This window comes from Neoarius graeffei, chromosome 18, assembly GCF_027579695.1.
Source record: "Neoarius graeffei isolate fNeoGra1 chromosome 18, fNeoGra1.pri, whole genome shotgun sequence".
NCBI lineage: Eukaryota > Metazoa > Chordata > Actinopteri > Siluriformes > Ariidae > Neoarius > Neoarius graeffei.
The window spans coordinates 58,984,744-59,044,045 of record NC_083586.1 but is presented as its reverse complement, the minus strand read 5'-3'; the positions used below and the strand labels follow the sequence as shown (position 1 = coordinate 59,044,045).

The 59,302-nt window shown below is 43.7% G+C and overlaps 2 protein-coding genes across 2 annotated transcripts in view; both read right to left on the bottom strand.

Moving 5' to 3' along the window:
* Positions 1-8,195: 8,195 nt before the first annotated feature.
* Positions 8,196-44,852, bottom strand: triobpa (TRIO and F-actin binding protein a). Its single transcript, XM_060899113.1, has 12 exons — positions 44,548-44,852; positions 39,583-39,639; positions 32,784-32,852; positions 32,407-32,496; positions 30,189-30,298; positions 25,937-26,375; positions 25,377-25,605; positions 25,207-25,291; positions 18,650-18,809; positions 16,780-16,893; positions 8,731-8,817; positions 8,196-8,530 (listed from the first exon to the last, which is right to left on the bottom strand). The coding sequence occupies exons 1-12, from the start codon at positions 44,581-44,583 to the stop codon at positions 8,375-8,377; spliced, it is 1,632 nt and encodes a 543-aa protein (XP_060755096.1). The 5' UTR covers positions 44,584-44,852; the 3' UTR covers positions 8,196-8,374.
* An 8,719-nt stretch (positions 44,853-53,571) lies between these two features.
* dla (deltaA) overlaps positions 53,572-59,302 on the bottom strand; it is a 6,266-nt gene continuing 535 nt past the window's right edge. The window contains exons 3-11 of the mRNA XM_060899102.1: positions 59,199-59,259; positions 58,477-58,734; positions 57,224-57,284; positions 57,000-57,130; positions 55,975-56,144; positions 55,540-55,756; positions 54,473-55,301; positions 54,170-54,380; positions 53,572-54,052 (exon numbers count right to left, since the gene is read on the bottom strand). Coding sequence (XP_060755085.1) covers positions 54,047-54,052; positions 54,170-54,380; positions 54,473-55,301; positions 55,540-55,756; positions 55,975-56,144; positions 57,000-57,130; positions 57,224-57,284; positions 58,477-58,734; positions 59,199-59,259 — 1,944 coding nt within the window. The 3' untranslated portion in view covers positions 53,572-54,046. The remainder of the gene's footprint in view (positions 54,053-54,169; positions 54,381-54,472; positions 55,302-55,539; positions 55,757-55,974; positions 56,145-56,999; positions 57,131-57,223; positions 57,285-58,476; positions 58,735-59,198; positions 59,260-59,302) is intronic.

Below are 59,302 nucleotides of genomic sequence, written 5' to 3'. Positions count from 1 at the left end.
GAAAATAAAAACTTGTTTTTGCTTAAAATATACACGGAATGAGTCATCTTTAACTTCATGCCTTTTGGAGATCATTTCATCTTCAACTTGCTTAACTGTTCACAGTAACAACAATTTTGACCAGGGGTGCCCAAACTTTTGCATACCACTGTACATGTGACAAATAAAGGCTTCTTGGTTTCTCTTCAGTATCGTCTATGTATAAGGTAATAACGGTACATTAAATATGTTTTTGGTTGCTAAATAATCCTGTTTTAATTTGTGCTGAATAGAATACTATAGCGGGCGGCACGGTGGTGTAGTGGTTAGCGCTGTCGCCTCACAGCAAGAAGGTCCGGGTTCGAGCCCCGTGGCCGGCGAGGGCCTTTCTGTGTGGAGTTTACATGTTCTCCCCGTGTCCGCGTGGGTTTCCTCCGGGTGCTCCGGTTTCCCCCACAGTCCAAAGACATGCAGGTTAGGTTAACTGGTGACTCTAAATTGACCGTAGGTGTGAATGTGAGTGTGAATGGTTGTCTGTGTCTATGTGTCAGCCCTGTGATGACCTGGCGACTTGTCCAGGGTGTACCCCGCCTTTCACCCGTAGTCAGCTGGGATAGGCTCCAGCTCGCCTGCGACCCTGTAGAACAGGATAAAGCGGCTAGAGATAATGAGATGAGATGAGAATACAATAGCCTAATAAGGCTACAGACCTAATATCAATTTCTGTAAATGTTTTTTTCCCCCCGCTGAACTGTGCATTTGTCGCCCTCTAGCGGAGAATCAAAACAGGGCGTGAGTGTGCTATAAGAGCGAGTTCTCCAAATGCACAACACATCATACAGGAAATATGGCGTTGGCAGCGCGCGCCCTATTTCGGACTTTCCTCACTAGGAACGCCGGATTAAACTCAGGAAATATGAAAGGAGTTGCACTGAGTCGAAACGCGGTGAGCTCAACGTCGGGCGCTATACTCACCAAACCAGAAAAAGTACGTGTTTTCTTTCTAATCTCTACCAAAACCGGGCTAGAACATAACTAAATGTAACTCTGAAGGACTAGCGTGTAGATACCTGCCAGCCAATGAAAATGGAGGATTATTTTGACGGACGTGTCGTTTGACCAATCAAAGCTTTGCAGGATTTTTTTTGTTTGTTTTGTATCGTAGCAACTACTAGATTTAAAAAAAAAACGAACTGTTTGGACTTGAATAATTTTAATATAAAACATATTAAAGTTTAACTTTTCTGTAAAATATAATTTTAATGTTTTGTAACTTTTTTTTTTAAATCGGTGTTGTAACCACGGTAGCATGCGAGCCAATGAACATGGAAGAATTGTTTGACTGACGTTTTCTGGACCAATCAACGCGTCCTTAGACTAGTTTTGACGCCCACTCATTGAATGCGGAAGTGACAGTTGGATCCTGAAAAGTGTTTTCTGTTAAAACGACTGACTTTCGACTTTTTTTTAAAAAATAATAAAGTCCAAAATAACTCCCTCAGACAATAATTAAACAGGTTATGATTTTGTAATATGGTTTTATTGGTTATAGGGCAATTCCATGTAAATGTCAACCTCACAGGAGATCCCAAATTTCAAACTAAACAAACTAAATACATAAACAAATAAATAAATACATACATAAATAAATATTTTGATCACCTAATATGTCACTGTCAGTCTTTCTTTCTTATAATGTAAACCCCAAGCTAAAATCAACTTTGATCATGTACAATTCTATATTATTGCCACAAGCCACAGAAATGTATGCTAAAATCCACAAAACAGCAAAACAATAGCCATCCTAAATATTATTTAAGAACTTTGATAGTTTTAGCTGATATTTAGAGAGTTTTTCAAAGGGTTATGGTGGTTAAATTGCTGATTTTCTAAACATATGCCATGTCTATTTCAGACGCGTCACATCCATAACGGAATTTCGTCACATCCATAACGCTGACTTTTCCTTCCGAAACTCTGCATGAAGTACAAAATATTTTAAACAAAGATTTTTTAATATTCACCTTGGACCCCTCTATCAAATGGATATCTCCATTTCGACATTAGGTTTACAATTTCACAGAGTTTGATAAAAATGTACAGTCACCCAAGAAAAGTGATACTTTTTCTGTCACATCCATAACGCATCTTTTATTGGCGTTTTCTGGCATGCCCTAGATGTACTATGGGAATTGTTCTTGTTCTATCACTTCTCCAGTATGGTACAGCCTTAAAATATGCAACACCTGTTTAAATACTGGGAGACAATAAAACATGCACTGGGTCATTTGTTGCCATTTTGAGTTCAAGTGTCACGTCCATAACGCTGGAATTGCTCTATAATGTCTGTGAAGATTCTCAGTCATCCAGGTCATGGTAAACTGGGTGGTAAAAGATTCTTTCAAGAATCTTCAAGCAAGTCCAGTTTCTCTCTTTTACCACCCACAGTTTATTGGTTATAATATAAATTGATGTTAAATCCCAGGGTACGCTCAAATGTTCTCACGACGAAGGCAGTACGAGTCAGTCTGGTCTTTCAGGATTGCCCCAGCCTTCTATACATTTTGTTTTCAAGCTTTCTACACACCCACACCAAGTGATCAAGACTGAAAGATGTGACTCATCTGTATTACCTGCCTCAGGTGTGTCAGGAACTTTGCATGGACTGCTCTGCTTTGGTGTATTTGTCAGTCAGGACATCTTTACACTGAATAGTCTCGCTCATTTGGATTTGATGCTGTTTGCAGGTCCCGTTTGGTGTTTTGCGCATGACTGTGGTGGTGGTCCCGTTCCTCTACGTGGGCACACTCATCAGCAAGAAGTTTGCAGCTGTTTTGGAAGAGCATGATATCTTTGTTCCTGACGATGATGATGACTGAGTCACATCAGGCTGGGTTGTGCTGGTATGTTTACTGACATACAAGACTCCTGTATTCAGGGATTAGATTAGATAACTTTATTGATCCCTTTGGGAGGGTTTCCTCAGGGGAATAAAATTCCAGCAGCATCATTACAGGATAAACAGAGAATAGAAAATAGAGAAAACTTCTAGATAAATTAAGTATTTACATATAATATATAAAAAGGGCGGCACGGTGGTGTAGTGGTTAGCGCTGCTGCCTCACAGCAAGAAGGTCCGGGTTCGAGCCCCGTGGCCGGCGAGGGCCTTTCTGTGTGGAGTTTGCATGTTCTCCCCGTGTCCGCGTGGGTTTCCTCCGGGTGCTCCGGTTTCCCCCACAGTCCAAAGACATGCAGGTTAGGTTAACTGGTGACTCTAAATTGAGCGTAGGTGTGAATGTGAGTGTGAATGGTTGTCTGTGTCTATGTGTCAGCCCTGTGATGACCTGGCGACTTGTCCAGGGTGTACCCCGCCTTTCGTCCATAGTCAGCTGGGATAGGCTCCAGCTTGCCTGCGACCCTGTAGAACAGGATAAAGCGGCTAGAGATAATGAGATGAGACATGTATATAAAAAAGAATAAGATATGGGAAAAGAAGAAGGGGGGAGTCCAGCAGGAGAGGTATTGCACATTGTCCAGAATTGCTTTTTGTCAGGCTAGGCTGTCCTCCTGTTACTCCCCGAGAGGAGTTGTACAGTCTGATGGCGTGAGGGACAAAGGAGTTTTTAAGTCTGTTTGTCCTGCGCTTGATAAGGAGCATTCTGTCCCTGAACAGGCTCCTCTGGTTGCTGATGACTGTGTGCAGAGGGTGACTGGCATTGTCCATGATGTTCAGTAGTTTATAGTCCTCTTCTCTGCCACCGTCACCAGAGAGTCCAGCTTCATGCCGGCCTGCCTGATCAGTTTGTCCAGCCTGGATGTGTCCTTCTTGGATGTGCTGCCTCCTCCAGCACATCACGGTGTAAAACAGGACACTGGCGACCACAGACTGATAGAACATCCACAGGAGTTTCCTGCAGATGTTAAAGGACCGCAGCCTCCTCAGGAAGTACAGCCTGCTCTGTCCCTTCCTGTATAAGTGTTTGGTGTTGTAAGTCCAGTCCAGCTTGCTGTCCAGCCACAGCCCGAGGTACTTGTAGGAATCCACAGCCTCCACCCCGACTCCCTTGATCAGAACTGTTCGTGACCTTGGTCTGGACCTCCCAAAGTTAATGACTAGCTCCTTGGATTTCACCCTTTCCATGGTTTTATTCCATTTCTGTCTAAACACTCTTGACCGATTATAACTTGATAGAGATGTTTTTGAGCTGGAACGGGATTAAAAAATTCTCATCTCATTATCTGTAGCCGCTTTATCCTGTTCTACAGGGTCGCAGGCAAGCTGGAGCCTATCCCAGCTGACTACGGGCGAAAGGCGGGGTACACCCTGGACAAGTCGCCAGGTCATCACAGGGCTGCACATAGACACAGACAACCATTCACACTCACATTCACACCTACGCTCAATTTAGGTGGGGTTTACATTAGACCGTATCAGCGGATCATCAGATTAACGTTTTTAAAACGATTCGCGTGCACACAGCAACGCCAATACACGGATACGCTCGGCTCCGCAGGCATCCTGCGCTCCAAATCACTCCGCCCTGAACAGCGAGTGCCCTCTGGAGGGTGCGCACTCCGGCCCTGCGCAGCTCACAGAGCGCGCGAGTGAAGTGCACGAGCAGTGATTCGGGACAAATAGCAGGAAGTGAAAGTCCGCGCCGTTTTTCAGCAGTCGCGGCACATGACCAATGTGGCATGACCAACGCCAGCGAATCAGGAAGGTGGATGTCACAGTGACGTTGTCCAATGACGACGTCAGCTAGAGCTCAGCACTGCGTATCCTCGTTCCTCAATGTTTACACAGCACCGGATCAGATACGTAATGGATTGAATACGTGGGCCCTGGCCGATTCAAGTTGTTCCGCCTGTGGAGTCGTTTCCCGGCGTTTTAATGTGAACGGACAGTGCATCCGCGACGAAAACGAGACGGATACGGTCTAATGTAAACACCACCTTAGAGTCACCAGTTAACCTAACCTGCATGTCTTTGGACTGTGGGGGAAACCGGAGCACCCGGAGGAAACCCACGCGGACACAGGGAGAACATGCAAACTCCACACAGAAAGGCCCTCGCCAGCCACGGGGCTCGAACCCAGAACCTTCTTGCTGTGAGGCGACAGCGCTAACCACTACACCACCGTGCCGCCCGGATTAAAAAATTATAACCCATAATAATGACCTCATAAATGGCTCTGGAATCCTTATAGAAGTGAACCACGTAGATTAAAAGTAATGGTATGGCTAATATACTGCCTTTCTTGGCCTTTTAATAATCTAGTGGTCATCATTAAAATGTATTTAGTGGTTGGTTAATATACTGGATGATTTTTTTTTTCTTCTCTCTCCTTTTATAGTGTGACTGGGGAAGCAAACCACTTCACACACTGACGATGACTCTAATTGGGATCAATGCAATAATGTTACCAGTCCATCAGCTACTGTTTACATTCACAACCTTTTTTTTTTTTTTTTTTTTTAATTCAGTGCCTGATATTATGTGCCTTTTGTGTATGTTTGCAGGCACTTTTTTTTTTCCATTGGAATAAAACACTTGACTCTTGGCTGTCTTTAAAAAAAAAAAAAAGTTTTGATCATGTTTTCTAATATTCCCTTATTTAAAAAGTGTGACCATTTACAACCCCGATTCCAAAAAAGTTGGGACAAAGTACAAATTGTAAATAAAAACGGAATGCAATAATTTACAAATCTCAAAAACTGATATTGTATTCACAGTAGAACATAGACAACATGTCGAAAGTGAGACATTTTGAAATTTCATGCCAAATATTGGCTCATTTGAAATTTCATGACAGCAACACATCTCAAAAAAGTTGGGACAGGGGCAATAAGAGGCTGGAAAAGTTAAAGGTACAAAAAAGGAACAGCTGGAGGACCAAAGTGCAACTCATTAGGTCAATTGGCAATAGGTCATTAACATGACTGGGTATAAAAAGAGCATCTTGGAGTGGCAGCGGCTCTCAGAAGTAAAGATGGGAAGAGGATCACCAATCCCCCTAATTCTGCGCCGACAAATAGTGGAGCAATATCAGAAAGGAGTTTGACAGTGTAAAATTGCAAAGAGTTTGAACATATCATCATCTACAGTGCATAATATCATCAAAAGATTCAGAGAATCTGGAAGAATCTCCGTGCGTAAGGGTCAAGGCCGGAAAACCATACTGGGTGTCCGTGATCTTCGGGCCCTTAGACGGCACTGCATCACATACAGGCATGCTTCTGTATTGGAAATCACAAAATGGGCTCAGGAATATTTCCAGAGAACATTATCTGTGAACACAATTCACCGTGCCATCCGCCGTTGCCAGCTAAAACTCTATAGTTCAAAGAAGAAGCCGTATCTAAACACGATCCAGAAGCGCAGACGTCTTCTCTGGGCCAAGGCTCATTTAAAATGGACTGTGGCAAAGTGGAAAACTGTTCTGTGGTCAGACGAATCAAAATGTGAAGTTCTTTATGGAAATCAGGGACGCCGTGTCATTCGGATTAAAGAGGAGAAGGACGACCCGAGTTGTTATCAGCGCTCAGTTCAGAAGCCTGCATCTCTGATGGTATGGGGTTGCATTAGTGCGTGTGGCATGGGCAGCTTACACATCTGGAAAGACACCATCAATGCTGAAAGGTATATCCAGATTTTAGAGCAACATATGCTCCCATCCAGACGACGTCTCTTTCAGGGAAGACCTTGCATTTTCCAACATGACAATGCCAAACCACATACTGCATCAATTACAGCATCATGGCTGCGTAGAAGAAGGGTCCGGGTACTGAACTGGCCAGCCTGCAGTCCAGATCTTTCACCCATAGAAAACATTTGGCGCATCATAAAACGGAAGATACGACAAAAAAGGCCTAAGACAGTTGAGCAACTAGAATCCTACATTAGACAAGAATGGGTTAACATTCCTATCCCTAAACTTGAGCAACTTGTCTCCTCAGTCCCCAGACGTTTACAGACTGTTGTAAAGAGAAAAGGGGATGTCTCACAGTGGGAAACATGGCCTTGTCCCAACTTTTTTGAGATGTGTTGTTGTCATGAAATTTAAAATCCCCTAATTTTTCTCTTTAAATGATACATTTTCTCAGTTTAAACATTTGATATGTCATCTATGTTCTATTCTGAATAAAATATGGAATATTGAAACTTCCACATCATTGCATTCCGTTTTTATTTACAATTTGTACTTTGTCCCAACTTTTTTGGAATCGGGGTTGTATTCAAGTGTAAAAAAAAAAAAAAAAAGAGGTTTAAACAACGAAAAATACAATGTACCTTTTCACTCAAATCTAGTCAATCAGCCAGCAGATGCAGTTAAAGTAACAAGAGTCTGGTTTGCATCCAAAGTCACACCAGACACGTCACGGCCGTTCTGTTCATCCAATCCACAGGTGTGCATTAGTGTGCGTCAGAGTTACAACCGACCTTAATGAAACTGTGACGTGGCAGTAGGGCGGTGAATAAACGGTTTACTGAACGTTTTACAAGTGTTTACGCAAATCGACAGGTTGTTTGATTATGATTTAAAGAAAGCAGTCCAGCTGTGGCCCACATTTTCCAAATTCTTCTGGCTTGCATACAGCATGGACTGACGGTCATGACTCAATCTGAACTTTAGCTGCCTAAAAGCAGCCGCAACAGGACCAGACGTGGGCCACATCTGGGCCAGATGTCCAAGTCAATGACTTGGGGTGTCTGACATCTGGACCAGATGTGGCCTATATCAATCTACATAACATGAAGCTTCGTGAGCTTGTGTGTTGAAAAAAAATAATCAAGATGACATCTAAAACACGTGCAGCGTCACGCAGCTGTGTGCTTGAATTTGAACAACTTCTTAAAATAGAATCGCACCTCCCTTCTGAAGTGTTTTTTTTTTTAAAGATATTTTTTGGGCTTTTTTCACCTTTATTGGATAGGACAGTGTAGAGACAGGAATTGAGTGGGAGAGAGAGACGGGGAGGGATCGGGAAATGACCTCGGGTCGGAATCAAACCCGGGTCCCCGGATTTATGGTATGGCGCCTTATCCACCTGAGCCACGACGCCCCCTGAAGTGGTTTTTTTTTTTTTTTTTTTTTTTTTTTAAAGCTTCAGAATCATATACAACGTAAATTGAATTTTACTCAATGTGTACGTTTTAATTATTCAGCATCCGCTCCTTTACTGCTCTTTGAAAACCATTCAAAGAAAGACACATGAAAGATTTAAATATCTTTTTATTTTCTGGTTGTAAACCAGCATGGAAAGTAGCTCCTATCTCCGTCAGGAAACAAATCAGCATCCAGCACCGTCCAAAGCCACGTGAGGAAGGAGAGGATCTCGCACGACCTTGTTAGAGGATGATGAAAGCGTCTGAGGTTGTTCGTGTGTGAATAATTTAAGGTCTCAGTTGGTGCTGCTGTTCCTCTTTCAGAGCAGCGTTGGTCAGTCGGAGGTGTTCTTTAAGGGAGCTGATCTCTAGGTCGCTGAGCCCCTTCAGTCCACACAGCTCCACGTACACGGCCTTATAACGTTCGCTCAGTTCCTGCTTCTCCTACACACACACATGGAGTAGAGAGAGTCACAGGTCACTCGCTGTGCTTTACTCAGCAGACTGACACTGTAGTGAGTAAAGGCTTCAGGTCTGAAATGTCCATTAAAGTAAATCGATAATGGATTTTTGTTCAAACAACTGAATGAAACACTAAATCTATAACACCTAGCACTGGAACGGATTCCCAGCACATTCCACACCTTAATTAATGACTGGATCTCACTCCTGAGACAGCTGATCTCCTTGTGTAAGTACTCGATCTCATTCTCCTTCGCTCGTAACAACATCTGCAACACACATACACAAGCCAAGATTACATCAGAGATCAAACAATACCTTAGTCTGTAATTTTTTTAGTCTTTATAAACACTCCTTATATACACACACACACGAAACTGGAAAAGCACAAAAACTCCAGCAGTACAGTTTGTGTCCACTAGAGGGCAGCAACCAAAATCGAATTTCAAAATCTGACTTTATTTGAGGGGCGGCACGGTGGTGTAGTGGTTAGCGCTGTCGCCTCACAGCAAGAAGGAAATGGGTTCGAGCCCCGTGGCCGGCGAGGGCCTTTCTGTGTGGAGTTTGCATGTTCTCCCCGTGTCCACGTGGGTTTCCTCCGGGTGCTCCGGTTTCCTCCACAGTCCAAAGACATGCAGGTTAGGTTAACTGGTGACTCTAAATTGAGCGTAGGTGTGAATGTGAGTGTGAATGGTTGTCTGTGTCTATGTGTCAGCCCTGTGATGACCTGGCGACTTGTCCAGGATGTACCCCGCCTTTCGCCCGTAGTCAGCTGGGATAGGCTCCGGCTCGCCTGCGACCCTGTAGAACAGGATAAAGCGGCTAGAGATAATGAGATGAGACTTTATTTGACAGCGAGAAACATTTTCGAGTTTCAACGACGTTCCTCAGGATAAACCCCTCTGTGTCGTGCTGGTACAGGAAAATAATCAGTGACAGGGTGGTGTAATGAAGCACAGTTGCTGTGATTACCCTGAAGCTGATCATTTTGCCGTAACAGCACGTCCGAAGTGTTTTATTCCTCTTATACTACAGGGATTTGTCAAAAAATAGATTTAAAAAGAATGACACATCATTATAAATTTTTATCACCCCTGACTGACACTGGAGACTCCTTCCATAAATATTATATATAAATAAGCTTCTCATCACAGAAAACTTAACCCATAAAGTTTGGCTACTCTACTAGTAGGATATCAGCTCATATCCAAACAAAATGGCGGTGCGTGTTGCTGAATCACCCGAAGATTAAATAAAAACTCTACTCGAAAACAAAATATGGAATAAAAGTGCACTGCATCCTCCCCGGAATCCACCCGTGTCTATTTTGTGAAACAATAACATATTAGGATGTGTGTGCTATTATTTATTACACTGATTCTTTTTCTTCCTGCGATGTTTTGTTCACTGATTTAGCTCAAACTCTAGATCAGTGTTTCTCAACCTTTTTTCAGTCACGGCACCCTTCAGAAGTATGCAAATTCTCAAGGTACCCCCATATAAAACATACGCAGTCACGCTGACCCCGGCAGTGACGTCGTGACATGGGAAAGGGGGCCGTGAGACAAATTTTGATGATACATGAGGCGGCGATGATCTGCATTAGTGTAACTATAGTTTTTTATTCATTTTATTTATTTCATCTCATCTCATTATCTCTAGCCGCTTTATCCTTCTACAGGGTCGCAGGCAAGCTGGAGCCTATCCCAGCTGACTACGGGCGAAAGGCGGGGTACACCCTGGACAAGTCGCCAGGTCATCACAGGGCTGACACATAGACACAGACAACCATTCACACTCACATTCACACCTACGGTCAATTTAGAGTCACCAGTTAACCTAACCTGCATGTCTTTGGACTGTGGGGGAAACCGGAGCACCCGGAGGAAACCCACGCGGACACGGGGAGAACATGCAAACTCCGCACAGAAAGGCCCTCGCCGGCCACGGGGCTCGAACCCAGGACCTTCTTGCTGTGAGGCGACAGCGCTAACCACTACACCACCGTGCCGCCCTTATTTATTTCAATGTTAGAATATATAATTTTTTGACAGCACCCCTAACGAAGCCAGACGGCACCCCGGTTGAGAAAGGCTGCTCTAGAGCACTCGGAGTTGCATTGTAACTTGTAAGAATCTGGTTGCAAGATCCTCACAGTTTCCCCAGAACACAATGATTATTCCATCCACGTTCACTGGATATGAGCAATCATGCGCTCAGAGGCTCAGTGTAAAAGAGGGAGACCTCCCTACACTCATCCCAGAAAACAGGGAGAATTTTTTAAACCTTGAATGACATACACAAAGCTACAGGAAGATGCTAAATGATACACATACCGGTACAAATTATTTATTGTACCGGCATTGTCAGATGAAAATCCTTTGACGCTTGACCAGGGTATATTGTGATGTCTGTAAAATATACAGCAAATAATGCCGCTTTTCCACTACCAACGCGGCTGAGTCGGGCTGAGCCGTGCCGTGCTGAGTTGGGCTGAGTCGGGCTGAGCCGTGCCGTGCTGAGTCGGGCTGAGTGGGGCTGTTGGAGTTGCATTTCGACTACAACCGCGCTGAACCGTGCTGGCTGGAAGTGGGTGGACGCATTGGGTGGAGTTAGCGAAAGTGGGTGGACGTCACGTGATGTCGTTAAGCGGCGCAAACAGTGACATCAGTGAGCTTTTAAGCGGTAGTCTCACGACCCGGATAGTAAACAATAAACATGGAGGACATGGAGTCGTTAGTGTTGCTGGTCTTGGTGCTGTGGCTTGTTGTCACCGACAACACCAACAGATACTGGCAAGAGCGTATAGATGAGGCGAGGCGCATAAGGCTTCAGAAATTCTCGTAATTCTTCTTCTTCCGGGTTTGAGGTGTTTACAGATCCCAGCGTGCTCGCGGGGCGTGTGTGGGCATGTGAGGACACTCCTCCTCACCAATCAGTGCACAGGGGAGTGTCTGCTCACGCCCCCAGCCTCACTCAGTTCGCTTTGGCTCGCTTCAGCCCCACTCCAAAACCGTGCGAGTTTTAGGGACTAAGCAGGGCTGAAGCGAGCTGAGTCGTGCTCTTTTTTGGTAGTCGAAACGCGAGCCGTGTCGGGCTGAAGTGAGCTGAAAAAGGGTAGTGGAAAAGGGCCATAATGTCCTGGGCGGCACGGTGGTGTAGTGGTTAGCGCTGTCGCCTCACAGCAAGAAGGTCCGGGTTCGAGCCCCGTGGCCGGCGAGGGCCTTTCTGTGCGGAGTTTGCATGTTCTCCCCGTGTCCGCGTGGGTTTCCTCTGGGTGCTCCGGTTTCCCCCACAGTCCAAAGACATGCAGGTTAGGTTAACTGGTGACTCTAAATTGAGCGTAGGTGTGAATGTGAGTGTGAATGGTTGTCTGTGTCTATGTGTCAGCCCTGTGATGACCTGGCGACTTGTCCAGGGTGTACCCCGCCTTTCGCCCGTAGTCAGCTGGGATAGGCTCCAGCTTGCCTGCGACCCTGTAGAACAGGATAAAGCGGCTAGAGATAATGAGATGAGATGAGACTTACTGTAGAGTTGTGAACAAGTTTTAAGCATTCGGTATACTGCACACTGGAATGCCTAGAAATCTGTTTTCAACTCTGAAGGTCTTTTTGTCAAGCAGTCGGGCCATGATGGCACAAGCTTTGTCATCTGACCTTTTGTTGGACTCCTCAATCATGATGGTGATCGGGCCGTCTTGAGCAGTTTCCACAATGTTTTCCATATAGTGAGGAGCAGGAGCCTTATTGATTGTAGCTGCGGTTTTTGTGCGTCCACACTGATATTTTTCTGCTATCCTGCCGTCTGGAAAAGCTGCCTTCACAAGCCGAGTTATATGGTCGGCAACAGAAAATGGTAAGTTATGCTCAGCTATAAGCTGGCAAAACAGTACCTCAGCTTTCGCCACTTTATCGTCCACAGTTTCAGTTACGAATACTGACTGACGTAGATCAGTCAATCTTGCTTGAGTACTGCTCTGTTTGGCAGAACGTTCACTGTCTGTGTTTTTGTCGATTGGAATGTTTTCGAAGATCGTTTTTACCTCCATAGGCAACCGAGAAAGTCACAAAACAGTAAACACACTTGGCGAACGTCAGTCCTTTCTTGCTCTCTTGCCCCTTTTCCACCAAAGCAGTTCCAGGGCTGGTTCGGGGCCAGTGCTTAGTTTGGAACCGGGTTTTCTGTTTCTACTGACAAAGAACTGGCTCTGGGGCCAGAAAAACCGGTTCCAGGCTAGCACCAACTCTCTGCTGGGCCAGAGAAAAGAACCGCTTACGTCAGCAGGGGGGTGGAGTTGTTAAGACCAACAACAATAACAAGACCGCGAAAGATCGCCATTTTTAAGCAGTGAGAAGCAGCAGCTGTACAAACGCGAAGTCAGCCATTATTATTATTGTTGTTGCTGCTGCTGCTGCTTCCGCGTTGTTTTTGCTTCGATATTCGCACCAAGGTTTAAGCAAACGTAGCGACGTAACTGACGTATACAGCGACGTAATGACGTGGCTTCCCTTAGCACCGCGAGCTATGGAAAAGCAAACTGGTTCTCAGCTAGCTCGCAAGTTGAACGAGTTGTGAACCAGCACCAGCATTGGCCCCGAACCAGCCCTGGAACTGATTTGGTGGAAAAGAGGCATCTCTGACCCATGGATACTCCGTTTTCCAACTCGACTGATACTTCGACAAGTACTTCGTTGACTTCTTAGGCAGTTGAGAGCCATCAGGTTCTGTATTTTGTCGTTTTGGCATCCTTAATGTACTCCTTTTCGTTGGCCAGTGCAAAAAATGCTGCCGACCGTAGAAAACTGAAAGTACACAGATTTACTTCTGGCGGAAGGTGGGAACTAGACTAGGTGAGGTGACATCTTACGGCGAAAATAGTAACCGACGATCGAGTGGTGCTACAATCGCCTTCCGCGGAAAAAAACTGCATAAAAATCATTTTCGACTTCAGTCAACAAAACGTCGGGAGGATTTTTTTCACGTCGGGAGATCTTTTAGAAAAGTGCCAAATGACGGGAGATCTCTCGATTTATCGGGAGACTTGGAGCCTTTGTACGCTCTGACTGGCTGCTCTACTACTAGGATATCAGCTCATATCCTGTGAGTAGAGAAAAACAAAATGGCGGAGCGTGTCGCTGAACCAACCAAAGACGAAATAAAAACTCTACTCGAAAACAAACCCCCAAAAAATAAAAAAAGCAACAAAATATGGAATAAAAGTATTTGATGATATTTGGAGAATGTATCTTTTTTTTTATTTTCAAGAATAATTATTATTATCGCATTTTTCACAAATTGCTCCTGTCATTTCGTTGGTTTGTTTACATTCTTCATTTTTAAGCATCAAAATTTGTTGAATTTTTTTTAGACTGGTTCAAAAGCTCAAAGAAGTTTGAAAATTACAGAACTGAAATGTCCAAGGAAGGATTAAATAAATGTCTAAAGCTGTTCCATACCTCGGCACGACAGCAAGACGGCACTTTCTACAAAACAAACAAACAAACAAACAAACAAACAAAAAACACTAAAGTCAATTCGTGCAGCTATCGATAGGTTTTTAAGAAGAACGCCTAAGTGGAAATGATTTCGTCGGACGTTTTGATAAAGTTTTTATTTATTGTATTTGCGAAAAATTAAACCAAAAATGCTCCGTTTGTCAAAATCCAGTGAATGTGGATAGAATGCAGCCACTGATCGGTTTTTAAGAAGTCCACCTTTAAAGCGAGACTGCCGTTCAGATTTTTCAAGTGTAGGTCAGAAAAAGAATTTCCCCCGACACCTAAGTATTTCTGTTTAGTGGACCGAAAGCTACTGAATTCAAATCACAGACTTCAATTTTTATTAGTTTTTTTCCCCCAATAGAACAATTAATGAATTTATCTCCACGTGGCCCTAAATTCTCCGCTATTTTTTCCTGCTTCACCATGACCCAATACAAGATACGACGTCATGCATCACGTGATAGCTTTCCCTGTTTGCGCAAGGCATTGTGGGATACAAATTTGAAACAGGAGAGAAAAATGGAAGACGTGAGTGTGCGAATGAAATGTGAAAGACCGACTACAGTAACGGAAAGAAAGCGAGAAGAAAAGACGTTATGTTATATACGAAGGAAAGGAAACGCAGGAAATATCAAACTAATAAATATCGGCGCTCAGCGAGCACCTCGGTGTGATCAGCTGTTCGTTTAGCGACAGAATGATGGAACTGTCAGTGCACGCTCAAAGGTAGCCTGGCTAACGCGACTTCAAAGCTCTGCGAGCATTTGGTCTGGCCAAGCTATTAAACCCAACCGTTTCCCAGAGCCCGTGGTTGACCCACCTCCCTGAAATGCCTCAGTTTGCTACTGGTCGAAGCCAGAAAAGGCTGTGACGAAGCTTAAACCAATCACATCACTCTTTCCTCTGACGTATGCGACGCGACGGGGCTAACTGGTAGATTAAACTCTAACCGAAGCCGGTCGGGAGCAAGGCGAAAACGTCCTTCCTTTCAATAAATACCTCCAGGGCTGCTCTTTGCTCCGTTTTCAATGAGAACTTCCCGTTGAATGCTTTCAATACAGCATCTACCGCTGTGTCAAAGGCTTGCCGCTGCTCCATGTTCGTGATGTGAATGAAGCGCTTCCGGCATAGATTCTGTAAACAATCTATGGCTTCCGGTCGCAGTTCTACTACGTCACTGCCTTGAACACGCCTCTACCCAGGGCTGTTGGAGATGCTCAAAGTTGATTGGTTCCCGATTTTTCGGGAGCTTGGAAATGCTGTAGATAGCTTGCCTGGCCAGACTAAGGCCAAGTTTACATTAGACCGTATCTGTCTCGTTTTCTTCGCGGATGCACTGTCCGTTTACATTAAAACGCCTGGAAACGCCGGGAAACGGGAATCCGCCAGGGTCCACGTATTCAATCCAGATCGTGTCTGGTCCGGTGCTGTGTAAACATTGAGAATACGTGGATACGCTGTGCTGAGCTCTAGCTGGCGTCGTCATTGGACAACGTCACTGTGACATCCACCTTCCTGATTCGCTGGCGTTGGTTATGTGACGCGACTGCTGAAAAACGGCGCGGACTTCCGCCTTGTATCACCTTTCATTAAAGAGTATAAAAGTATGAAAATACTGCAAATACTGATGCAAATACTGCCCATTGTGTAGTTATGATTGTCTTTAGGCTTGCCATCCTTCCACTTGCAAGTGGTAAGTGACGCGCATGCCCGATATGCACTGAGATCACACACACAGCGGCTCAGTCCCGAATCACTGCTCGTGCGCTTCACTCGCGCGCTCTGTGAGCTGCGCAGGGCCGGAGTGCGCACCCTCCAGAGGGCACTCGCTGTTCAGGGCGGAGTGATTTGGAGCGCAGGATGCCTGCGGAGCCGAGCGTATCCGTGTATTGGCGTTGCTGTGTGCACGCGAATCGTGTATTGGCGTTGCTGTGTGCACACTAATCGTTTTAAAAACGTTAATCTGATGATCCGCTGATACGGTCTAATGTAAACCCCACCTAAGCTCAGAACAGGCCCTCGTGTTGCGTCACGCCTAGGATGGGCGGGCCCAGGCTAGCTCAAAGGTAAACCTGCGCATGCACACACACACAGACTTCCTCTGTCTGCTTGACTGCGTGAAGCGAGCGATTTCATGCACATTATTTGCTTTAATCCCTTCAAATTAAATAACTCCCCAGCCACAGATATTACAGAAATAAACATATATCACAATGACTATATTTCAGACAGAACTAAATTCCACCGATTTTATGAAATCGAAAGTCCGCCTAGCTTTAAGAAGCAGAAATGATTTTGTCAGACGTTTTGTATAAAGTTTTTATTTATCGAATTTGCTAAAAATAAAAATGCTGTTTCTCAAAATCCAGTGAATGTGGAGAGAATAAAATGGTTATTCCACTCACTCTCATCATACATGGATTACAGCTATCAGCTCATGTACGACTCGATTTCATGGAATAACTGTTAAATATAACTCAGGTGGACTCGAAGGAATAGTGCTGTTCTTCGTTTATTTATTATCGTTTCGCACATTAAAAGAGTGTAAACTGACTGGACATCATGTAATAATAATAACAATAATTATTATTATATCATACGGTAATAAAATAACACGTCTCACTCATGTATCAGAGAGAGTGAGACCGCGTACACCGCCACATGATGTCATCATAAGTGGACTTGTACAATCTGTATGAAAATAAGCGGTATGATAGACAGACACCTCACCTCCAGTTCTGAGGCACTGTGCTCATAGCTTCTGACAGGGACGATCCCTGACCTTTGATCTGTGATGAAGGATCGCATGAGACTCATTTCCTCGGTCAGACGTGCCTGCAGTTCCTGTTCGAACACAGACAGGAAGTGATAATACTGACACAGAGACACAGTTCTAGTGCTGGACCAGTGTGAAAATTAATAACACGAAGTCTGCAGATCAGAATGAAACAGGAAGTTGTGGTTGTCGGAGCTCAGGGAGTTTCAGTCCACTCACTCAGACTGAGCTCTGTTCCGACACACTGACTGTAACGAGTGAACTCTAATCTCTCATTCATCACTCTCTCATCTCATCTCATTATCTGTAGCCGCTTTATCCTGTTCTACAGGGTCGCAGGCAAGCTGGAGCCTATCCCAGCTGACTACGGGCGAAAGGCGGGGTACACCCTGGACAAGTCGCCAGGTCATCACAGGGCTGACACATAGACACAGACAACCATTCACACTCACATTCACACCTACGCTCAATTTAGAGTCACCAGTTAACCTAACCTGCATGTCTTTGGACTGTGGGGGAAACCGGAGCACCCGGAGGAAACCCACGCGGACACGGGGAGAACATGCAAGCTCCGCACAGAAAGGCCCTCGCCGGCCCCGGGGCTCGAACCCAGGACCTTCTTGCTGTGAGGCGACAGCACTAACCACTACACCACCGTGCCGCCCCCCCCCCCAAACATCATGATTATTATTATATATTCTACTAGAATTACGACATCTATATTTGGTTTTAATAAAAATGTATAATTGTTCAATTCCCCCATTACTTTCTCCTCTTCCTCTCATTATTCTCTTTCATTATTTACTTCTTTCTCTTTGTCTCATCTCTCATTCTATCACTCATTATTCTCTCAAATTCATTCTGTTCCTGCTTTATTGTACTGTTTTTTCTTTCTTCTCCTCCTCCTCCTCATCACTCTCTCCCCGATTATTTCCTCTCCTCCTCTTCTTGCTCTCTTTCCTCTATATTTTTCTCTTTCATATTTCATGCACTCTTTCTTTCACTGTCATATTTCAGGCACTCTTTCTTTCTTTCTTTCTTTCTTTCTTTCTTTCTTTCTTCTATATTTCTTGCACTCTATATTTCTTTTTCTTTCTTTCTCTTTTTTTCTTTCCTCTATATTTCTTGCACTTTTTCTTTCTCTCAATTTCTTTTTCTTTCTTTTATATTTCTTCTATATTTCTTGCCCTTTTTCTCTCTATATTCTTTTTCTTTCTTCTATATTTCTCTTTCTTTCCTCTATATTTCTTGCACTCTTTCTTTCTCTCGATTTCTTTTTCTTTCCATCCTCTCTTTCTTTCCTCTATATTTCTTGCACTCTTTCTTTCTCTCGATTTCTTTTTCTTTCCATCCTCTCTTTCTTTCTTCTATATTTCTTGCACTCTCTCTTTTATATTTCTCTCTTTCCTCTATATTTCTTTTTCTCTTTCCTTCTTTCCATCCTTTCTTCTATATTTCTTGCACTCTTTCTCTCTCTCTCTCTCTCTATTTCATATTTATTTCCTCTATATTTCTTGCACTCTTTTTCTTTCTTTCCTTCCATCCTTTCTCGTTCTTTCTTCTATATTTCTTGCACTCTTTCTCTTTCCATCCTTTCTCATTCATTCTTTCTTCTATATTTCATGCACTCTTTCTTTCTTGCTCCATTTCCCTTTCAGAAAAGTTTACAGTCAGGATCTTTTCCATCGTCCACCTACAACCATCCAAAGAACCTTTAAGGAACCTTTAAGGAGCATCCTGCAGTCTAAGGCTGGGACGACTGTATGAACCGCTCTCCATGGGTTCTGCAGGACCGAGTGGTGTTCCGTGTTCTCACTGCTGTACCTGGTTCTCTCTCTGGAGTTGTTCCATTTCTCTGTGCCTCTCCTCAATCAGTGTGTGTCTCTGTCCTGTGGTGTTCTGTAACTGAGTCAGTTCCACACACCTCTGAGTGTAACGCTCCGAGAGACCGTCCAACTCCTGCTGCAGACACACACACTCGGACCTGACACACACACACACACACACACACACACAATGGTTTATTCATTGACTGAAGAACAGATGTCTGCTTTAATCGGTTAATTGATGTATTGATTGATTGAATCAATTCACTGAAAACGTACTCAGTACTCTCTCCAAGTTTGTTCCTTTGTCCGACACTCCTGCACCCTACACAGCTGTTAGCGCCGCACTGCGACCAGTGGAAATAGCTGAGCCAAGACTTTATACCCACATCTCACCCTTCAGTCAGATCATTATTTCACCTGGATAGTGTTTGTAGGTTTGTAACTAAAAGCTGCTGCTGTAACCATAAACACCGTCTACTCATATGAACATCCAATTAAACACACTCACACCTGGGTGTCTTTACTGTTCTACTGTTCTGGCCAGTGTTAGGAATTACCAGACTAGTCACACACACGGCGGCACGGTGCTGTAGTGGTTAGCGCTGTCGCCTCACAGCAAGAAGGTCCGGGTTCGAGCCCCATGGCTGGCGAGGGCCTTTCTGTGCGGAGTTTGCATGTTCTCCCCGTGTCCGCGTGGGTTTCCTCCGGGTGCTCCGGTTTCCCCCACAGTCCAAAGACATGCAGGTTAGGTTAACTGGTGACTCTAAATTGACCGTAGGTGTGAATGTGAGTGTGAACGGTTGTCTGTGTCTATGTGTCAGCCCTGTGATGACCTGGTGATTTGTCCAGGGTGTACCCCGCCTTTCACCCGTAGTCAGCTGGGATAGGCTCCAGCTTGCCTGCGACCCTGTAGAACAGGATAAAGCAGCTAGAGATAATGAGATGAGATGAGATAATGAGATGAGATGAGACACACCGCCTAGTGGCCAGTGTTAGTAATTGCCAGTCATACACACCGCCTAGTGGCCAGTGTTAGTAATTACCAGTCATACACACCGCCTAGTGACCAGTGTTAGTAATTGCCAGTCCTAAACACCGCCTAGTGGCCAGTGTTAGGAATTAATAATTGCCAGTCATAAACACTGCCTAGTGGCCAGTGTTAGTAATTGCCAGTCCGAAACACTGCCTAGTGGCCAGTGCTAGTAATTACCAGTCATACACACCGCCTAGTGGCCAGTGTTAGTAATTGCCAGTCCTAAACACCGCCTAGTGGCCAGTGTTAGTAATTACCAAGTATTTATCCTCTCATCATCCATGAGAGGATAAATACCTGATGCTCCCTATTAGTCAGATAAAACTGAGGAAGCCTTTCGGATAAGAGGTGAAACATCTTCAAGAATCTTCAAGCAAGTCCAGTTGTTCTCTTTTACCACCCACAGTTTACTATGACCTGGATGACTGAGAATCTTCACAGACATGTTTCCATGCACTTTGGGATGAGAACCCTTTGACTGGTGCGGGAGTATGAGAGGACTTCCAGAAAACTGGCAGACTACAGAAACCACCTGTGTTTCAACCTAAGATGCCAGCAATCCAACATTATCCCCACTAGCCTATGCCTGTATTCAACTGTCAAAGGACACAGAGCTGAAATAATCCTCCAGAAAGCCCAGGAGCAGCTTCTCAATGAGAGAGTGAGACAAGTACATTTCACCATCGATGCTCTCCAGAACAAGACTGAACTGATTTTTGAAGTTTTGACAGTACTTCTTCCCAGTGAAGTTTTGGAACGAGTCTCTGAGTTCTCTGAGAAGGCACAGATTTCACAACATACCAAAGGCAAGGAACAACAGATGCGCAAATTTCAAACATTGCTGTCTAAAACCACCTCCTCCAGAAAGACAGAAGTGCTGACTTGGAGGAAGAAATCTGACCAGGCTACACAACCGGACATAGGAGAGAAATGGGTGAAGAACTTATCTGACAGGGTACTCACCCAACCAGAGAAAAATGTTTTATCCAAGGGACTTAACTTTGCAGTTTCACCAGAACGCATACCAGTGGTAGACCTCATCACAGCCACAGAGTCAGCCATCAGAAACAACAATCTGACCAACACAGAGGCAGAACAACTTAGACTGAAGATATCAGCTGCTCTGTCCAGTGCAAAAGCACCCCCCTCCAACCTCACCAGCCAAGAAAGGAGGGCTCTTACATTGCTTCAAAGAGATCAGAACATCACCATCCTTCCTGGTGACAAAGGGATATGCACAGTGGTGCTAAACACAGCTGACTACTACTCAAAGATGACCAGTCTCCTCAGTGACACAACCACCTATGAAACCTTGAGGCGGGACCCCACCAGTTGTTACAAAAAGAAAGTTGTTAGCTGCCTGCAACAAGTAGAAAAGGACCAAGCCATCAACCGATCTCTGTAGTACAGATTGTACCCTGGGGAAGCTGTTCCTCTCATATACGGACTCCCCAAGATTCACAAGGAAGGAGCTCCACTCAGACCTATCATCAGCAGTATAAACTCTGTCACCTATAACATTGCCAAACACCTAGCTACCATCCTGGCTCCTCTTGTTGCTAACATGCCACATCACGTCAAAAACTCCCAAGATTTTGCTACTAAAGTTGCAGACCTCAAACTAGACTCAGATGAAACCATGGTTTCCTACGATGTCATTTCTCTATTCACCTGCATTCCCACCACAGAAGCAGTCAAATCTATTAGAAAACGACTCCTTCAAGACAGCACCTTACTGGATAGAACGAACCTCACCATGGACCAGATTTGCACCCTGCTTGACCTCTGCCTGACCACCACCTATTTCCAGTTTAATGAAAGTTTCTACAGACAGAAGTAAGATTGCGCCATGGGCTCACTGGTGTCCCCTATTGTGGCCAATCTATACATGGAGGAAGTGGAACATAAAGCTTTGACCACTTTTTCAGGAGTTGCTCCAAGCCACTGGTTCAGATATGTGGATGACACCTGGGTTAAAATCAAAACCCATGAGGTGGAAGCCTTCTCTAAGCACATCAATGCAGTGGATATCAACATCAATTTCACTCCGGGGGACGTCAGTGGGAATAATCTAGCCTTCTTGGATTGTGATGTACACACAAGACAGAAGCCTTAGCATAGAGGTCTACCAGAAACCCCCACACACAGACACAACACACACACCTACTCTTCAACTCACACCACCCCCTGGGACACAAATTGGGGGTCATTAGGACCTTGCAACACAGGGCTCAGAACATTCCAACAATGATAGAGGGAAAAGAGAAGGAGCAAAATCACATCAAGAAAGCACTTCAGAACTGCGGGTATCCCAACTGGTCTTTCTTCAAGAGCAGAAAAAGGAACATAATGGACAAGGAGGATAACAGGAACAAATGCAAGAACATTGTCATTCCCTACATTTCTGGTCTATCTGAGAAACTCAGGAGGATCTTATACAAACACAACATTCCGGTACATTTCACACCCAGTAACACCCTGAAGCAAAAACTGGTCCACCCTAACGACAGAATAGCCAGACACAAACAGGACAACGTAGTGTATGTAATTCAGTGCAGTGAGGATCATTGGTATGAGTGAGGAGTTAAAGAAGCCATTTTTGTCAACCTGGAACGGCCATCACTGAACAGAGGTGGTGGTCTAAGACATCATTTATCAGCCACCTACAATGCAGTCCTTGGCACACTTCCCAGACAACTGAATGCACACCAAAACCCATCTGTTTTCAGTGACTCACAGGAGGACAGAGAGAACGAACAACCATTAATCACCCCAACGACTCTCTAAGCCATTCACACCCAGCCCCCAGTGACCCACTCCAACAGGATGACTCAATTGGCCGTTTTCCACTACCCTTTTTCAGCTCACTTCAGCCCGACACGGCTCACGTTTCGACTACCTCAGAGCAGCACGACTCAGCTCGCTTCAGCCCTGCTTAGCACCCAAAACTTGCATGGTTTTGGAGTAGGGCTGAAGCGAGCCAAACCGAGCCGAGTGGGGCTAGGGGCGTGAGCAGACACTCCCCTGTGCACTGATTGGTGAGGAGGAGTGTCCTCACATGCCCACACACGCCCCGCGAGCATGCTGGGATCTGTAAACACCATAAACCCGGAAGAAGAAGAATTACGAATTACGAGAATTTCTGAAGCCTTATGCGCCTCGCCTCATCTATACGCTCTTGCCAGTATCTGTTGGCGTTGTCGGTGACAACAAGCCACAGCACCAAGACCAGCAACACTAACGACTCCATGTCCTCCATGTTTATTGTTTACTATCCGGGTCGTGAGACTACCGCTTAAAAGGTCACTGATGTCACTGTTTGCGCCGCCTAACGACATCACGTGACGTCCACCCACTTTCGCTAACTCCACCCAACGTGTCCACCCACTTCCAGCCAGCACGGTTCAGCGTGGTTGTAGTCGAAATGCAACTCCAACAGCCCCACTCAGCTCGACCCAGCCCAACTCGGCACGGCACGGCTCAGCCCAACTCAGCCGCGTTGGTAGTGGAAAAGCGGTGAATGACACCTTAGGATTGCTTTTCATCCATGAGAGGATAAATACCTGATACTCCCTATTAGTCAGATAGAACTGAAGAAGCCTTTCAGATGAGAGGTGAAACGTCTTCAAGCAAGTCCAGTTGCTCTCTTTTACAACCCACAGTTTACAATGACCTGGATGACTGAGAATCTTCACAGACATAATTACCAGTCATACACACCACTTATGTAGTGGTTAGCGCTGTCACCTCAAAGCAAGAAGGTCCGGGTTCGAGCCCCATGGCCGGTAAGGGCCTTTCTGTGTGGAGTTTGCATGTTCTCCCCGTGTCCGCGTGGGTTTCCTCCGGGTGCTCCGGTTTCCCCCACAGTCCAAAGACATGCAGGTTAGGTTACCTGGTGACTCTAAATTGACCGTAGGTGTGAATGTGAGTGTGAATGGTTGTCTGTGTCTATGTGTCAGCCCTGTGATGACCTGGCAACTTGTCCAGGGTGTACCCCGCCTTTCGCCCGTAGTCAGCTGGGATAGGCTCCAGCTTGCCTGTGACCCTGTAGAACAGGATAAAGCGGCTACAGATAATGAGATGAGAGGAGACACACCGCCTAGTGGCCGGTGTTAGTAATTGCCAGTCATACACACCACCTAGTGGCCAGTGTTAGTAATTGCCAGTCCTAAACACCGCCTAGTGGCCAGTGTTAGTAATTGCCAGTCATACACACTGCCTAGTGGCCAATTTTTAGTAATTGCCAGTCATACACACCACTTAGGGTGGCACGGTGGTGTAGTGGTTAGTGCTGTCGCCTCACAACAAGAAGCTCCAGGTTTGAGCCCCGTGGCCGATGAGGGCCTTTCTGTGTAGGGTTTGCATATTGTCCGCGTGGGTTTCCTCCGGGTGCTCCGGTTTCCCCCACAGTCCAAAGACATGCAGGTTAGGTTAACTGGTGACTCTAAATTGACCGTAGGTGTGAATGTGAGTGTGAATGGTTGTCTGTGTCTATGTGTCAGCCCTCTGATGACCTGGCGACTTGTCCAGGGTGTACCCCGCCTTTCGCCCGTAGTCAGCTGGGATAGGCTCCAGCTTGCCTGCGACCCTGTAGAAGGATAAAGCGGCTAGAGATAATGAGATGAGATGAGAATGAGACACACCGCCTAGTGGCCGGTGTTAGTAATTGCCAGTCATACACACCGCCTAGTGGCCAGTGTTAGTAATTGCCAGTCCTAAACACTGCCTAGTGGCCAGTGTTAGTAATTGCCAGTCATACACACTGCCTAGTGGCCAATTTTTAGTAATTGCCAGTCATACACACCACTTAGGGTGGCACGGTGGTGTAGTGGTTAGTGCTGTCGCCTCACAAGAAGCTCCAGGTTCGAGCCCTGTGGCCGATGAGGGCCTTTCTGTGCGGAGTTTGCCTGTTCTCCCCGTGTCCTCGTGGGTTTCCTCTTGGTACTCTGGTTTCCCCCACAGTCCAAAGACATGCAGGTTAGGTTAACTGGTGACTCTAAATTGACCGTAGGTGTGAATGTGAGTGTGAATGGTTGTCTGTGTCTATGTGTCGGCCCTGTGATGACCTGGCGACTTGTCCAGGGTGTACCCCGCCTTTCGCCCATAGTCAGCTGGGATAGGCTCCAGCTTGCCTGCGACCCTGTAGAACAGGATAAAGCAGCTAGAGATAATGAGATGAGATGAGATGAGATGAGATAATGAGATGAGATGAGACACACTGCCTAGTGGCCAATGTTAGTAATTGCCAGTCTTAAACACCGCCTAATGGCCAGTGTTAGTAATTGCCAGTCCTAAACACCGCCTAGTGGCCAGTGTTAGTAATTGCCAGTCATACATACCGCCTAGTGGCCAGTGTTAGTAATTGCCAGTTATACACACTGCCTAGTGGCCAGTGTTATAGTCGGTAAAGAAATAAAAGTGGCTGGCTATGATATAAGAAAATTCTACAACCCAGAAACAGATGGGAGCTCTGCTTTTAGGAAGTACCTAAATCTATATATTGTATTTTATGCACTCACTTTAATCCAGTGCTGTCTGTTTGTTCTCCTCCTCCTTTCACTCTCTCCAGCTCCTCCTGATGAGCCTTTCGCAGAGCTTCTATTGCTGCCGAGAGAGTGCGATGGCATCAGTGTTATCAATAAGCTCCATAACAGAGTTCTATTTTCTTTATAATTAAGCCAGTGTTCACCTTGTGCAGCATGGTGCGCCTCCTTCTTCAGCATCTGCTCTCTCTGAGTCTCCATCTCTTTCCTCTCTCCTTCATGCTCTCTCTCCATCTCCTGCAGTCTCTTCCTGTGCTCTCTCTCCAACTCTTCCAGTCTGGAGGCACAGGGCGACCCTGGGCCGCAGGGAACCGCAGATCCGTATCCGGCTCGGTCTGTACGTGGCACCTCGATCTCCTGCTTCAGAGACGTCACCTGGAATAATTATGAGTGGCTGGAATGATACATGGCACACAATATGCATCATGATATTCTGGTTTGCTAACAAAATGCTTGGCGTTACAGAATTGCTCCAAAAATTCTACAGATTTAAGTTGACAGTTAATAAAAGTCAAACATTATCCAGAAAAAAAAGTGTGCCATGATGTGAATTATCACTAATTTAATTATAAATGTTTCGACGTTGATCATCTTAGAAATTTAAGACCAGTATGTATCCAAGGAAGACAGGAAGTAGAGATAAATAAAAGATGTGAGGGTGAGGAAACAAATCCGTGACTTGATCCGAGACGTTGCACTTGAATACCTCGGTCTGTAGCGCCTGATTGGTTCCTTGTGACGCCTCTGAGCCAATCAGAGAAAAAGACCACATGTCCCCGACAGGAATCTTCTCGAAATCCTCCCACTTCTTCTCAATGTCTGTCCCCGTCATGATCTCAGGGATTTGCGGCTTAACACAAGCCACAGCCCCCTTTTTCAGCTGCACTTTGTCCCACGGGCTTTCAGCCTCTCTGTCCGAGATGGCTTCCTGGAACCACTTTGTCCTGTCCCCTAATCGCTTTTCCTGTTCTGTGTCTCGTCCCACACCTGCCTCCCGGTGATTGGTCAAGGGCAATGATGTCAGATCTGGGTCATCGTGAGACGGGCATGTGGGCTCTGATCCAGAATCGTGTCGATCTGGATGTGAGAACCCAAACATTTCTGCATTTTGGGAGGTGGACCTGGTGCCAGTGTTGTCTGGGCATCTGAGAAAGATGATGAGATGAAAGCATTATTTTTTAACCTAAGTATATATACGAATATATAATTATATGGACAGGAGTGTTTTACTGGGAAATATGCCACTTGTATTTTTCATACATTCGGGACATGGAGAACCAAAACTGTCCCATAAATCTCTACATGTCACTCATGAGGAAATCGATGAATTGTTTTGATAAATTTGGGGATTTTTTGTTTGTGAATGTGTCGATATAATATGTATATAATCTCATCTCATCTCATCTCATTATCTCTAGCCGCTTTATCCTGTTCTACAGGGTCGCAGGCAAGCTGGAGCCCACCCCAGCTGACTACGGGCGAAAGGCGGGGTACACCCTGGACAAGTCGCCAGGTCATCACAGGGCTGACACATAGACACAGACAACCATTCACACTCACATTCACACCTACAGTCAATTTAGAGTCACCAGTTAACCTAACCTGCATGTCTTTGGACTGTGGGGGAAACCGGAGCACCCGGAGGAAACCCACGCGGACACGGGGAGAACATGCAAACTCCGCACAGAAAGGCCCTCGCCGGCTACGGGGCTCGAACCCAGAACCTTCTTGCTGTGAGGCGACAGCGCTAACCACTACACCACCGTGCTGCCCTATGTATATAATATGATATATAATATAATGGTCTACCAGATATATTCCATTTAGCTAGCATGATATTGAACGAGTTGAAGATGAGTAGCTGAATGGAATATATCTGATAGACTGTGAAAAGAAGCCAGCCAATATTATTATTATTCATACACACTCCTTTCAGGTGTTCAACATGTCTTTCTCTTTCAAGATTATCTCAAAATCTTCCATATTTAACAAAGCAAACCTGGCAACCATGTTTGTTCACAAATTGTCCCAGTTGCTCACTCGCTAGCATGGAAGTTTTATGTCTCTGACATGTGACATCATGTTGTCTTGACAACTATGCAATATCATAAACCATATTCAACACTCATTCTCCATTGGGTAGAGTGACGCAATACACGTCGGATAAGCGATATGCTAACAATATTGCATGCTATCAAACCAAATGAATGGAACCCGCAAGAAGGGAATAGAACACATGCTTTTATTCCATTTAAAAATGTCCTGTATGTATAATAATTCCCAATATTTCATTCCGATGATGTCACTCGCAGTGTTTTCCCGCTTGACTAGATGCACATTGTCAAAATGGTGAACCGGTTCAGAATAAAAATTCTTTTCATTAACTTTCTTTTTTTTTTTTGTGGATGTGTCCATACAATATAAAGAACATTACCCAGTGGAGCGAAGATATGAGGTTTATCTTCTCATGTTGAAAATATTTTCACTTGTTTGCTTCATTCAGTCTCTAAAGTATTTTCTCAATAGTTCATCAAAATTATTAGCGCCCTTTTGACCATTTTTACTTAAGGGTGTTAGACTTGAGTCCCTTAAAAAAAAAAAAAAAAATATATATATATATATATATATATATATATATATATATATACACACACACACAAGTTCACTTGATAATGGTCTCGCATTAGCATAGCGCTATATTGAGGTATTTCACCTGATGTCACAGGGTCATGTGACGCCCCGGTGTCCGCCATTTTGAAGGTCAAGCTAGCTAATGTCAACAACATAGTAGCTAGTATGTTACTGTAGCAATGTTTACGTTCAGTCATTTGGATGACTGTTAAAACCTTTCAGTCTCAAGTTTTTCCTTTACTGTATTTACTAGTTTACTGTAATTATGATCTGGCAGCTATTTACACCGGATCCAGTGTAAATAGCTGCCGGAGCGCGCTCCGGCTTGCTCCCCCTCAAATTAAGCAGCGCGCTCCGGCTTGCTCCCGGAGTGCTCCGGCCGAGGTTCCGGAGCACGCTCCGGCTTGCTCTCCCTCAAATTAAGCAGCACGCTCCGGCTTGCTCTCAGAGTGCTCCGGCCGAGGTTCCGGAGCGCGCTCCGGCTTGCTCTCCCTCAAATTAAGCAGCACGCTCCGGCTTGCTCCCAGAGTGCTCCGGCCGAGGTTCCGGAGCGCGCTCCGGCTTGCTCCCCCTCAAATTAAGCAGCGCGCTCCGGCTTGCTCCGGAGTGCTCCAGGAGCAAGCCGGAGCGCGCTGCTTAATTTGAGGGGGAGCAAGCCGGAGCGCGCTCCGGTAGCTATTTACACTGGATCCGGTGTAAATAGCTGCCGGATCATAATTACAGTAAACTAGTAAATACAGTAAAGGAAAAACTTGAGACTGAAAGGTTTTAACAGTCATCCAAATGACTGAACGTAAACATTGCTACAGTAACATACTAGCTACCATGTTGTTGACATTAGCTAGTGCTAACAGCTAGCTGCTAGTACACTGCTACAACACAGACACCGACCCTAATAATACAGTTCTTGGTCATTGCCTGGTAACAGCAAATTTATAACGGGCCATGTCTCAACAGACTAAGAAGTTATTTCAATGACATTTAATAACATTTTGTTTATCCTGAGGACCGAAAGTAAATGAAAATGTGAACAAACCTTAGCTGTAATAAGATGGCGACCACCGGCTCCAGGGACGACCCGCTGATGTAGGCATGTTACCCAGCCTGACACAAAATATTTGTAGGCATCCAAACTCTTATACGCTTTCAGATCAATACCTGTGTATGGCGATGGGTTTTTAACGACATAGGTATACAGATCATGTGGGCCGAAGTCAGGTAAAGACGAGGGCTTCGTGTACTTCCGTACGTCAGTGAACAATCCTGGTGGAAGCAGGTAAACGTCGTTCTCTAAGCCTGCTAACCTCAATTTTTGCAAATACCTCTCCCTCTGCTCGCCCTGTAAATGCCCTACGTCGCTGGATAGTGAAGGTGTTTTCTGCATCTCGCTCCTTTTTCTTTTATGTTTTTCGTTTGTCGCCTTCCTCGCATTCAAACTGATTCGAGCCGTGATGTCCAAAATGGCAGCCTAACGATGCATCACATGACTTGGTCACGTGGGTGAAAAACCTCAATAGTCCAGCTCCCATCCTAGATATGGGTTCCTAGGTGGGGTTTTTTTTATATAGTTAAAAGCTCTTACCTTCCTAAACATTTTCTACAAAGAAGAAAAACCTCCAGTTGTACGGTTCTACAAAAAGATTTCCCCAGAGAAAGTAACTAAAAAAAAATTGAGGACATTAGTAGATAGTTTAGCCAAAAAAATGGGTTCCGATATTTATACTTCTGGGTTCTTTGTTTTCAAAAGGGGTCCTACATGGAAGGAAAAGCCTCTGGTGTAAAGTTCTACAAAGAACATGATACACCGTAGGATGTTTTACAGTGCTAACCTGAACCTGTTCCTCTATATCTGGTTCACATGAATGTGGCATGTACATTTGGGGGGAAAAAAAAACATTACATAGTTCACTGGTTCGTCTCTTTGGGGAAAACTTTCAAGGTTGTACACAGAACTCTACAATCTACAATGAATTGTTTCCTTGATCAGAGTGGGTTCCATGTGGAAGCCTCCATCTAGAAGAGAGGAACCTTATTTCTCTTAGAACATATTCTTGCTGTAGACTCTCAGGCAAAGGCGCTCCTCAAGGGCTCTGTTGGTAGTTAAAGGTTCCAGCTTTTTAAAGCATTCAACCTGGAACGTTTTCTAAAAGCGATACCGTCTGTAGTGGGTTCTATAAAGAACCTTCCCCCAGAGAGAATAATCAGAGCGGAAGGACCGTTTAGAGTGAAATTTTTCCTATGAGTGTAGCCCAAAGCACTCGCTATTTACTCCTCCTGTCTCCATCAGTGTCTCCAGGTAAGAGTGATGTTGAGAGGATGCTCTTTACCGTGTATTATCAGGTGACTTGGTGGTTCTGATCCGTCTCTGCAGAACGTCAATCCAGTTCCTCCGGATGCGGGAGGTCATAGCTGACAGAGTGATTTCTGCATCTCTCATCTGTACACCAGCAGACAGAACATATCCAGAACATGGCAGACATAGAGATGTTCGTGTTGTAGACATTGTACAGTGAATAAATATTCAACAAATTCAAAATTACTGCTCATCAGAAACACATACAATTTCAGAACATATAAATACATGAGGTGTGTAAAAAACCACATGGCCTATGTGCCTGTCAGTCTCAGTGAAAGAGGCGTGGCCTCTGTGCTGGTCAGACTCTGTAAAGGAGGCGTGGCTTCTGTGTTAGACAGTCCTAGTGAAGCAGCCACAGCTCACTGAAGGAGGCGTGGCCTTTGTGTGTCAGTCTCATTGAAAGAGGCATGGCCTCTGTGTGCCAGTCTTATTGAAAGACGCGTGGCCTCTGTGCTGGTCAAACTCTGTAAAGTAGGCGTGGCCTCTGTGTTGGACAGTCCTAGTGAAGCAGGCATAGCTCACTGAAAGAGACGTGGCCTCCGTGTGTACCAGACTCATTGAAGGAGGCGTGGCCTCCATGTGCCAGTCTCATTGAAGGAGGCGTGGCCTCTGTGCTGGTCAAACTCTGTAAAGGAGGCGTGGCCTCTGTGTTGGACAGTCCTAGTGAAGCAGGCATAGCTCACTGAAGGAGGCGTAGCCTCCATGTGCCAGTCTCATTGAAGGAGGCGTGGCCTCTGTGCTGGTCAAACTCTGTAAAGGAGGCGTGGCCTCTGTGTTGGACAGTCCTAGTGAAGCAGGCATAGCTCACTGAAGGAGGCGTAGCCTCCATGTGCCAGTCTCATTGAAAGAGACGTGGCCTCCGTGTGCCACTCTCAGTGAAGGAGGCGTGGTCTCTGTGTGTCAGTCTCAGCGAAGGAGGTATGGTCCCTCTGTGTCAGTCTCTTTGAAAGAGGCGTGGTATCTGTGCGTCAGTCTCAGTGAAGGAGGTGTGGTCTCTGTGCATCAGTCTCAGTGAAGGAGGTGTGGTCTCTGTGCGTCAGTCTCAGCGAAGGAGGCGTGGTCTCTGTGTGTCAGTCTCAGCAAAAGAGGTATGGTCCTTCTGTGCCAGTCTCAGTGAAGGAGGCGTGGTCTCTGTGCATCAGTCTCAGTGAAGGAGGCGTGGTCTCTGTGCATCAGTCTCGGTGAAGGAGGCGGGGTCTCTGTGCGTCAGTCTCAGTGAAGGAGGCGGGGTCTCTGTGCGTCAGTCTCAGTGAAGGAGGCGGGGTCTCTGTGCGTCAGTCTCAGTGAAGGAGGCGGGGTCTCTGTGCGTCAGTCTCAGTGAAGGAGGCGGGGTCTCTGTGCGTCAGTCTCAGTGAAGGAGGCGGGGTCTCTGTGCGTCAGTCTCAGTGAAGGAGGCGGGGTCTCTGTGCGTCAGTCTCAGTGAAGGAGGCGGGGTCTCTGTGCGTCAGTCTCAGTGAAGGAGGCATGGTCTCTGTGCGTCAGTCTCAGTGAAGGAGGCGGGGTCTCTGTGCGTCAGTCTCAGTGAAGGAGGCGGGGTCTCTGTGCGTCAGTCTCAGTGAAGGAGGCGGGGTCTCTGTGCGTCAGTCTCAGTGAAGGAGGCGGGGTCTCTGTGCGTCAGTCTCAGTGAAGGAGGCGGGGTCTCTGTGCGTCAGTCTCAGTGAAGGAGGCGGGGTCTCTGTGCGTCAGTCTCAGTGAAGGAGGCGGGGTCTCTGTGCGTCAGTCTCAGTGAAGGAGGCGGGGTCTCTGTGCGTCAGTCTCAGTGAAGGAGGCATGGTCTCTGTGCGTCAGTCTCAGTGAAGGAGGCGTGGTCTCTGTGCGTCAGTCTCAGTGAAGGAGGCGTGGCCTCCATGTGTCAGTCTCAGTGAAGACGTTGTGGCTTCTCTGTTTGTAGAATACTGAATCACGGTGTATTGCATCACATTGCCTCAAAACCGCTCTAAATTGCGTCAGATTAAACCGTTGGCTGTCTTAACAACATTTTCCTTAAATTAGGTCACTGACCTCAAGCTCCCTTTTGGAGTAGATTTATATTTGCTCTGTAAACATTTAAACAATGTCGTGTTATCCAGAACATTACACTCTCAGTATTAAGATCTACCAACTCCTTAAAACGAGTGTAAACTCTTAAATGTAATTTTGTACCAAAACGTCTGTGCCAGTGTTACAGCATGGGCAACAGAAATCCTTACATGTATCTGAAGTCCATAGTTCTTATCTGCTTCAAACTCCACCACTTCTAGACAGCATGAGATATCAATCTCTCCTTCTGGTTCATCCCTCTATTAAATTAAAAAAAGAAGATTTAGTCATCATCCTGAAGCCAACGATACCTGAAAGTAGAAGAGCCAGTAATCAAAACGCATTAACTTGGTGACAAAGGAGTGATTTTCCAATATTTAGCAGAGTTTCTTCCTTTCTGAAGTTTGTGCCTTAAACACATCTCAGTAATCTTAGGATTATAATTCTAAATCAAACTCAATAACAACTGCTAATCAACAGAAACAATTCATTTGAATATAAGGGAAAAGCAATGCAGAAAATGTACATCACCGCTCCTTCAACTCACCTCCTCAGCGTCAGAGTTGGTGTAGTATTTCAGTCCAGAGCTGTCCAGAACAAACCAGAACTTTCGCCACTAAACACAAAGAGAAACTGTCTTTGAGGAATAATGCGAGGATAACAAGAGGATAAACGTCCATAATGCCCAAGAAAGAGAATACTGGAGAAGAATACAGTTAGGTCCATAAATATTTGGACAGAGACAACATTTTTCTAATTTTGGTTCTGTACATTACCACAATGAATTTTGAACAAAACAATTCAGATGCAGTTGAAGTTCAGACTTTCAGCTTTAATTCAGTGGGTTGAACAAAATGATTGCATAAAAATGTGAGGAACTAAAGCATTTTTTAAACACAATCCCTTCATTTCAGGGGCTCAAAAGTAATTGGACAAATTAAATAATTGTAAATAAAATGTTCATTTCTAATACTTGGTTGAAAACCCTTTGTTGGCAATGACTGCCTGAAGTCTTGAACTCATGGACATCACCAGACACTGTGGTTCCTCCTTTTTAATGCTCTGCCAGGCCTTTACTGCAGCGGTTTTCAGTTGCTGTTTGTTTGTGGGCCTTTCTGTCTGAAGTTCAGTCTTTAACAAGTGAAATGCATGCTTAATTGGGTTGAGATCAGGTGACTGACTTGGCCATTCAAGAATATTCCACTTCTTTGCTTTAATAAACTCCTGGGTTGCTTTGGCTTTATGTTTTGGGTCATTGTCCATCTGTATTATGAAATGCTGACCAATCAGTTTGGCTGGATTTGAGCACACAGTATGTCTCTGAATACCTCAGAATTCATCCAGCTGCTTCTGTCCTGTGTCACATCATCAATAAACACTAGTGACCCAGTGCCACTGGCAGCCATGCATGCCCAAGCCATCACACTGCCTCCGCCGTGTTTTACAGATGATGTGGTATGCTTTGGATCATGAGCTGTACCACGCCTTCGCCATACTTTTTTCTTTCCATCATTCTGGTAGAGGTTGATCTTGGTTTCATCTGTCCAAAGAATGTTCTTCCAGAACTGTGCTGGCTTTTTTAGATGTTTTTTAGCAAAGTCCAATCTAGCCTTTTTATTCTTGAGGCTTATGAGTGGCTTGCACCGTGCAGTGAACCCTCTGTATTTACTTTCATGCAGTCTTCTCTTTATGGTAGATTTGGATATTGATACGCCTACCTCCTGGAGAGCATTGTTCACTTGGTTGGCTGTTGTGAAGGGGTTTCTCTTCACCATGGAAATTATTCTGCGATCATCCACCACTGTTGTCTTCTGTGGGCGTCCAGGTCTTTTTGCATTGATGAGTTCACCAGTGCTTTCTTTCTTTCCTTCTCAGGATGTACCAAACTGTAGATTTTGCCACTCCTAATATTGTAGCAATTTCTCGGATGGGTTTTTTCTGTTTTCGCAGCTTAAGGATGGCTTGTTTCACCTGCATGAAGAGCTCCTTTGACCGCATGTTTTCTTCACAGCAAAATCTTCCAAATGCAAGCACCACACCTCAAATCAACTCCAGGCCTTTTATCTGCTTAATTGAGAATGACATAACGAAGGAATTGCCCACACCTGCCCATGAAATAGCCTTTGAGTCAATTGTCCAATTACTTTTGGTCCCTTTAAAAACAGGGTGGCACATGTTAAGGAGCTGAAACTCCTAAACCCTTCATCCAATTTTAATGTGGATACCCTCAAATGAAAGCTGAAAGTCTGAACTTTATGTCCATGTCCATTATATAACTATAACTTGAATATGTTTCAGTAAACAGGTAAAAAAAACAAAATTTGTGTCAGTGTCCAAATATATATATATGGACCTAACTGTATGTAGTCATCAAGAAGTAGTAGTATTTAAACTAGCTGTGTGTAAACGCATGCTTCGGTTTATATGTTATACATATATTTGGACACGTATTTTAAATATATAACATAAAAGCAAACTGTTGATTAAATGGTGTGAAATTTACTTTCCATACTATAAAATTTTCATAGTAGGCTATGTTCTCTGTTTTGTTTTGTTTTTTTAATCTATCAGGAAAAATGATGAACTACAGCAGCTGATAGAGCGAGAAGAGACAGTGGGTGTGGCTGGGTGACAAAGCTGAGCAGAATTTATCTTTATGTGAATGAGAAGCAAAGGGCAATGGCAGTTATAAACTGGTGTGAGGAATGGACAGATTCAAAAATCATGTTAAAACATTTTAACCTTCATCCTACCAAGTGGGGTCCATCTGGACCCCGCACCTATATGTTTGTTTGCCATTTTAAAAATATGTGACATACTGCCTTACCGTTTTATGAATTTGTCGGAATTTATGTCTTAATTAAAACACTAAAGTACCGGAAGATCAGCTTTTTGCATTGTGAAGGTATAATTAATTTGTTACTGGGGTCCAACCGGACCCCAGAGTAAAGTTTATCTGTCTTTCATTTTATAATTGAATAGCACACTGAAAGTTAACTTCTTTTATGTTCCATAATGAAACTACCAAGGCATTCCTTCTTGGGGTCCGTGTGGACCCCACTGCTGCAATAAGCACAGGCTGCAAAACAAAAGCCCTAAATTATTTTACAATTACTTTTTTGTTTTAAATTCTGTAAGAAAAGACCTAAGTTGTAATCCAGAATGTTTTACAGCTGCATGAGCTGCAAAAATCATGTATATAATGCCAATTTTTTTGTGGCGCTATAATTTGCTACATGTATGCTAGTTATTGCAATATTATTGCAATGTTATTGCATTTATAATACATCATTGATATTCAGCCATAGTGGATTTTGTTCTTCAATAAAGTTATGTCTGTTTGCTGCATTGAATTGGTTCTTACTGCATTGATTTCAAGGTATTCCCTCCTGGGGTCCATACGGACCCCGCCTGGTAGTTTGTGTATGTAAAATTGGCTGGTAGGATGAAGGTTAAATGTGTTCTTTATGCCTTGGGCCCTTTAGTGTATTGCTGTTATTAATACAAGATGTTCTGAACAAAACTTATCTGGTGATTTTGTCTTTATAAGCTTTAATATTAAAGAAAAGTATTGGGGTCCAAATTGACCCCACATGGTAAGATTAAGGTGTAAAATAGCATGGTAGGATGAGGGTTAAATTCACATTTGAAATCACTTACACTGAAAAAAATAACGCATGGTAAAACATCTCTAAAAGTTTATTAAGGGTGCAGCTCATTAACGACCTGCAACAAAGTGTAACATAAAACTAGTTACCTTAAATCACTGTAAAACCTGTTAATCACTATAAAACTTGTACTTTTCTTGCAAACATGCACTATTTGGATTGGCACAGAGACCAAATATGATAAAAATAGACGCAAATGTTTAAGTGTAGGTGGAAAGTATAACTTATCTAGGTTAGCGTTTTTGAACTGATCCGCCATTCTGTTGAGAAGATACATGCATGACGTATTTTCAAATAAATAATAAGTTACATTTATATAGCGCCTTTCTCATACTCAAGGTCGCTTTACATAGGTCAAAGGGGGGAAGAAGAAAAAAAGTGCTAAGGCGTGGTGAGTTTATGCACTGGTGGAGAAGTGTTCATGAAACAGAAAGGTTTTGAGATGAGATTTGAAGAAAGGAAGAGAAGAGCAGTCACGGAGAGGTTGAGGGAGGGACTTCCAGAGCTTGGAGGTCATGGTGCTGAAGTCCCACCCAGGGTAGAGAGTCTAGTGCGGGGGACAGCAAGGAGATTATGGCTAGAGGATCTGAGAGAGCGGGATGGAGTATAAGGGGTCAGGAGATTACAGATGTAAGAAGGAGCAAGGTTATGGAGAACTTTGAAGGTGAGTAGTATGATTTTATATTTAATTCTGGATGGAACAGGTAGCCAGTGGAGCTGAGAAAGAATATGAGCAGATGGTTTGGTATGGGTGAGGAGTCTGGCTGCAGAGTCCTGAATGTATTGTAGTCTTTGAAGGGATTTAGTAGGGAGGCCTGTGACGGAGTGCCCGTCACTACAGTTGAGTATGTGCTCTGACTGCCATACCAGCAAGCCTGGCTCTTTGTGGTGCAGGTTTGGCACCCTGTAGACCTGGGTTTAAAACAGGATAAGGTGACTGTTCTCTCGTTTCACTACAGATGGTGTCAGAAGTGGGATGACTTGCCGGGAGGCCATCGGAGGTGTGCCCTGTGTGTGAGGGACCCCCAGGATAGGTGGCCCCTGTGCGAAGGACCTCAGTGGGACCTCAGAGATGGGTGAAGCATGAGTGTGTGGGGCACCCTGGTATGGGATAAGTACGGCTGGGGGATGCGTGAGGGCATGGGTGTGTGTGAAGCACACAGGTGCGCCTCCCGAAGGTGCCCATCACTACAGTTGAGTATGTGCTCTGACTGCCATACTAACGAGCTTGGCTCTTTGTGGTGCAGGTTTGGCACCCTGTAGACCTGGGTTCAAGGCAGGATAAGGTGACTGTTCTCTCACTTCACTACAAGGCCAATGAAAAGGGAGTTGCAATAATCTAAGCAGGACATAATGAAGGAGTGGACCAAAGTTAGAGTATCACTAATAGAAAGGACGGGGCAAAGGCAGGCAATGTTCCGGAGGTTGAAGAAAGCAGTCTTGGTAAGGGATTTAATGTGGGGATGAAAGTTGAGTGAGGGGTCAAGCAGTATTCCAAGGTTTCTAACAACAGGTGAAGGTTTAACAAGTGCACCGTCGATGTTAAGACTGAAACTGGAGGATTTGGACAATGAAGATTTGGGGCCGATAAGCATGATTTCTTTTTTATCCATGTTGAGTTTTAGAAAATTATTCTGGATCCACAACTTTAGGACTGATAGACAGTCATTGAGGGAACTGGGAGGGGGGTCAGTGGGGAACGATGTAGTGAGATATAATTGGATGTCATCAGCATAGCAATGGAAGTTAAGATCATGAATAATTTGGCCAAGGGGCAGGATGTATATAAGGAAAAGCAGGGGCCCAAGAACAGATCCCTGGGGGACACCACAAGTAATAGGGGACATGGAGGACTTATGTGGACCCAGTGTGACAAACTGTCGTCTGTTGGTGAGGTAGGGCTGAAACCATTGGAGGGCTATGTCTGTGATACCAATATCTGACAGATGGGAGAGGAGTGTGTCATGATTGATGGTGTCAAATGCAGCAGATAAGTCAAGGAGAATGAGAATGTTAAGTGTGTGTGGAAACCAGACTGAAAGGGCTCATACAGATTGTTTTCAATGAGAAAGGAATAAAGTTATGAAGCAACCACTCTTTCCAGTATTTTTGCTAAAAAGGGGAGGTTGGCATACCTGTCAACCCTCCCGTTTTTCCTGGGAAATCCCTTATTTTGACTTATTTCCCGCTGTCTTCCCGTTTTTTTATTTTCCCGAAAATATCCTGTATTTTCACATTATATAAAAGTCCCGTATTTTCACATTATATAAAAGTCGGTAGGTCCAGAATTCATGACGCGCCTCTGACAGGAGTTTACAGCAGGAAGTCGGACCATGAATTCACGTCCCCGCCCTCTCAGGCATCAGTAATTACAGAACTACATCCGGAGGCGAGGCTGAACAAGTGATTAGGTCCAGTGTTGCCAGACTGGGCGGTTTCCCTCCCAAGTTGGGCGGTTTCAAGTGCATTTTGGCGGGTTTTGAACATATTTTGGGCTGGAAAACGTCAGCAGTATCTGGCAACACTGATTAGGTCTGAGGTGAAGATGGCGATGCTAATAGCTAAGAAAAACATTAGCCTCTCTTTTTTTGATGATTTCAACAAGTGCGTGGCTGGAATGTTCCCAGACTCTTCCATAGCAAAGAAATTTTCCATGGGGAAAACGAAAGCCTCCCAAATAATCAAAGCTAAGCTACACATGTTTACATTAAGTATGTCCTGGCTAAGACCTCATAAATAGCCTAGTGTAAACTAATTGGTGTATTAACTGTTTTATCCACTCATTGTCTGTTTTATTTTCTATCTGAAACTTACCCATTTTAAATCACTCTTGGTTTAATATCTTATATTACTCTTTATCTCTCTATCTCTCTATCTATCTCTCTATCTATCTATCTATCTATCTATCTATCTATCTATCTATCTATCTATCTATCTATCTATCTATCTATCTATCTATCTAGTGTTCCAAGGCCATGACTATGGTAAAACCATAATAAATTGCAATGGAATTGAATTTATTGACTGGTTATATAATGACCTTTCTTATTTTAACATAAGATACGTATTTTAGCCCTTAATTTGGGAAATAACTGGTACCACTGAAAGCAAATAAAAATAAATGTATAGTTTATTCACAAATGCACTCTACGAACCATAAGCATATTGAGTTTGGGTCTTGGCTATCACCAACATGCACCAGAGTACAGGAAATCACAAATACTAGATAGAAAATTGCCCCCCATTCAACTACACACCCACTTTTGGTGAAGGGTATGACTTTCCGAAATTTTCCCTTATTTTGAGTTAAAAATCTGGGAAATATCCCTTTTTTTCAAACCTCAAAGTTGACAGGTATGGAGGTTGGAGATCAGTCAGATTAGACAGAGAGGTTGGATCTAAATCAGGCTTCAGAGTAACTGCAGCCGTTTTGAGGGCAGTGGGAACAACACCGGAGTTGAGGCATGAATTAACCAACGCAATTGGTTCACAGATGATTGTGGAGCATGCCTTGAGTACAGGAGTTGGGGCAGGGTCAAGCTGACATGAGGAGGAGTTAGACTTAGCGATGATATTAGAGACAGAAAAGGAGTTAACAGTTGTGAAGTGGGTGAGTTTAGGGCCCAGAGGAGGAGAATAGGGGGAGAGAAAAAAAGCAATAAAAAAACCCCTTCTTACTTCTGCGCAGTTGTCCAACATGAACATCCATCCCTTTTTCAGGTCCAAAGAGTTGAGCTTCAAAAGAAAAGTCACAGTATAACTGTTAGCTTAACCTTCAACAGTTCAGAAGTAACAAAAACAAACTTCAGTCCTCCATGGACTCCTTCTAGTGTTTCAACTTATCCATGTATAAAATTGAATAAATTCAACATAACAACCAAACTACTGCTAGGTGTCACAGTTCTTTTCGCTTAAATGGAGCTAAAGTGTGGAATACACTTCCGAGTAGTTTGAGAAAGGAAGCATCATTTCCTGAATTGAAGAAGAGTCTCAGACTACATTTGTGTACTTCGTTTGGATATAGGTGTTTTCATATCCTATAGTTTTTTGTTCATATATATATATTCAAATATTTATATACCTTTTTTTTAGATGTTTGTATATGTTATTTAGTTTTATTCTATCCACATTCACTGGATATGAGCAATTTCACGCTCTGATTGGCTACTTTACTACTAGGATATCAGCTCATATACCGTGAGTAGAGAAAAACAAAATGGCGGAGTGTGTTGCTGAACCAACCGAGGACGAAATAAAAACTCTACTCGGAAACAAAACCCAAAAAAAAAAAAGCAACAAAATATGGAATGAAAGTATTTGATAGTAAGAACGCATCTTTTAAAAAAAATTTTCAAGAATTATTATTATTATCACATTTTTCACAAATTGCTACCATCATTTCACTGGTTTGTTTACATTCTAAGCGGAAATTATTTTGTCATACGTTTTGTATAAAGTTTTATTTATCAAATTTGCAAAAAATAAAAATGCTCTGGGGCGGCACGGTGGTGTAGTGGTTAGCGCTGTTGCCTCACAGCAAGAAGGTCCTGGGTTCGAGCCCCGTGGCCGGCGAGGGCCTTTCTGTGCGGAGTTTGCATGTTCTCCCCGTGTCCGCGTGGGTTTCCTCCGGGTGCTCCGGTTTCCCCCACAGTCCAAAGACATGCAGGTTAGGTTAACTGGTGACTCTAAATTGACCGTAGGTGTGAATGTGAGTGTGAATGGTTGTCTGTGTCCATGTGTCAGCCCTGTGATGACCTGGCGACTTGTCCAGGGTGTACCCCGCCTTTCGCCCGTAGTCAGCTGGGATAGGCTCCAGCTTGCCTGCGACCCTGTAGAACAGGATAAAGCGGCTACAGATAATGAGATGAGATGAGAAAAAAGCTCTGTTTCAAAATCCAGTGAATAGAATAAAACAGTTATTCCACTCAATCTCATCGTACACGGCTTATAGACAACTCAGTGCTACGCGCCTCGTCAGCTATCAGCTCACGTATGACTCGATTTCGTGAAACAACGGTTAATTATTACAGGCTTCCATTTAAACCAGCCTTAGCTGAATTGGACCGCCTGTTTAAATATTGTTGATAAATAAATAAATAAACTACTATGCACGTTAAATCGATGTGACTGTTGGGGAATTTTGTTAAAGCATTTTTATTCGATACGATATGATATGATGATTCGATCAGTGAGTGTTCCTGTGCAGATTATAGGGAACCATCTTCTGAAGCTGTTATTACATAATAAGGAGATGTCAAAACTTGTATACGCCCTTTCTATACAATTATGTATATTCATTATTTTGTAACCTATGACAAATTGTTCTAATGTTTACGCGTCATTATAAAAGCGCTATGCTTCACTCCTGTGAGAACTCACTGCTGCTGTACTGCTGAAGTGTGCTCCCTGCCCTCTGCACAGGAACAATAAACCTCTCTCTATTTGATCGATAAGATCGTCTGCTGGTTTCATTTGGGGAATAAGGAAAATTCTCCAGGAGTGTCCAGTTACCTAAATCAGGGCAACCGGGGGTCCGTGGGTCAAATACAGCCCGTTTATCAATTCTGTGGCCTTGTGATCAGTTTGGATTAATAATAACTTAATTAATAATTTGAAAGCAAAATCTACGGAAACACCGGACTTTTTTAGTGCAATAAACCCAAAACCTCCAATAAGAGCGGCGAGATCCCCTGCAGTGCTGTCAACAGCCAATTAAAGAGATGTGCGATTGATGTCCAAAAGGGCTGGTTTTGCCACTGTAGCTAGTTAACCTCATAATCTTAGCTGACTTTTTACAGTACCACAGTGTGTTTAAAAACAGTGAATCCACGATAGCTAGATAGCGCAAAATATTACTTAAAACTCAACACTTAAAAGAAAAATTGATCACAAAAATCATCAATTCAACAGCAAGTGGATAGAAAAGTATCCATCCATCCATCCATCCATCCGTCCCTCCGTCTATTATCTGTAGCCACTTATCCTGTAGAAAAGTATCTGTTTATTGAAATCGTAGTGGGGAAGCCAAAGTATTTATGTTTGTGAAATGCAAATGAGATACTGTGATGTTTAGGAATCTAAAAATCAACAAATTCACAAAATGGATAAAAGTACTAATTGTATTCCAAGAATACAGTCATTCACTTAAAAGATATTGATTTATTTTTAAAAGACAAAGAAAATGAAATGCCTGCAGGACAATGCCTGGCCTCATTCTGCATGAGTTACAACAGCGTGGCTTCGTAGACACAGAGTGCATGTGCTTGACTGGCCTGCTGCCAGTCCAGATCTGTCTCCTATTGAGAATGTATGACACATCATGAAGAGGAGAATCAGACAACGGTGATCAGGGACTGTTGAACAGCTGAAGTCTTGTATCAGGCAACAATGGACAAAAATTCCAAATGCAAAACTGCAATAATTTGTATCCTCAGATCCCATATGATTAAAAAGTGCTATTAAAGGAATGGTGATGTAACACAATGGTAATAATGCCTCTGTCATAACTTTTTTTGAGTGTGTTGCAAGCATCAAATTCTAACTGTGTTTATATTTACAAAGTACAATTAAGTTGGTCAGTAAAACTATTGGAAATCTTTTCTTGATACTTTTGTCAGTTAAATAAAGGTTCACTTCTTCTTTCAGCTGCTTCTGTTAGGGGTCGCCTCAGCGGATCTGTTCCACATATTTGATTTCGCAAAGCTCCCTAATCTATCCAGGCTTGGGACCTGCACCAAGTATGCACTGGCTTGTACAACCCCAGTGGGTATTTTACCTAATCTGCATGTCTTTGATCTGTTGGGAAAGCCGGAGCGCCCAGAGGAAACCCACGCCGACACGGGGAGAACATGCAAACTCCACAGAGAAAGGCCCCTCTCGGCCGTGAGGTTTGAACCCAGAGCCTTCTTGCTGTGAGGTGACAGTGCTAACCACTACACCACCGTGCCACCCTTAAATAAAAGTTTCGTGTGAATTAACAAATCAAAGATTTTGAATTTTATTGCATTTTGGAAAATATCTCAACTTATCTGGAAATGGGGTTTGTATAAGCAAGTCATAATTATGAGTTACAATGGCATTATTGTGAGATAGGCCCTCATTATGAGATAGAAAGTCATAATTATGCAATAAGATCTCATAAATATAGGATAGAAACTCATGATTATGAGAACTTAAGTCATAATTATAAGAGCTTGTAAATATGAGATAGAAATTCATGATGAGAAAAGTATCTCATTATTATGAGATAGTAAGTCATTACTGAGATACAAAGTCAACTATAAGCAAGGCATAATTTTGAGATAAGATCTCATAAATATGAGATAGAAATTCATGATTATGAGAACTTAAGTCATAATTATGAGATACTAAGTCATTAATAAGAGATAGGCCCTCATTATGAGATAGAGAGTCATAATTATGTACTGTAATACAATCTCATAAATATGAGACAGAAATTCATGATTATGAGAACTTAAGTCATAATTATGAGATACTAAAGTTATAATTATAAGATCTTGTAAATATGAGAGAGAAATTCATGATGAGAAAAGTATCTCATCATTATGAGACAGTCATTATTGAGATACAAAGGCATAACTATGAGCAAGTCATAATTGTGCAATCTCATAAATATGAGATAGAAATTCAAGATTATGAGAACTTAAGTCATAATTATGAGATACTAAGTCATTAATATGAGGTAGGCCCTCATTATGAGATAGAAAGTCATAATTATGCAATACGAGCTCATAAATATGAGACAGAAATTCATGATGAGAAAATTCTCATTATTATGAGATAGTCAGTCATTATTGAGAAAAGCCACTTGTCTCGATCAGTAGTCATAATTATGAGATAAGCTCACATTATGAGATAGAAAGTCATAATTATGCAATACAATCTCATAAATATAAGACAGAAATTCATGATTATGAGAACTTAAATCATAATCATAAGATAAGCTCTGGAAAATATGAGAGAGAAATTCATGATGAGAAAATTCTTATTATTATGAGAATTTAAGTCATAATTATGAGATACTAAAGTCATAATTATAAGATCTTGTAAATATGAGAGAGAAATTCATGATGAGAAAAGTATCTCACCATTATGAGACAGTAAGTCATTATTGAGATACAAAGTCATAACTATAAGCAAGTCATAATTGTGAGATCTCATAAATATGAGATAGAAATTCATGATTATGAGATACTAAGTCATTAATATGAGATAGGCCCTCATTATGAGATAGAAAGTCATAATTATGCAATACGAGCTCATAAATATGAGATAGAAATTCATGATGAGAAAATTCTCATTATTATGAGATAGTCAGTCATTATTGAGAAAAGCAGCCACACTTGTCTCAAACACCAGTCATAATTATGAGACAAGCTCTCATAAATACGAGATAGAAATTCATGATTATGAGAAAGGTATCTCATTATAATGAGATATATTAAGTCATTATTATGGTGGCGGAAACGGGCTTCCACAGGTTTCACACCTCGAGATGAAAATACCTGCTGGCAATAAGACACGCCCCCTTCATCACTGTTCACCTGAACACTCGTGTACACACACACACACACACACACACACACACGTCATGTTTATAATACAATTGATTCAAGGACTTACCGTCATGGTAGAATAATGGAAGCCGGGTGAAGGCATGAAACAGGAAGAGATGAAGTAGTTACGTTCCAACCCAGTTTCCGTGTTGAATCTCGTGTCAGCAAATCATCAGGTTCAAAATGTTACGCAGCATCTTTCCGGGTTTGTTATGGAGGAATAAAATAAAATGTGCTTATTTCTCATTAGAATTAAGGACTTATCAGGGACTTTATTCGCCTGTTCCGGGGGAAAAAACATGCGCAGGAACTGAAACTTTAGTTACAGCCCTTACTGTCTGTCTCTCTGTCTGTGGTTTTGGAGCGCAGCCCACTTGACTCGAACACTAGTCACGTGACTTCCGTGCTGATCATAAAGCCGTTAACTTGCGTCATCAATGCCTCCCCTCACAAAGAACAAATTTCTGTCGCAACTGCTTTTATTTCACTTTCTAAAGACACCTACCTGCGTGTAGCTCATTTACCAATCTGCACAGTGACACAGCTCTGTGTGAACCTGAAACTGGACACCAAAACCTCCCACATGGTGTGTGTGTGTGTGTGTGTGTGTGTGTGTGTGTGTGTGTGTGTGTGTGTGTGTGTGAGTGTGTGTGCATGAGGTAAATGTTACCTGCATCAATGGAGGGTCACACTGTTTTCCCTCGTGTCTATCTGAAGAGTTATTTTCTTCTCTGGACCTCTGCAATTCATGAAACACATTCTAGAACACATCTTTCTACACAAATACACAATACATTATTGGTTTTGAGGTAAAACCTATTGAGATGGATGTTTTATACAGTAGCCCTTTTCCACCGATGCAGTGCTGCTGCCTAATCTCGAACCAGTTCCAGACATTTCGACTGAAAAAAGAAAAAAAGCCTGGTGCTGGTGCCAAAAATCTGAAGCCTAATGGTTAGAGAAGCTGCTTTGGGACCAAAAGGTTGTCGGTTTGATTCGCTGGAGCAGCAGGAATGGCTGAAGTGCCCTTGAGCAAGGCACCTAACCCCCAACTGTTCCCCAGGCTGTTCTGGGTGTGTTGTATTGTACGTTGCTCTGGATAAGAGTGTCTGCTAGATGCCATTAATGTGATGTAATGGTACAGCACCACAAAATTGCTGGTTCCAAAGTTGGAACCGCTGACATCAGTGGCTATGGGAGGGGCTACCCCAAGAAATTCCCTGCCATTTTGATAAAATGTGAGTGAAATCACGACATGTAGGCAATCTTCAAATGCAAGATATAATGACTTCCATCCATTATCTGTTGCCGCTTATCCTGTATAGGGTTGCAGGTGAGCTGGAGCCTATTCCAGTTGACTATGGGCAAGAGATGGGGTACATCCTGGACAAATAACCAGGTCATCGCAGAGCTAACACACAGAAACAAACAACCATTCACATTCATACCTACGGCCAATTTAGAGCCACCAATTAGCCTAACCTGCATGTCTTTGAAATGTGGGGGAAACTGGAGCACCCAGAGGAAACCCACACAGACTCCACACAGAAAGACCCCCGTCGGCCACTGGGCTCAAACTCAGGACCTTCTTGCTGTGAGGCGACAGTGCTAACCACTACACCACCCTATGTAATGACTTTAAAAGTAAATGTATAAAAAGCAAGCAAAGCAGATGTGTTCCGTCCACCATCATTTTTTTTTACTGTTACCCCGGTAACAGTTCAACGGAAATAACCTCGATTTCCACTTTCTAACATTCAGTTATCAAGCCTGTCGAAATGCAGACTGGTTCTCAAAGGTACCAAGTCGGATCTGGTTCCACACCGGCACCATCACCATCTTGGTGGAAAAGATCTATCAGTCCCATCACCATGTCAGTTATCTATACTTGTAATTGACATACTAGTTCTGATATTCGCCTCGTATCAGAAATGAAAAAAGAATTAGGATTCATGCATTTTATGTTACAGTTGAACATAAGTATCGGAATCTGCATCTAGTCCACGTGAGTGGCATTGTGAAAACAGGTGCCATGCTTTTCACCTGCGAAACCTGTGTAATGCCTGAGATGGTGCTGTTGGTTTCAGATGAGCCTCCCATGTCCTTGTCATGCCGTCTCCTCTCCCTCTCTCTACGGTCTCGCCCTCTCTCCCTCCCTCTCCCTCGTTCCTCTGGCTCTACATATTCACCACGGCCTTCTCTTTCTTCTCTAAAGCTGAGAGACCATGAGGAAGAAACATTATGAAAGATGGAAATTCGACTTTCCCTTCTTCTCGAAGCATTTTTCCACTGCATATTCAAAAACAAGAATTAACCCAAACAGGAACGAGTAGAATTGGGGGTTTGGTTTATTTTTGACCAACCTGAAGAAAGACATGAGTGGCCACATTGAAGACAATAAAAGCAACTGCCTCACCATTATGATGTACAGTTAATGTCTGCTGATTGACTGATTGGTTGCCAAACTTATATCGAGGTACTCCTTGAGAGAAAGGGTCATTGATGAATCTGAAGCAGGTACCAAAAAATATACAACCAAAGCCATAGATAATTGGGTATATTGGCCAATAGAAAAAGTAGAGTTTCGGTTTTCTGGTCAGAAAATTTCTGGTACTGCAGTGGAAAAAGGCCCTTGTCATTCCCCCGACTACTGCTGTGTCTCTCTGACCTGTGTTGTTTGTCTCTACGTGGACTGCGACTCTGAGGCCTCCTTCTCACTACGACTGTCTCATCTTCTTGTGGATACAGATTTACTCTGGGAATATCAGCTATGACCACATAGTCCTCTATTGTCATCTCTGGCACAGGTGGCTGACTCTTAGATCTCGTGTTTTCAGAGAGTATCAGTGCCTCCAGACCACGTCGAATGGTGCTTCTACTTCTCTCCATGGTCTGCGTGTCTGTTTTTGTGGTTTCGACTTGGGTTTGCTTTGATGGTGAGATGTCATGTGATAACTCTGGGGGAGCTGGGCTCATGGGAGAATGTGTTGTCCCATGCCAGGACCCCTGTGATTGGCTAAGATCTGTTCTGGAGTTCTTGTCTGACGTGGATGATTTTGATAATGGTCGTCCTTTATCACCTCGGTAATGATTTTGTTTTCTATCTCTTGTTGAACTATGACCATTTTCATCGTAATCTTTACATGGAGGTGAACTGTCTTTGCTGTTAAAGCCTGTGTTGCGACCACTGTTGCGATTGTTATACCCACTCATATGACTACTTCCTTTTTGTGAAAATTGGCTTCTGTTGTACTCACTACCTGATGGTGAGAAGTCTCTGCTGTTGCAACCAGTGTTGCGTCCGCTTTTGCGACTGTTACAAACACTACTGCGGCTGCTTCGACCATTTTCATAACAGTAACTATCAGTTTCCATTTTGGACCTGGACTTTTTGGACCAACCATTTCTTCCTTGTTGCAAGGTGTCTGATTCTGCTGAACTAGCAATTGATTGTAGATTACGATACAGCTTTTCTGAGTCCAGACTGTGTTGGCCATAGGAACTCTGGGAAGGACTTTGCTTTTGGGAGTGGACTGATGAATCTGTATATCTGTTAGAGGCAGATGTTTGAGAAGGGGAGTGCGTCTTTGAGAGCGCAGAGCCTCGTTTTGTTGCTGGACTGCATTTTAGAGAAGCTTGTTTAGATGAAGTGTGAGAGCTTGCATGAAGATGGGAGGTTGAGCCTCTGTGATGGGAGGAGCTGTGGGATTGCCTGTGAGGAGAAACATTGGTGGACCTTGGGCTACATGAACGAGGGCTTGCACGTGACTGACTGTCACCACGTCTGAAGTTCGAATAGGTCATGCAGCGTAGAGGAGAGAGGCCACTCATGGCTTCATTGTTAAGTGTGTCATGGTGCCTCCTGTACGATGGAAGGCCCAGTTCAGGGTTTCGGAAGGGAATGGTGGCTTTACGTTCAGGACTGCAGTTGCTGGGAAGAGGGTGTCCTCTCTCGTAGTACCGCACAGGAGCAGGAGGACTGCCATTCGGCACTTCTCGGTCACGGGACAGGAAGCGGTTGGGTCTTTGGAAAATGGCACGAGTGCTGCTTTGCCCCCTCTCTTTTTTTGGTTCTGTTAGAGGAAAAGGAGGTTGTAATTGATACAGTGCTTTCAACATAATACATAATGCATGTAATGCACCTTGTCTGACCTTTACAATGAACGATTGGTTATAACCCACATACCGTACTTACGTGTTGTCTCCAGACTTTCAAATGCCTTTGAATCAGCATCAAGTTTCATGCGTCTTCATTAAACGTATGTCATGAACAGTAGAGGTGAATGTTCGTATTTGGAAGAGATAGAGCAAAGCTACATGAGTGAGTCTCCAATCATTTTTGACCACTATCAGTGCACAAATCATGGATGAACCAAGTTAAATTGAGTGTATTGCGAACAGGTTATTAGCTCATCCGACCAACGGGCGATGAGCTTATGCCATCATGTGTTGTCCGTCCATCATCCGGCGTCAGTCCATCCATCCAGTGTCATCCACATTTCACAAAAATCGCTTCTTCTTTCTCAATTCTTCACTGATTTTTATTCTTTTTGGCAGGAAGGTAGGTTTGCTTGGGATGCATATGGCTTCTATCCAAATTTGCATAATTACAATTAATAATGAAGATATGGAGTTAATTAAGCCTTAACGAGCAGTTTCCACACAAATTGCTTCTTCTCCTTCAATTCTTCACCAATTTTGATTCTTTCTGGCAAGAAGGTAGGGGTATCTAGGGTGTATATAACTTCTACCCAGATTTGCTTAATTACAATTCTTAATGAAGTTATGGACTAATTAAACCTTAATGAGCAGTTCAACAAAATTCTGTCAATTCCTCACCATTTTGAATTCATTCTGGCAAATAGGTCGGTATTCCTAGGGTGTATATACTGTAGCTTCTATATATAGCTTGTATATGGTGTATATAGCTTGCAACATTTATTGCGCAAAGTGGCCCACTTTAGATCGTTCCTTCTGGACTAGACAGGGCCGGAGTGAGCTACACTGTCACTGACAGTCTCGTTTTTGAATATCAGGTTTGACAATATATTGCTGTTATAAATATTCCTGTTACTATTAACTCCAGAATATTGCCATTTTTATCATATTTTCATAAGTTTCAGTGGGACAGGATCAGGATGTTCCAATGAGGAAGCATTTTACATATGATTAGACGTCTAGTTTAGAAATGGTAACCAGTTTAATGCCATTATATTATGACTGGAGCGCAAGAAAAAAAACCACTATTAAAATATTGCTTATGCTTAAACAAACCATGTTTTAAATCTATTTTTATGTTGTCTTGTCTCACCTGTACGTTGACTGGCACTGCTCCTTCTGCTGGTGTTTCTACTGCGTGACTCCATCTCAGAACGGCGGGAACGCTGCAGAGGAGAATCAAGTTGAGTCATTCTCTAGAAAGCTCTCCAGATTCGAAGAAGGATTTGTAGAAGTGTTCACTGGTGAGACGTGTGGCCTTCCATACAGGACTGGTATCTTGAGGTTTCTTATAAACCCTCTTTTCCTTCTGGAATCGCTCACGCTAAACAGCGTATCTTCGGCTATCTTTGATTAGTGACCGATCCAGGTCTCCTTGGTCCTTGGTCTTAGTAGAGTCTGTCAGAGAACAGAAAACAACATAAAGTAATGAATTATAAAGTAAGATCCCAGATAACGAAAGATAAAAATCTAGTCTTGGTCACACAACCTCAGTTCAGTCATCTTATTTCGAGCCCTAGAAGAAGAGTACAAGTGGAACCCTGCGAAAGCACGACAGCTGATCATTAAGCACACTACACCTTAATCTGGCTGATTGTTAAAAAGTGACATTATCCAACCAAGAGTAAATAATTTAGGCTGACGAGGTGAAGAGGGAGAATCCTTTGTCGTTTGATAGGTGCAATCTTAGCAGGATCCTTCGCAGAAACAGGATATTTTAATGTGAGTCAGGAATTACACCGGTCCCTCAGAGCTCAAAGGTCAGATGGGGTTCATGCCAATGATTAGGCTAATCAAGAGCGAAGAACGAAGGAAGGAATGAATTCAATTAACAGCTAAAGACTGAAACACATTATTTAAATAAATTGTCATGTTGTGGAAGTCCAACTAATATAGTACGCGTGGCACAAATAGCACGACAGAATGTTTATTAGCTATAACAGAGCGCTAGGCTCGACAAGATGCGCTACACAGAGCAAGAGCACATACTCACTATTCCACCGAAGAGTTTCCTGTCCAGCTTGCCAGAGTCTTATCCTTCCCCCTCGTCCCTGCACCTCCTGTCCTCTCGTTCATTACTTTAGACGCGTCAGAGTGTAACATAAGCTAGACTCGGCCTCCACTCATGACTTTTTCATCATGTTCTGTGCTGCCTTGCTCCTTTTTTTTCTTCACTCGTCTTGTCTTCATACCTCCTGTTTTTTCTTCGTGTACTATGTGAACCTCGAAACATCTTTACCTCCTCGTTCGTACACGTTTTATATTGAATCCTTCTTTAATTTGTCCAACGCTTCAAGTCATAACACAGTGGTTTTGCTAAAGTGTAGCAGATGGTAACTGAATCGAAGTTTTGACTATTTGAGCACTGCCTTACTTTTTCGGTGTCCATGTTGTGCAGGGATATAGCATTACTGTGAGCTCCCTGAGGACACCACATGATCTGCTCATTAAATTGCAATGAGATCACAGAGCGAACCTTCTCATTCCTGGCCCAGTTTTCCATTGAGTCAGCTAAGTCATTTGTGCTAATTGAGGGATCAAGCATGTTCCTCGAATCCTAGTTTGCACTAAAACGACTAATCCCGTGTGTGTATGTGTGTGTGTATGAAGTTATTCTTTTAAGACAAAATTCAGGACTGACAATTGAGAAAGATACTGTAACGTAAGGTCAGGAGTGGCTTATAAATTGGTATATAAAGGTGTGACATGAGGTAAACAGTGAAGTAAAGTTACGCAAAGTTTTTCCTCCCAAAGCGATTCAAGCATGATTAGCCGAGCAGAGCAAAATGAGCTTGGCCCAAACTTAAAGTATTTCCATTGTCTCGATCTTCCTTGGCCATGTGGGGTCTAGCTGGTGTTTTCTGCCTGCAGGGCGCTTTGACACAGGAGGACAGACAACATCTGTCGTTCTTTGCCCCACAGACCCCCACTCCCCATCATATCCCATCCCTCCTCCTCTTCTCCATCCATTCACAGACACACACTGGCACTCCCAAATGTTGCCCTTTTGTATTGCCCCATTGTCCAGTGCAGCATTGTGCGTGACGCCGCCTACTCCCCAGAGTCCCGCTGATGACTGTCGTAAGAGACCTGCAGAAAAAATGATTACGTTCATGATCACTACGTCCTAAACAAGTCTCTCTGTCCAAGTTTTAACGCGCATCGAGATTTCGATTTATTTCCATCTAATGATTAAAACTAATCATGGCCTTTTTTAAATTGAAGAAAAGTGTGGAATTGATTGAAAAAATTACATTTTGAAGTTAAAAGGAACATTACTTTCAGATTTGTGATGCAGAATTGGTGAAGAAATGTAAAAGCAAAGTTTTCATATACCGTAAGTCCTGGGACAATCTGTAGGTTCATTTGTGAAGATAATTCTCTTCAAACATCTAGCTGATAAAAAATTCAGAACGGGCTCGCTTTCTCTGCTCATGTTGACAGAGTTGTCGGTATAATTGGTCCGTTTTGCCATGTTTTTTCAGAGCTCTGGTCTCTGTGTTGTATGTGTGGCCGAGCCAGAGGGAGGACTGTATGGGGTTTGAATGGCTCGGTATGGGGTGAGCAGGAGGCTGCAGCAGATGGCAATGATTAGCTCTGTTCACATCCCTATCAAAAGAACTGAACACCCCCCCATCCATCCATCCATCCATCCATCCATCCATCCATCCATCCATCCACCCATTCCTCTGAAGGACTGCTAATAACACGGAGGAAACCAAAATGCCAAAAAGGAGTTCAGATAAAGATTCCTGGTTGAACCACAGACGTCATAAACACACGGTAGAAAAGCGTGTTACCTCATTGACAATGTTGTCTATAACATAACTTTTTTACTCTTGGAAATTTCGAACGTTTCATCCGTTTATGCATGCTTCATCAACTACTTCCTGACAATTTGTGATCTTTCTAAAATGGTTCTGCATCATGGAAATGTTTATCTAAGGTACTGTGTCAAGTACAAGATAGTAACTGAGTTAAAACTGAGTGCATGAAGTGAACGTGTAGCAACAATCCAAGCCTTTTTTTTAATATTTCATATTTTTCTTTATTTGGAAAAATAATTTAAGCTAAATCCTTCTGAAAATGAAAACAAAAGACAAAAACGGGAACAAAAACAAAAACAATAGCATTAATAACATTCTTTTTACAATCCTCTTAAATAATAATATCTTGAAACATCCCAGCAACCCGAAGTGCCATTGCAAGTAATGAGTACAACTTAAGAAAGAACTTAAATAATCTTAAAAACCTTACAAAAATTTAGAAATGCAACTTAAATAAAATAAATTAACTTAAATCATACACATTTCGTAATAAAGAAACAAGCAAAACAAACAACTTAGGATATTATTCATATTAACACAAATGCTTTTTTTTTCATGACGGAACATAATTACATACTTATACGAAACCATATAAACCATATTACAAAAAGAAGTGGAAGTTTGGAAGACTTAGAGGGGGATTTTTTTTTGAGCACTTATTTTTTTCCCCATTTACACAGTGATTAAGTAATACATATTGTCTCCACTGGTCATGTGACAGAATATGACATCATGCACCATTTAACCCAGTGAAAGACAGGCCAGTATGGCCAAACATCCACCGTTTTGATGTGGTCTCTTGCACACTGACTTGTGGGGCTTGGAGATACTGGTGAAAAAAAAATAACAGCAAATGTTGCCAAAATATTGCTAAAACGTTGCCACGACGTCGCCATAAAATCCACGAGATGGACATTGGCAAAAACGCTGTGATACATTTCTTAATCTACTCTTCTTTAACATCTTTCACGTTTGGTGCATTCTCTGGGCGCAGTATTAGCACCTGTGTGGGCATTGGAGAAATTGGCGAAAAAAAATACAGCAAATGTTGCCAAAATATTGATAAAACATTGCCACAACGTTGCCACAGTACCGCACGCCACATGGCAGAACATTGCGATACGTTTCCTCGAATTCCTACTTCTTTCTTCTTCCGAACATTTTTTTTTCCTTTTCGTATTTTGCGTCATAAATCTAAACAATATCGAAATGGACACACACTGTCCAACACCTTTATAAAATGGCTTTACAGGTAAATTTTACAGATACGTTTGAAAAAGAGGGGTGGTAAACTTTCTGTGACCACTCCTCTGTTCATTTCAGGACGTTTCCAAGCCTGTGATTTCGTTCAGAACAGAGAACCAGCTCACCCTGAATATCAGTTAAATCAGTCCTACTTTCTCAGCAGCAGTAATCACGAGGTGGGACATTTCCACCAAAGGTTTTGAGCAGCAGCATTTTCTATGGAAGTTCAAAACGTCCTCCATAGCACCCAATGAGCATCGGCTTCCTTGAGGCCAATTACACCTGAGCAAAGGAAAGACAAAATACAACAAGATCGCTATCAGTTACGGAAAATGTAAGGTAAGCAGAAGGAGAACATGCTGCCGAAGAATTAATCTCGTCATATTATTTGATCCTCACCTCGGTTGCAATTACACATTCATCTTTTTCCTCCGACATGACCATGACGGACTTGTATTTGGTGTCGATGCACGCCGACACGGATGCCGATGCACATGCAGATGCGCATGCTGACTCGGAATACAGCGAATCGGAATAGTTCGACTCAGGATACTTTGATTCAGAGTACTTCGACTCTGAGAACTTGGACTCGGAATACTTTGATGCGTCACTGTGAACAAAGAAGACAAATACGACGTTAACATCGCTGGTAATATTTCGTGTAACGTGGCTAGAAAAGATTTGGTTGATTTTGATTTTCACCTTTTCAAGCGTTTCCTGCGTTTTTCCTCAAACTCGCAAGAGTCTTGCAAGCTTTGGCACTTCACGTCTTCACAGCTATCGGCCAGTTCCTTTGCTGCTGTCTCTTTCCCAATATGTTCCAGCTTGACCTCATGCTTGACTTCGTACTTCACTTCTTGCACGAGGTTGTAATCGGAGGCTTGGTGCCTTGACTTATACCCGCTCTTCTCTGCACTGGAGCTCAAGTCGTGCTCGCTATGGAAATCTATCTTCTTGTTGATGTTCTTGACTGGCGCCAATCCTGACACCACACTGACGCTGAGGTCCTTATCCCGGTGACAGTTATTCGTGAGGTTGTTAATAGTCTCACTTTCACCATTCGCGGCTTCTTCCTCACGGCTTTTACGCCGCTGATGCACTTTTGATCGCACACATACCACCAGAACAGCACATGCCACAGTCAACAGAAGCACCAGCAACACGCCTGACCCCACCGCTGTCCATGGGATGTCACTGGCAGCCTGGGATGGATGTTCCGGAAGCAGGAACTGGCAGTTGCGTCCTCCATAACCAGGAACACAAGCGCAAACATATCGGTTGTTACGTTCATGGCATGTGGCACCGTTGTGGCACGGGTTGTGCTGGCAGCGGCTGATAGGTGAACTGCAGTTACGTCCTGTATAACCAGGTGGACAAGTGCATGTGTAGCCGTTAGCACCCTCCTGGCAGGTACCACCATTCTGGCAGGGGAACAAGGAGCACTCATCACTGACACGGTCACAGTTCATCCCAGTGAAACCCTCAGGACACTGGCACAGGTATGAGTTCACTAGGTCCACACACCGGGCACCTGTATGGTAAAGAGATAAATACTCTAGTCCATAACATCACATAACTGTTCAAAACACAAGAGCAAGTTTTTTTTTTTTTACCAGGGTTTTTAACAGCCAAATGGTAAAACCAGACTACCCATGTTTGTCAAGCATCCTAAGGTAAGCTCAGTTCTCTTCTGATACCAAAACCATTCCAAAGGGTGTAAAAAAAGCAGGCAAGGGTTTTCAGATCAGATCTCAAACAGCAAGTCATACCATTTGAACAAGGGCCAGATGTGCAGTGATCAATCTTCTTCTCACAGTTAAAGCCGGCATAACCAGTGGGACACTGGCAGAAGTAGCCACCATCAGGGTTATCAGCACAGCGTCCCCCATTGAAACACGGACCATCTGCACAAGTCATGGCACTGAGTTCGCAATTTTTGCCGTAGTACCCAGGAGGACAGGCGCAAGTGTAGGTATTTTCCAGGTCCTGGAAGATAACATGAAATGAATGCAGGAGACTCTTGAAACAAAACTCTTGACTTGAAAACCGTAAACCATCAGTACCTTGACATAGCGACAATTTTTCATGGTTGTTTTTCTTATGCAAAAAAATCGTACAGTGTCAAAATCTGACAAAGTCAAAAGGTGTGCTTAAAGTTCATACTGGACTCCTCTAAAGTCTGTAATGCGAGTGTAAAACCGTACAGTGCAGCTCCCTCCGTTGCGGCATGGATTCCCGGCACATTCGTTGACTTCAATCTCGCAGCTGGTGCCAGTGAATCCTGGGCGGCAGGAACAGGTGTAGCTGCCTTGACCAGTGTTGCTACAAGTGGCTCCATTCAGACAGGGCTTGTGATGTGTGCAGTAGTTCAGATCTGGAGGGAAAGAATGAAGACATGTGCAGCAAATGGAGATTAGTGCGATGAAAACAGCAGCTCATGGTTGATCAACAGCTGGAGAGTTGCCGTCTGGTCTATCTATTTTATTATCCTTTCATTTCTTTTCCTGTGACTTTTGTCACGAATTGTTATTTTAAAATATCTATTATTACAATACACTAGTCTACTTTTTCTGCGATGACCTGGCGACTTGTCCAGGGTGTACCCCATTTCTCGCCCATAGTCAGTTGGGATAGGTTCCAGCTCACCCGCGACCCTGTATAGGATAAGCGGCAACAGATAATGGATGGATGGATAATACACTATTTTACTTTTTCTGCGATGACCTGGCGACTTGTCCAGGGTGTACCCCACCTCTCGCCCATAGTCAGCTGGGATAGGTTCCAGCTCACCCGCGACCCTGTACAGGATAAGCGGCTACAGATAATGGATGGATAATACACTATTTTACTTTTGCTGCGATGACCTGGTGACTTGTCCAGGGTGTACCCCACCTCTCGCCCATAGTCAGCTGGGATAGGTTCCAGCTTACCCGCGACCCTGTACAGGATAAGCGGCTACAGATAATGGATGGATGGATGGATGGATAATACACTATTCTACTTTTTCTGCGATGACCTGGCGACTTGTCCAGGGTGTACCCCACCTCTCGCCCATAGTCAGCTGGGATAGGCTCCAGCTTGCCTGCAACCCTGTAGGACAGGATAAGCGGCTACAGATAATGGATGGATGGATGGATGGATGGATGGATGGATGGATGGATGGATGGATGGATGGATGGATTCTACTTTTTCTTTTGACATACGTTCGTTTTCCTTTTTCTGTTCTTACCCTGGTTGCAGAAAAGGCCACCCCATCCCTCCTGGCAATTGCATTGCCATGGCTGCTGGCAGGTCCCGTGAAGGCATCCCGGGTAACGAATGCACTCGTCACAGTATCGGCCTTTGAAGCCCACTCTGCACCTGTTACGCCATCAAAGAACAAACAACGTTAGTGATATAAACTGAAAACTCGACAGGGGTGAATCAGATTCACGATGAAGCAGGTTGGCTTACTTGCACTCTCCAGGTTTCTCACAAAAGCCATGCTCTTCATCACATCCAGGGAGGCAAATCGCTACAAAAAACCCCAGACAAATGGACATTATATTAGGACCATAATGCTGTAGTCATATGCTCTTTGTTTAGCTGTTTAGATCTTTTGATTACATACACCAGGGAAAAACACAACAAAAAAAAATCTTCCACTCTAAATCCTGGGTCATTCATTTTGTCTTCAAAGACAGGGGTCACTAAACCTGTTAGCTCTTTAAAAAAAATAAAAAATCCTAAAACCTTCTTCTCAGTGAAGAGGTTCTGCTTCACACATGAGGACAAGAAGAGATAAAACAACAACAACAACAACAACAACCATGGGGTCTCTCTCTCTCTCTTTCCCTTCTCTCCCTCTCTTTCTTTTCCCTGTAGGTCAAAAAACTTTTTTCTCTTTCTTGTCCTCCTTCTTCACTCTTTTTTTCCTCTCTCTAGTGTCTCCGGGCAGTGAAGATAAGAGTGGACAGCTGGTGTGCGCGCAGCCAGTGCGCGACAGCTGCCCCATTGTCTCCACGCTGCCGGCAGCTGCCCTCTTCGAACAATACCGCCCCTTCGCCAGCCAATCAGCGACCGACCCACTCAGGAAGCGACCAATCAGAGTCGGGCATGTAAATTTATGGCACGCGTGAGATTATTCCAAAAAAAAAAAAAAGTAAAAAAAAAAAAAAAAGAACTTTCCTTCCCCCGACTTGAATAAATCAAGTGGTGTTGTGAAAGTCGGGAGGGGAGAAAGGAGGAGGAGCTAACCTACAACCGTTAAGAGTTCGGGTGGGTTGTTTTTGAGTTCCCCCCCCCCCCCAGTCTTTCACTAAATAAGCCTAAATGGTCAATCCCTGTACACTGAAAAACCTGATCGTGTTACACAAAACGGAAAAATAACCTCTTGGTGCCAGAAGATCTGCAGACTTGAGTGCTGTATAAATGTCTTAACTTTACAGTAGCTACATTAATGGCATCTAGCAGACGCTCTTTATCTGGAGCACGACATACCCTGGGGTGCCTTTGTCAAGTGCACTTCAGACATTCTTGCTGATCTAAAGACTCGAACCAGCAACCTTTTGGTCCCAAAGCTGCTTAGAGTAACTTGTAGGACAGTTAAATTTACATGAAGTTATTCAATAAACTCTTTCAATTTCTTGTCAGATCCTGCAATGCAGTAATGCACGGATGAGTTTGTTTGTGTTTATCTATCTGATGTGACCTGATCTGGTACTTACGTTCCGTGCAGTACTGGCCTTTCCATCCAGCATCACAGATGATCTCTCCGCGCTCGCCACAGGTGAAATGTCCAAAAGTGTCATCTCTGGGCCGGCAGAAAACCGAGCATCCTTCTCCGTAGTAGTGCTCATCACAGACGAACCGGTAGGAGAACTTGAGCTCGGTTCTGCCGGCGCTGTGCAGGTCCTGAGCCCAGTCTTCTCCAACCGTCAGGTGTCTCTGCGTGGTCATGGTGCTGATGATGCGCTCTGGGTTTTCTGTTTATTTGCAAAAAAAAAAAATGTGTATAGTCTATACACTGGGAATTATTATTATTATTATTATCTCATCATCTCTAGCCGCTTTATCCTTCTACAGGGTCGCAGGCAAGCTGGAGCCTATCCCAGCTGACTACGGGCGAAAGGCGGGGTACACCCTGGACAAGTCGCCAGGTCATCACAGGGCTGACACATAGACACAAACAACCATTCACACTCACATTCACACCTACGCTCAATTTAGAGTCACCAGTTAACCTAACCTGCATGTCTTTGGACTGTGGGGGAAACCGGAGCACCCGGAGGAAACCCAAGGGGAGAACATGCAAACTCCGCACAGAAAGGCCCTCGCCGGCCCCGGGGCTTGAACCCAGGACCTTCTTGCTGTGAGGCGACAGCGCTAACCACTACACCACCGTGCCGCCTATTATTATTATTTTTCAAGGAAACAAGTGCCTACCTACCTGCTGTAAGATCCTCTTTGGATTCAGCATGCACTGCTTCAATGATCAGTGAAAATGTTCCCTAGATACAGACACAAAACAAGAGTCAGTAAACCCAATGCCGG

What these genes read in the sequence shown, in the direction of transcription:
- triobpa (XM_060899113.1), bottom strand. Translation starts at nt 44,583, where the DNA reads ATGCCTTCACCCGGCTTCCATTATTCTACCATGACG. An exon ending in TGTTGGACAACTGCGCAGAA is followed by an intron (nt 32,853 to 39,582) that starts GTAAGAAGGGGT and finishes CTTTGTGTTTAG; the next exon opens with TGGCGAAAGTTCTGGTTTGT. An exon ending in AACTCCAGAGAGAGAACCAG is followed by an intron (nt 16,894 to 18,649) that starts GTACAGCAGTGA and finishes GTGTTCGAACAG; the next exon opens with GAACTGCAGGCACGTCTGAC.